This window comes from Oxyura jamaicensis, chromosome 2 (assembly GCF_011077185.1).
Source record: "Oxyura jamaicensis isolate SHBP4307 breed ruddy duck chromosome 2, BPBGC_Ojam_1.0, whole genome shotgun sequence".
Taxonomy (NCBI): Eukaryota; Metazoa; Chordata; class Aves; order Anseriformes; family Anatidae; genus Oxyura; species Oxyura jamaicensis.
The window spans coordinates 34,687,205-34,759,293 of NC_048894.1; the positions used below are offsets into that span (position 1 = coordinate 34,687,205).

Sequence of the window (72,089 nt, forward strand, 5' to 3'; positions counted from 1 at the left end):
TGATCAACCATAAACTATTACTTTCTCTTTACCGAAATACTGGATTCAGAAGTCTAATTCTGCTTTTCCCTTGTGTAGCCATACACCTAGCTATCTATCCCATGTGGCCATATCCTTAGCTATACCTAGCTAAAGATGTCGAGGGCTGTTCTGATTCCAGCACCACTGCCCCACAGAGGTCTGACACACACACCTAAAACAGTATGAGTGAGGTCTATTTCTATAAAGCAGAATGCTCTCATCTCTGTATAGCCTACACTACATTAGAAGGCTTACAAAGAAAAAAAAAATAAAATAAATAATAAAAAAAAAGTTGCCTTGATCCTCTAAGTTTTTGAGAGAATCTTGATTAGACTGGAGGACAAAATGCAGACTTGAGCTGAGGTCTAGACCAACATACACCAGTGATTTCGCATGGTGTAATTGCAAAGAGCTCTTGTGAAAGTTGTGGTATTAATAGAGTCGAGTTAGCACTTAATGTTTGAAGAGATGGTTCCTTCACCTCTGGGCTGAATAGGAGTCAGGATAGCACATTCTGCTTACCGGCAGGAGGTGGGGTGAGGGTGGGGTGTCACCAAATGGCAATGTGCATGAGCAAATACTTAGCAGCCTGATGGAAATACCAGCTAAATCAAGCATTTTGTCTAAAACATTAAAAAAGAAAAAAAAAAAAAAAAAAAAAGACAAAACAAACTGAAAAGTATTCTCACTCCCACTGAGCTCAGCTAGGCTGGTCTGGTGAGTCAAGCACGGACAGAATCCAGCCCAGAGCAACCCCGAGGAAGAAGAGAACATCACAAAAGCACAGAAACAAAGATACAGGCGCCTCAAACACCAGAAGAGGAAAAGGAGGCGGCGGCATCATGCATGTTTCTTTGTTGGCATAACAAGCAAAGAGAGGTGAGTGGTGTCTGCATCAGGTGATAATATTCAGTTGCAACCGATATATTTACCATATTTCAGTTTCCATGCAGGAAATGATTAATTGTGATGATGCCTAGCAATTATATACTATGTTGCCTCTTCAGAGCCTTACACATACGATAAGCAGGTGTGAGCAATTTGCCATTGTAATGGGTGTCTGTAGCTAGAGCCATTCTTTACTGTTTGAGCTGAAATTGGTTGCCTGCATACATTAAACAGTGCAGTGTTAATCCCATCTCCCTTTTTAACTCAGGTTTGGTTGATGATCTGTGAGAACCATCTGTATATTTGAGATTCAGAGTGTGAAAGCCAGGCATTGTGGATCATAGGTTGGTGGTCACGGATGTCCTCTGTATTTTGTGTAGCCAGAGGAGTCCCCATAGGTTCCCTGTAAATGCCAGTGACCCTGCTCTGCATCTGGTGCCCTTGAGCTCTGCCTCTTGCTACCCAAAGTACCCCTGGCAAGCACCACAGCAGACACACATGCCAGGCTTCTTGCACCGCCTGTTTGGAGAAACTGCAGAGAGCAAAACTCAGCACAACAAAAATAACAGGCACCACAGTCCCGGCTTTTGCTCTGCCCCTTCTTCCCCTTCCCCAATCACCTGTGTGCCCCCACAATGTCCACAAGGGAAGAGCTCTTCTTGCCACAACACCCAACACCCAATAGCATTGTGCTGATGGGTTGGGGGGGGCCCCACTAGGGCCTCAGGCAGAGCCAACCTCAAAAAGGTGCAGAAGGAGCCTTGTGCCACCACCTTGTAAGAAGGAGAATGCTTTGGGTATCATCAATCCACAGCTGAAAAGAGTCTCATGGAGGAAAGGACAATTTTTATAAAAGACACAGAACAATAATACCTTCATGCAGAAGCTGATGTTCAGGAAAAAAAAAAAAAAAAAAGAGTCTGCAGATGCAGATTTTGCTTTTCATCTGGCTGCCCACAGTTCTGCTCCCTGGGTTGCAAGATGAAAGAGATGGTTTCTGAGGTATAGCTACAAATATTGTCTTCATAGTAGCAAAATTTGTTCGCAGCAACTGGAAGACCAAGCCACAGATGCACATAAAATGCCCATCCTACCTCTAAAAACTCTCATGGCCCAAGAGAATTAAACCTAGAAGGGAAAGAAAAATCAAGGAAGTAGCTATTGCTTCTGAATTTAAAATATAGAAAATGTTATCGTAAGCACAGGGTTTATATGCCAGTACTGAGGGCAGGTGTTTTACATGTCTCTAGCTTACCACCCATTACCTGCAGACTGTGGCCTTGAAAAATTATGGGCAACATAAGCAGAGAATAAATACAATAGGCATTTCAGTCCAGTGAAATTAAAAGCCCTGCTACCAAGTAACCTCAGTTCCAAGGAGATCCGCCGTATCTCCACAGGCCACATAAGGTGCCAAAACAGTCTAATGCATTGAGGCAGCTCAGGGGTTTGAAACACCCCCTGTGTTTCACCCCTTCACTAAGTGCCATTTCTGTGCAGTTTCGCTTGCATAAATGCGTTCTATCAGGAAAAAAAAAAAAATAAAAAAATCCATGAGAAAACTTCCACTTTCTTATGTATGTTGGCGTATGGAACAACACCATGCCCGTGGTTTACACCTGCATTTACCATTAGTCGCTGCCTTAATAATAAATTATTGAAGACATATTTCCTTTAATGTTTACCTAAAGAGGGAACAGCTAGGAAAAGCTGCATACACTGAATTCAAGAAGGGGATATTTCTTTCCTACTATAAACAGAACTGATTATAAAACCAGAATGCAAACTGAGCTCCTTGCCCTTCAGTTTTGTATGAGGTTACATTTCTTTGCAAGACTCTAATTTCTTCAGTTTTTTACTGCATTCCAACCCAGGGAGATATAAACCAAAGCAAACAAAGTACCCCCCAAAGGATTCTCTCCCCCTAAAGCGGGGCTTCTATTTTTAATTCTCTACAGCTTTTAAAACATTTGAATGGGAAGCTTCCATCAGTCTTTGGTGGAAAAGAATTCCTGCTGGTCTCTCAGGACATCCACTCCAGATAATCTCAACTGGCAACTCGATATAAGACCGATATCTCTTCTCAGAGGGGTTCCTTGCATTGCGTTTCAGCTCATTCTGCCTTTGCCAAATAACTCTTTAAACAGTCATATTTCCTCCCTCAAAGCTGAATCAGAATTAAAGAAGAAGAAGTAAAAAAATAAAAAGTTGACCTCCTTGCTCATTGGCAGTTACTCTTTCACACTTTGTTGGTGCCTTTCTCCAAAGCTGGCTCTCAACAAAACACATCACTGACTTTGCTCCGGCTGACAGCAGAAATGTACACAGGCATTGCTGCAAGGTCTTCCTGTTGTGTTCCTCCATCACACCTCCAGAAGCCCTTGTTCACAACATCCCCAGAAGTCTGGACCCTTCTCCAGGCTGACAGTGATGGGACAGAGTGGAAAGCATGAGAGATCTTCCACCCATCACAAACATGATACAGAAAAAAAAAAAAAAAATGCAAGAAACTGAAAAAAATACTCAATATTTCCAACATCTAAGGAATAGAGTGGGAAAGGGTAAAAAACATACGTACACTGTGCCTGAAGAATTTAAAGGAGGGCTCCTTTAAAAGGCTTAAACTCTAGCAATCTATCTGTCCTTCCAAGAATCTCAAGGCAGGAGCTATCTCCCCATGTTCCCCAAGGAAGGAACCAATTGCTTATCATGAGTGAAAATGTGACTGAAATGTGATAGCGAAAAACAAAGCAATATCTAATAAATTAGAGATTCTTTCTCGAACCTATGGAGCACAGTCTGCTTGGAGTCTGTTTTAATCTGTTGCCATAAATAAATCCATTGAGGGAATTTTCCATGAGCTTATCAGACAGCAAAATTCTGCAAGTCACATCCTTGCATGCTGCGTGACACCTCTGGCAGATTCAACCTGGTTAATATTTATGCTGCAATCACCAGTGACTTTTGAAGCCTTAAAGCCAATATCTCCTAAAAAAAAAAAAAAAAAAAAAAAAAAAAAAAAAAGCCCCAGAGCTCCTGCAGATGGGCTATCATCATAAATTCACCCAAAGTGGAAACTCAAATAACAGATGTGTGTTGATAAACATAGAAAATAAAGTAAATGACTAGATAAAATTTCCAAGGGCTTAGAGCTGCAAGGTATTCTTGCACACAAAAGCCCGTATTCACACTTGCCTGCACCAAGAGAGCTTTCGCGCTTACCTGGGAATTTGGATTGCAATCGCTATTATCAAGGGGCAAGTTTTTGACTGGTGAAAATAAATCATGACGCGCCTTTGCTCTGTGGGATGATCTCTGAGAGATTAATGCCACCATTTACCTACCCATAGAAACTGTTTTTTTTCCTGGATGAAGAGAGCGCAGAGTCATGGGGGAAGGTTGTGTAGGACATGGCAGCCATTGACAAAAACTTAACCTTTTAAGGGTCACCTATCTACCTTGAAATATGCTCCGTGCCAAAAGGCAGATAAGGGGTTAAGAGATCTCCCACACCTTATCTCTCACACACTCTTATCTGCCCAGCAGTCCATAATAAATCAGAGGACCTCTTCTTCTCTCTGGCTTACTCCAAATTCCTTGCTTCCGCATGATTTGGAAACGTTTTCCTGACCTTTCATGACTTCTGTGATATTGCACAGAGCATGGGGTTGGAAGAAGTGTGTGAGGGAAATTTGGCAGGTATAAAATACGCCTGCAACTCGGTAAAGACTGCAGCAAAGCATTTCTCCGAAGATCTCCCCTGGGATTTGTGATCTGCTGCTCTTTCTGCCTTCAGGAGAACTTGCCTACGGTGGCAGTCCATGGGTTACACCCCACATGGATCCACTGCAAGGGGTAGGGGTAGCAGGAGAAGACTTCAGGGCCTGGATGTTGCTTCATGCAATCCCTAAGCCCATTTGACCTTTCCATGATTATCAAAAAGCATGGAGGAGCTGTGGAAAATATATCTGACACATTGGTCAGCCATGCAGAAACATAGGCAACATGTCACATTGCAATTAGCCCTTGATATAGAGGGGTGAGAGGTTTCATGAAAAAAGACAACTTACAGATTACTTGAATTTCCCAGTGTCTCCACTCTATTTAAGAATCTTCCATCTTCCTGCTCTATCTTGATCTCCCATTCTCTTCGCCAAGTCCATCACCAGGGGGCTGAGCCACCACCCCAAATTGGGCCACTACTCAACATCCTGATCCCTCTTCTCTCTTATGCTCTTATGAAGACCGATATGACAAGTTTGCCTGCAGTAGCAAGGGGTTAGGGACACCTAACCAAAAACTCCCTCCAGTTTTTCATTCTTGTAGTGGCTCAGCTTTTCCTCTGCACATCCAGGAAAGGCTCAGCGTTAATTATCTCCTTCCAGGTCCCACCTTCAGCCACCAACCTCTCCTGCAGATCTTCTCTGTACACCCCAATATGCCATGTGCCGCAGTTTGAGAGAGACCAGACAGGTTTTAAGTGTTTTTGTTGTTGTTGTTGTTGTTTTCCTGCAGAGGTGGGGCTGTGGTATCCAAAGATGCAACCCTTGCCTAGGTGATGGGATTTTCTGACAGTGATTACCTAAGTGCAGTCCTACTGCTGCTTCTTGCTTCCTCTCTTGCCTGCACAAGATTTTTTCCATTTAATATGAAGAAGTTCAACAATACAAGTAATCTTTTTGTTCTGTATTCTACTCTAAATAGCTATTTTCATGGAAAAAATCAAAAGAATATGAACATACACTAGAAGCTACCACATTACAATAATACCATTTCTGCTTACCCAAATGCTTATTACCATCCCAGGTGTTTGGGTTAGTGTGATTTCACTATACACTCAAAGAATGTGCACATTTGCCTTTGTGGTATAGTAATGGCTAAGTACACTACAGGCATATGTGTTAAAAATAGTGAGAAGTGTTATTTAGTGGTGTAACTCCTTCACTCAGGTTACCACAGCACTGACTCTGGCCCCACATCTCTCTTTCATATATATTAAAAAAAAAAAAAAAAAAACTTTATGGTTTTCAAGGCAGATGTCTTTCACCTCAACAAATGCAGGACGAGAGCTTATAACATAGAAGGAAGAGATATCTGCCACTACCTAAATGATTTATATATATTTAAAAAAAAAAAAAAAAAAAAACAAGGGAAAAAGAAAACCAACCATATACCTACATATGGTATTTAAAATATACCTCTAATGGAATGAGCTTCATAATTTATTCTGGGGTTTACCTTTTCATGAACTCTGTCTTGTTCCTGTTCATGAAAGATTTTCTGGTGCTTCGAAGATATTAAAAGCACATCATCTCTGTCTCCCTCCTCTTGTTTCTGTGTTTTCACATATTGATATATTTTGCTGGTGCACATGGCACAGTAACAGCAATAATGCTCTTTGCTTCTGCTCTGCTTTTTGTCTCAGGATCTCACGCCAAGAGTTATAAAGCAAAGAGCCTAAAGTTAGGTTTTTATACTCACACTCTGGCCCTTAAATTATGTCCCGAATTTCAGAGGTGCTGACTTTAAACGGAATTGGCGGTTTGCAGTACCACTGCTCAGGTCACTTAGCACCAGGGGAAAGGTTTCACACACTCATGTCTCACCATGATCCATGAAGACCTTATGGCCGTGGCTACTTCTGTAGGATCCAGCAAACGCAGTTTGCAAGGGTGTGCCCGTGTGAGATGTGGCATTTGTGATTCTGGAAAAAATGGGGGGCTCCACAAATCAAAGTAGATCCATGAAAATATGTGTAGGTAGTTTGTCACTTTGGAAATGTTACACATCAGAGCTAGGATTTCCAGGGTCTTCCAAAATACCTGTCTCCTGCTCAGGCACAGCTTTCCCAGCATTTTATTTTATTTTTTCTGCAGAGCAGCTTATAGAGGTCTTCTGCTGACCTGCTTGAAATGAGTTGCCCTCATCCCTGCCTTTTTTTATCATAGCTCTTATTAACTTCCCATCGATAAAACCAAGGGTGAGCAAAGCATTTCCCCAGCAGTGTTTTTGGCTGCCCTGTTGTGCCCCAGGTAGGGGATGCCCCACAGAGTGGGTACAGGAGCAGCACGGGAAATGGCGGCACACACTCATGCCAGAAAGGGATGGTTATCTGCAACCTGCTGAGGTTTATTTTTGTTTTCCTAACAGAAACAGTTCTGTTGGTATAAAACATGTGCTAAAACAGGCCCGAATCTTCTAAGAAAATCCCAGCTCACATAGCCCCTATTTTATTCAGCCATCCATCTCGTGTTACAGTTAATGGGAATAACATGTGATTTTCAAAAGACAAACTTTTGCCCAACTTTTCTGTGTATATATTTCCCTCAAATTTCTACATTTTTATGACATTCTTTTGCTTTATTATTGCTAAATGATTTCTATCATTTAATGGAGATTTGTCCCATTTACTCAAAGTGCTCAGCAAAGGAAAATGGAAAATGCATACACCAAAAAGTAAACCCCAGTTGCTTATCTCTTTGCACAAATATTTTTGTTTTTGTTTTGTTTTGTTTTTAGAAAAGTATGTTTCTGATAGAGTCAATTATTCTGCCAACCTTCTCTCCCAAATTTGCTGTTTCCCTTTTCATCTCACTTTTTCCCTTCTCTATGCTCTGTGTATTTTATTGAGAAAACAAACAAACTTCCATAGCCTTTGCAGTCCAAAGACTGGATAGGACGCATTCGTATGTGCAAGCTTCAGAGCATGTGTAGTTTATTTTTTGTGTAATTGATTCTGTAGTAGATAGAAGCCATAGTATAAACTAACAGGATAATGTTTTTGATCAGTTTCCAATGCTTAATTACAAGTCTGCTATAACTAATTTCCTTCATGCACTCACAGCTGCTATTCTTTTGTCATTGGCTTATTTTTCTTTGAAAATCTGAAAGGCATAGAGCTTTTCTCTGAGAGTCATCTGCTCTGATTGACTCCTGCAGACACCTCATTACTGCAGTCACTTTGCAAAGTTGTATAGCTGTTTGGTACCTTGCATTAAAATAATATTTTTTTTTTTTAATTAATTAAAAAAAAAAATTGGTCCAAAAAAATATGGTCTATCTGGCTCATTAGACCATCAGACCAGTCAGCTTTGCAATACCAAATGCCTTGTGGGAAAAAAAGCCAGCAGAATTTACAGGATTGCCTGCACTGTTCATTTATTAAAGCTGCATGTTTTGAAAGAAAACACTAGATGATGATGGGATATTTTTTCTTTTTGTAAAGATAAATGGAACATCACCTTTAATAGTGTATTTTATAGGAAATTCTACCTAGCGAAATAGTAAAAAATCTCCACATTAATGTACACATGTCTCTTTATCCCTTTTTTTTTTTTTTACTTTTTTTTTTTTGGTAATTTTGCAGGTTACAAGGAATGGTTACAAGGTGGTGCTGTCATACATAACCTGCTGAGGAGGGCCTAGGTTGGAAGCAGAAGCTGCATGCAAATCTGACAATCCCAACTACCCCCAAAACCAACAGACCCCCAGCTCTATGAGAGAGATGGAGATGAAATCAAGGTCCAGTATGTGCCTTTGGGCCCCTTTCCAAAGGCATAGCATTGCAAATCTCAACCTGCTCACACAGTGTGACTTATTGATTAAGGATCAGACTGGGTAAACATTGTACCATAGCACGTCTGTTAAGAATGTGACCCATAGTTGTTTCCCCCAAAACTTGTTCTTAACATTGTTCTGTTCTCTGTCTCAGCATATGGTGCCCCATCCCTTATTTATTCCAATGAAACCTAATTTGGGTTTGTTCTCTGGATCTGGATGTTCAACTCTCATTAGTGTCAACCACTCCTTAGTAAATCTTCGGGCACTTGAAATAATGCAGTCAAAGGAGGAGAATTAAGGCTGCTTGATGTGTTTAAGAGCCACCAGTCCTTACTTTTGAAGAGGCAGCTAAGCCAGAGATGGGAGAGTAACATATATCTCTAGCTCCTAATGTTAATGAAGACAACATTTTATATCAATGATTACAAGCAAATGCAAATGTATGTAGATTGTTTACTTGGACAAGAGATTTCATACATCCATCTCTGCATTCCTCCTCCTCCCCCTCTCTTTTCACCCAGGAAGAGATACTATTGTTATTCTAGTCATCTTTCTCTTGATTTTATTATCTAACAGAGCCATAAAAGTGACATGAAAATGGATTTTTCAGACAACAGTCTCCTGTTCCTGGTGTAATTTCATGTTGAGCTACAGATACTGACAACACCAGACAGTTTATACACTTCTTTAATCGTATACTGCAGCCCCATTTTCAGAGTGGTGCTCACCACTACATAATTAAGAAAGTGTTTAAAGCATCTGAGTGCCATTAGATGCTGGATCAAGAAAGGATTGTGTGTGAGTCTGCTGCTGGTGAGGCTGTATTTGGGCCAGCCTGCTCCTTGCTGGATGTGTAAGGGGTGATCGCGCAGTTCTCAGAGGAGGCTGAAGAGTCAAAAAGAGGTTTGAAGGAGTGGTGAAGGTCAGTCCCCATCACAAAGCCACCAGGCACCACTCCTACATGTGGTGTTTGCATTCTGGAGGGGCCCAACATGGGCTTTACACATAGCATCCTACACATTTGGACTGGGGTAGGGGATTTCAGCAGGGACCTTCTCTGCAGCTCCTCATGCTAAGTCTGAGCTAGCTGCAATGAGACAAAAGCTAAGAGCCAAGCATGCAGGGTGTGTCCACCTCATTGCCACAGGCAGGGTTGGAAACTCATAGGGAAACAGATAAATCACCTTCATTGTCTCTGTGCTCAAACTATTTTGCTTTTTAACAGGACAAACAGGACATCTCCTAAGCAAACAAATAACAAACTTCAGTACATAACTCTGTCCCTCCACATTGCAACAACAAAGCAAGCACCCAGACTTACTGCCCATTCTGTGCAATAGCATTGTGATATTTCACAAGGGGGTTTGAATACCTCACACCTCATGGTTTTCTCTCCTGGGGGAGCTTTGCAAATCCCAGCATCAATCAAACAGCTCACAGCAAGCACAGATGCACAGATCTGCCTGGTGGCCCGCTGGTAGGCTGCCAGAAGAAGGACAAGGTCTGGGCTGTGGAGAGAGGTGGCCAGGGACCTTCGTGGGGTGGCCGGGTGCTGCAGGACGCGGCGTTTGCTGGCAGAGGAGGGCAAAAGGAGGAGGAAAGAGGTTGAGCACGAAGGATAACTGAGAAGCATCTCTCCCCTTGGGAAAATGTTTCTGAAATAATAGATATTTTGATTGATTTGGAATAATATTTAACAGATGTGAACAGAATATCCTCCATTAAAATAAGATACTCTTATAATTGAAACAATATTCCTTGTACCACTATATGCAAACTCAAAAAGCTTATTTTAGCTTAGGGATAAAATAAGCTTAAGCAATGGGAAGCATAGCCATTTCCCCTTTATTTTTTTTTAACAGCTACCTCTCATATCTCAGAATTGTTTGTTTTATTAAGAAACCCTGCAGTCTGAAGCCGATTTATAGCAAGCCCAAAGCTGTGTGTTGCAGTCACTTTCATAAGGGCTATTTATTTTTTTAGCAGCTCACAATAAAAAAAAAAAAAAAAAAAAAAAAAAAGTGCCAGTCTGTTCCATATGCAAAGCAAAGGATTAACCAGAAGAGGAACACTAATAAATTTCTTTCCTCCAGGAAAGAGCCAGCAGAGCTGGGGCTTCAATTTGATTTAACCTAACACCGTTGCTCATCACTTCAAAATGCCCTGCACCCCCACCGTCTGGTATCACAAGGAGCATCGTTTGCAGGGAAAATCACGTGCAGAATCCTATCTGCAACCAGCATGCATAATTACTCCATGTTTTCTCCAGAAGGGATTATCCCGTGGCAATAATTATGCCAAAAATATGCCCCAAAGAATAATATTTCAGACAAGCGCCGCCATCCAACAAACCCACTGTATAATTATGTTATTTTTCCCCTCTGAAAGCTCTCACTCATCTCCGCATCGTGCCTGCGTAAGCCCTCCTCCAAGGGGAGCACCAGCTTGCTGCCGACGATGGCACATACATCAAAGCGCGGGTGGCGAAGCCGCCCTGCCCAGGCTCCTGATGCAGAGCCATGCTCGGACTTTGCCCCGAGCAAAAGATGCCACCTCTAATATAGGGAACTGTCACAAATTTGTTTTTTGTCATAAATGAAGCATGGGGCTGTGGTTTAATTTTCCTCACTGCCCTCTGTCAGGTAATAACCGTAAATATTGTCCTGAATCATTAAGTCACAACCTGAAATGTGATCCTGCCCAGTTCCCAATCAGACAGCCATCTGGAAGATGAAAGAAGTCTATTTTCGTTGCAGAATGATCCAGACTCTAATTTGTAGTAACAGTCTTAACAGGCTGTTTCGGAGACATTAACCAGAGACTGGTGGCGGTTACTCAAGGAGGGGGCACTACATGCTGCCTACAGCACGCGTCGTGGGCAAAATACCCCATCGCTGCTTTGAGTTTCTGTGGCTTTTCATTCGAGCGCCATGTTTCTAAATGGGCACTGGTTATGTACCCAGGGTGGCTGGAAATATACTACATCGTAAAAAATGCCAACACGTCTGTGGGAGACAGAAAATAGTATTTCCACGGAGCTAGCAGTGGAACCGCAGGTCGTATAAATGCCTCCTATCTTAGGGTTAATTCCATGCTGAAAGCAAATATTTTAAATATATATATAAATGTATTTATATATACATATAGCTTTTTATTTTCTGGCTACTGAAAAAAAGTGTTTCCACTATCAAGGTGCTTTTTTACTGAAACAACGAAATACCTTTTACTCTGCTAAAAGCTCAAAAGAAAACCAATCAAGTGATTACGTGGCTGAGCAAGAGCACTGTCAGTCAAGAACATCTCACTGGGACCACTGCCCCCTCCTGATCCACGCCGCCTTTCCCTGGGGAGGAACATCAAAGCCCAGCTGGGTTGCAGTGGTGCAGGAAGAGCCAAGTGGACAAAGTGGGAAGCCCTCACATGGCCCCTGCCTGCCAGGATGCAGGGATGCAGTGTTTCTCTTCTCCCCCATTGTCCCCCATTGCCCCTCCACAAACCCCACAGAGACTTGTTCTGCCCATTTGTAGGTGTAGGAGCACGGCATCTCCATCAGCACGTGTACATCAGCTTGTGATTTGCACGGCTAGGCTTAAAATTAAGCCCAAATTAGGTGACTCCAGGATGCCATATGAAAAAGCTACAGGCTTAATTCTGAGAGACAGGTAACTTTGTCATAACTCTCCTTCCATTCACTTCAGAAGAGGGATGTAGAGATGTCTCTCTCATTCTTAAATGGTGATGAAAGCACAGTGTTCCGCCTGTCCTCGTTCTCACTGCCTTGCTCCTGCAGACCTGCCAATTAAAGATGGATGCAGAGGCACAGAAACGCAAGTGCATCTGACAGCAGACATCTCTCAAGCAGAAGTTCAGAGGGGTGATTGTTTGGCTGAGTCTCCTATTTTCCTTGATGTTTTATCATCCTGGGTTATGTTTCCTTTAAGGCTTACAGAAAGCATTTGCTATAACAGATGTGTGTATGTGAATGAGCTTAGCCCAGAGATTTGGAAATGACCACATGGGGGTCTCTTACAGGTAGAGATAACTGAATTAACATCTTTCTGAATAAGCCCTTCTATTTTTCTAAAGCACTGAAAGTTAGAAGTGGTGTGGAGAGAAGATAAGGAACAAAATAAATGCTGTTTCTCTGCATCTATGCACCGCAGATGTACAACATAGCAGGACTGTTTACCAGCAGGTAGGACTGAAGTGTGTCTTGCACAGGCAGGATAAAAGGGAAGGAAAAATAAGGATTTTGATTCCTGAATGTTGCTGCTGAGGAAGAATTATACCCTGCCATCCTGAGTAACAGCTTTAGCTTCAGCCTGGTGCGAACACCCTTTGCTCTGGCTTGGGTTATTCTTTGAGTGTTGTGCTCCCTGGGGTGCACCAGAGCACGCCACCTTAAGTATGCATAGGTGTCCTGCACATTTACTACCAGATTCATGATTATTGCTGTTCTCATCTAAGCTCCCCAAGGGGAGGACACAAAGGACCCTCTGGGTGTGTTTGCCCCATGCCTCACCGCATGGGGCTCACCACATCTACTATTTCCATCCCAGCAGGGCATTAGCTCGGATTAGCAGTCTCCGGTGCTCAAGGCTGCATGTGTCAAATGGAAATCTCCATTTTGGAGCTGATACATGAATAGACAAAACAGTCACACAGCAAGAGAAAGGAAATTCCCTACTGAGTTCCCACTTCCCAGACCAGAAACTGATGGAAGAGTGACACCCTGGATGCCCAGGCACCAGGAGAGTTGTCCATCCTGACCTTACAGTGCTCACATTCAGCCATGGAGGTGAAGAGGTCTGTGGAAAAGTCATACTTGGACCCATATTTCTGTGACCAAAAGACTATTTTCCCTTCCCTATTGAAAAGTAAACATGTCTCAGCAGCAGTCACCAAAAAACAGCAGGAGTACAAAACACTGAAAGCTTTGCCCAGTATTGCATTTCATTTCCAGAAATAAGTAAAGGAAGCTTTTTTTTTTTTTTTTTTTTTTTTTTTTCCATTATTTTTAAATGTGAAAGCACGCGTGCTATACCATTACAGTGCAATGGACTGCAAATTAAATTGTATCATACCATGTCCAGTAAAAAATGTCCATCACTTTGAAATTGTTGGTGAGTTTTTATTTAGCTTTTTTTTAAAAAGTCACATAATTTGGACAAAGCACAGTTGTGATAATAGGGAGCGTGCTGGGTCTTTCTACATTCCATGGCTGTAATAATGAAGCCATTAAATTACTAGGTCAGAGGCCCCAATTCGCAAAGAAATAATACCAGTTTATTATTTCTAATCTTATTAAGTTAGAAAATTGTCTTGAGATGTAACGTCAACCTGTAATGGCTGAAGTATTGATTATATTAACCCAATGCTCATGGATAATTCAAAGAGCTTGATTTCATCTAATTTCTGTAATTTTTAAAACAGTCCAGCCCAATTTCTTTATGGCAAACTAATACAGAATTACTTCTATAAATAATGAAAATGTATTATAAGATTTGCTAGGAGTAAGCCAATAAAACATTTTGTGTGATGGTTAGCAGAGTGGGAATTTAATCCTTTTCTTCTTTATCTTTCTTGAATCATGAATCTTCTTTTTCATTTTTTCTCCTTTTTTAATCTTCCATTGTCTCTTTGGGAAATATATACCCATGTTTTTCAGAAATATTCACGGACTTGCTTTGTTCACCTCTTAACTGAAATTGATGGGTCCTTTGATGATTTTACCTAAAAAATTTATAACAAACAATATAATTTCATCTCTGCCAAATTTGAATCTTGACCAGTTTTGTACAATAGATATACATCTAAGGGATACAGTGTAAAATTCCAAAAATCCCAATATTGCTTGGTTCCTGGAGCAAATTTTTAAAAACTTTTAATTTGCTCTGAAGTTTTTAAGAAATATATAATAGTGGATGTGTGTGCACAATTGATGCATGTAAACTTATACTTGTAACTACACCTGGATGTGGTCCAAAGCCTATTTAACTCAATGGGAATCTTTCCATTACTTCATTGAGGGCTGGATCAAGCCCTAGGGGTGCTGGTTGATTTCAAATATTCATTTTCTAGGGTTGTTTTTGATCCTTCCCACTGACCTTGCTCTGTACCACTTCCCCAGCTCCCTTCCAGAAACTGCAGCTTGAGAAAAGCTGTGTTTAGGGATTTTAATGTGCCTCCTTTTCTGCCTCCACCCCTGTGGCTTTCCTATCAAAGCACTACATGCATTAAGAAAATTAATGTGACTTAAGTTACTGAACCAACCTGAAGGCTAGTTCACTCAAAAATATTTCCTATACGGATATTTATTAGCTCAGAAGACATGTGTGGGCAGAGCGTGTTATTTAGTGACCTGTAATGCCCAAATAATGATCACAATAAATCAGTACTCATTACTATGTAAGGGAGGTCTGGATCGAGTGACTCAATAGGTAATGAGGTCTAATTTAGTGCCATGGTATTATTTTACAGAGTATTTGGGGTGGGGGGGTGGGAGGTGGGAAGCTGAGGCTGAAGGGGGTCTGATTACCTCAGATATCTCGTGTGATGGTGAGCCTCTAACTTTGGCCAGTTGTTTCAGCAGGGTGTTGGAGGTTAGGCCTTTAATTGCTATTGGCTGCATTTGGCTACATTAAGTGAATAAATATTTCAGGTCTGGACCTCTCACACTGGGTTAAATGGAGCAAGACTGGGTCTAGAATCAATATAATGGGATGTAGGGAGGGGGGGAAGAGCACTGACGTGGAAGATAAAGAACTGAAGTCCTTTCTCCGGGGAGCTCCCTGAGGTCCCCCTTCTCCTCTCAACCAGCCATCGAGGAAGCCTGGGGGCACTAACGATACTCTCCTTTATAACACTCATGCACATCCCAGGAGCAAGGTGGACCTCACACACATACATCTTCTGCAACATGTTTGCTCCCTGCCTCCCAGGTTCAATCCATGTCTGGAGGTCTGCTGAATATCAGTGGCTAAAATTAATAGTGGGCATGAGATGGTGAGCTTGCCGTCATTGGGGTCTCCAGGTGGAGTTGTTCAAAGTTGAAATACTTAAAAGTTAGTAAATCTGTAAAAGTTTGTTTTTCCATCTTCTGGAGCAGCCTTGAGCAATCCATGTTGTGGGAACTGACAATGTGGACACAAAGCTGAACTCTCCCGAGTTGCGAATCTTTGAATTTCAGGGATATGTGGGACTGCCTTGGGCATGTAGGGATCCAGACCCCAGCATCCAGGTGCTGGGCTCTCCTTGGGATAACTATTCAGAGAAATAATGGGATGTTCTTTAGTGTCAGTGGAGCCAAATTGTCATCCACAGAAATGCATACTCCTTCTGGTGGAAAAGAGCCCGTGCCAGCTCATCTCCAACCCTCTGCTCACAAACAGTATACCTGTTATGTCTGGATGCTAGGGAGTGATGAGGCCTGCGGGAGACGTCAGTACAAATACTGCCTGGATGATTCAAGTGGAAACTAAAATATTTTCTACACTCTAATACCCAAAGGAGCAAAGAAAAACCCTCCAAAATGAATTTACATCCCAGCTTTCCCTTCTTTTTGCCCATCTTTCTTTCTCCAGCCAGACACAGTGAGAAGTGGGAAATCACTCAGTACCTTCAGTCCTGCTCTGCTTCAGGGCCACCCCGTGTTAGGTGGCTTTGAACAGATGCAGCAGAAAATCCTTGTCTATCTCAAAAGTGTTGAAAGGCCTGTGAAAATAAATAAATAAATAAATAAATAGAAGAAAAGAGGTGAGAAAAAAGCGAAAGTCCTGAAATTAACTTGATGTGTGGAAAAAAAAAAAAAAAAAAAAAAAAAGAGAGAGAGTTAAAGCAACGACTATGTAGCAGCAAACAGCATGTGCAGAAGAATATCATGTTTCTGCACATTTCAGAGCAGCAATAAGGCTTTTCTCTGTGGTAGGCATCATTTTAGATGGGAAGGAGAGCAGACAGCCCCTGGGCTGTAGGTCTGAGAGCTCTCCAGCCGCCTGCTGTGGCTCCTACGCAGGTTAACCACTTGCGCTGCACAAGGCAGGCTCCAACCAACAAGCTTTTCAAGCCTTGTCCGGCAGCATTGCTATTTTTAAATCACCCAAGAAGAGCTTGCCACTTAGCAACTGCCCTCTGATTTCCTAAGAAAATGAGATCTGTGTAATGATGCACAATACCAGAGCTCCTGTCTGTCAGTGCCTTCCCTCCTCCCTCCCTCCATAAACTTAGCCACAGATTTTAACCAAATTTGACAGAGCAGTAGGAGCCTTGAAGACATGAAATTCTACAAATTTCATTAGATAGTCAGCCATGTAGAGGAGACAGGTCCCAGCAGTGCCCATGCTGGCAGAAAGGCTGCTGAGTGAGCTTGACTACACAAACTCGGAGGGAGCAGACATCAGCGAATCCACAAGGAGGGAGCTGCTATGAATACTGCAACCACAAGAAATGCCTTGTATTTCATTACACAGCAAAGACTCCAAACATAGTCTACAGAGTCACTGGAAGCCAGATTTCATGGGTCTTACTACTCAGAGTTATTTGATGTTAGTGCTTTATTTTTACATGTATAATCTAGTGAGGCTCTACAAAGCAAATGAATAAATCCTGGGGAGATTAAGGCACTGAAAGGACTCTAGGACTACAGATAGCATACAGAGGATTCTTATTCTAGCTCCTTTCCCACTCCCTTCTTTGGCCTTCAAGCCCTCCCTCTACTCTTTTGGAGGTTGTCTGAACACTGGCAACTCGCAGGTTATGGGAATGGCTACGTATCTGATAATACAGCATTATTTTTGGCATGCTCTCCTTCATGTTGTTGTTTTGGAATAAAAAGGGGCTCTTTTGTTCCAGGTGTGGGTACAGGCTGAAGTGAAATACCCAAAGGGCTGGATATCTCTTTGAGTTGTCCAGTCAGCACCGGTTTCTTACCGTCTGGAGGCCTTTGACACAGCAATCCATTATTTCTTGGTTTAATTCTTTATGCACGGCTTTTCATATTGATTACCTAACATCATTAGTTTTGGTCATTCCATACAAGAGACAATGGAAAGATCAATTTTAACCATATGAGCTAAAGGAACTTGCTCTTAAAGCATCCAGGGACTGGAATCATTTATCTTCCGCTCTCTGAATCATAAATCTTTTACAAGTGCAGCATTAGATTCATTGTTTGTTACAGCCGCATGTGATATAGTTGGGGATCATTGTAAAAGTGTCCTACATTGCACTGTGAGGCTGTACCCATAAAGCATATTAATGTACAGTATTGTCGTGGAAATTGTCATGAGTTGCTGCAAAGAGCATGGTTTTCACAAGAGCTCTGCAAATCATTGATTTTTTTTAATTCGGTGGCTGAAGTGGAAAGAGAGGATTTGTTTGTTAGACCTAGAATGGAAAGTATTTGCCTCCTCAACTAACCAGAAACTGTTTTGCATCCAGGAAAATGTTTTGTTTCAGGCTTTTGTAGTAAAAGTAAAGGGAAATTGAAAGGGAGGAGCTGGCTTTACAAAGGGATTTCAGTAATATTTGCAGAATTGGGCAGAAAACAGGAGGTAGTCCATTTACATGCAATAACTAGGAAGATAACTATGGTTAAGGCTCACAGTGCAAAATATAGGAATGTGCTGTTTGGGGCCAGGTCTGCCTGTTTAGGACCTAGGAAAGAACAAGACATGCTGTGCTACAGTGTCTCACTTAATCACATTCATGAAGGCTGTATTGCTTTTCAAGACAATTTATACAAATCAAGCAGAGGAAGGTTTTGAGCCATAACCTCTTACATCCTAAGTTCCAACCAACGGGGACAGATGAACAGAGTGGAAAGACAAGATACATCTACATTTCTGCTCTGAGCCTGTACCAAAACTTTCCAAGCAAACTTTAAAACAAATCATGTATCACTCTTGTGTAACCAGCTAGCAGTGTCCAAACTCTCAGGGTAAGAGTGGAGTGGGACAAGCCGTCATCGGAAAGTTCAAGCCTCGATGACCAGAGTAAACAGAGATCTCCCACAGCATCATTACCCTGGTTGGGGCTTGTCACTGGCAGGGAGCACGATCACGATCAATGGGCCTTCTTCTGACCAAGATCAGTGCTGTACAAAAAAAAAAAAAAAAAAAAAAAAAAAAAGTATTTTGACCTAAGAAATAGTCATATGGACATATCTGTACATGTAGAAGGGTTCTGACCTCTCCGAGGCATCTGATGCAGTTTTGCAGTCTCAAGAGGTCTGAGTCAGATTGCTTCAGAGTACCATACAGATCTGAACTTTCAGATAGTTCACCAAACAAATGGATGAGCTGGAACTCTAGAGATATTTCACATTCAGAAAGAATCTAAAAAGTACTTTTTTTTTTTTCCAAATTGAAAATGAGTTGTTTATTTAAAAAGAAATAATTTAAAAAAAAAAAAAAAAAAAAGTGAACATTTTCAAACAAGAGTTTTATACTTCCCCAGATTTTAACTGTTCTACTTGGAGCCTTTTGGGAATTTGCTGTCATGAGTCTCCAGATTGTCAAGTGCTGAGGAATATAATTCAACAATAACAGTCCCTATAAGCCCCAGCTGGGCTGTTTTCTTTCAAAAGCCTCAAAAGTCATGGTGTGCCTCTTCCTTTACAGAGAATTACTATCATTTTAATAATTCTACAACTCTTACAAGAGTCCCATTAGAAATTTGGAGCTTTTAGACTCTCTAGCCAATGTTCAGCTAGTGTGATTCAATGGTTCTTTAAATTCCCTTCAAGAAACCTATGCTGAGTCACAAAAAAATGAAGAGCTAGCAGGCAATGAGAGTATAGCATGGATAAAGAGGTGATAAAAATAACAGGAAAGCCTCAAAGCTTTTCCTTTATTATGGGCTAGGATACTTAAGAGTGTAATTTTCCTCCAGCTTCATATATTTCATTTCTTTTTTCCAAACCTCCTAAGGCAGTGACAGGTAAAATAAACAGATAAGTGCAATGCTGGAAAAAAATAAAAAATAAAAAATTAAAAATTAAGAGTTGAGATCACACAACCACACCTTCTGTGGAAGCCAATGAGTATGGGAAAGCTGCATGTACAGTGGTTGCATGGGGTGAAATAATGGAGAAGTTAGAAGAGGATGCATAATGTGGCATTACATGACCAGAGACACAACCATTGTGTGTGTGAGCCATTGGAAGAACCTTCTACAGCAATGGCTTGCAGCAAAGGTTTTTGCCTGGGAAATACGCAAGTACTCTTTGCTTTTGAGTGACTCAGGCCTTTTTGTAGAGCTGGTGGCAGTGATAGACAATGCCTCATTCATTCCCAGTAGCAGTGTGATTACAAGTCGGAGATTTGGTGAAAGAAACAAGTGCATGGAGGGCAGACCCTGTGCAATCTACACCTGGAGCAAATAATAAACTACCTGGCTCTCAGGGAGAATGTTTTATTCCAGCATGGCTCAAGATGATGTATGAAACCACCAAAGATTACAGTCACTGATGTCTTGGGAGTGATTTGATGTTTATGGTTAACCCTAACATTGCTTTTGTTTATAGACACTATTTCTAGAGTAATCTTATCTTGTATGGCTTTTATGGAAACAAAAACTATCAGGCTACAGCTTTTATAGTGCAGAGGGTGACATGGATTTGATTTACACTTCATTACAAACCAGTTCTACAAACTTTGCTAAGATGCATAGTTCTTATTTTCCCAGTGAAAGCCAGAAAGGAAATGAGACATTTCTGAGCTTGTGTGTGTGACTGGATAATTTGTCAGACTCACCTAGCAGCATCTCTGATGTTCACGCTTCCTTGAGCATCAGAATTTCAGCCTGGAAAACTCCCCCCGTGAGCAGGTCAGTTCCTCTGTGTTACTCCCTAACTCTGACATGTTAGGGTGTTCATCTTACAATCTCTCCTTTAAAAATGGAAATAGAGATACTTGCTTTCACCCTTCACGTCCTGTTGCGATGAGTGTTGGAAGCACAGTGAGCGATACAGATAAACCACAGCCGTACCACCAAAAGGGATGGAAGGATAGCACAAAATGGAGCATATTCCGCATACTTCCATGGCATTGGATGCCACAGGTCCTTTTTTTTTTTTTTTTTTCCCAGGTATAGGCCTATGTACCCTGCTCCAGGGAAGCCCTGAGAAGTGCAATATACTGCTGTATGGGGCAATAAGCTTTATTTCCTGCTGAATAGAAGGGAAGCTTTTGAGGTGAGCTTTAGGCCTCACAGAGTCCAAAGGATTTCCAGGGAAGTCCATTCCCCTATTAGCCCATCTATCTAACTGTCAACACATCTGAAGACGTGTCCAGAAACCCGATATGAAATCATAATACTGAGCAGCAGTCAGGCCTACAGCAACACTGAAGTCCATAAGGGGAAAAAAATAATACTTTTAACTTTCAAGGAAAAACATTGATTACTATGCATCTGTTCAAAGCAAGAAAAGACAAGAAAGTAAATCTGTATTTTTTACAGAGAAATTTTGCGAACTTCCTAGCAAAAGCAGCTTTCCAGAATGAAATGGCAGTTTCCCTGCTGTGAAAAAAATCCCTTTGGGTTTCCATAGCCAACTTAAAGAGAACAAATTAAAATATTATTTAGATGTTTTTATTATCTCAATCACTGGGGAGCACCTCTGAGGGATCCGCTTGGAAAATCCAGACTTTCCGGATGCAGACCTGAACCATCCCAATGCCTTGTTAATGCTAAATGTTATTTGCATCGCAGCAACATGGGCCGCAGTGGAAGAAGTAGCTCCAAACACCAAAGCACAAGCACAGGAATGAACCAGGAGATCCTTTTGCCTGGAGCAGGAGGAGGGATCTCCTGCTTGGCAAACCCATCTTTGCTGCTGGTTGCTACTGGCCCTGGAAGGAAACTGCTTTGTAGGAGAGAGTGCTGGAAACATTTTGTCCTGAAAGGACCTGAAGCATCAGAGGCGAATGAAAGCAAAGCTCCACAGCTGAGCTTTATAATGTACCATGTTACATAGCTGTTAAACCCCTTCACTACTGCCTGGAGGCTGGGAAATTGTTACTAAACCTATCCACCATTTCACATAGTTAGAAAGCTACTTGTCCTCATCATACCTAGGATATGCTGCAGCTGCAAGGATCTGGCATCTCCAGAGGAGTCACAAGGCTGGGGAAGCACAAGGTCTGTGTGCTCAGAGACAGCCATCCCTGGTGCAATTTCAGTGCCTCAGCCCTGACAGCCAGGATGTTATCTGGAGGGAAGCACTTGGTTCCTCCAAAGCCAATGCTACCCAGGGTGAAATTTCCATCACTCCTGATTTATGGCCCCTGGATTCTCCTCTGTGAGCTGGACAAGGCTGGTGTGTCTTCAGACCCACTGACACTCATGTTCCTGTACGGGGTGCTGGTTGGGGGAAAGGAAGAAGGGAGAGGTTGGTTTTCAGAGCTGGTTGAGTGTTCATAAAGTTGGGAACAAAGAGGAAAATAATCCTGCATCTAAGAATCCTGAAATAAACTGAAGAAAGTTTCAGGTCTGACTATTAAAAGCACAGGAGGTGAGCATTTCTGGTTGCTGTTAGCATGCAGCAAATTGAGGTATTGTAGTTTTATCTGTTACTAGAAAAGCCCTCTACTTTAAGGGGAAAAAAAGAAAGAAAGAAAAAAAAAAAAGGTAAAAAAGTAGGAGCCCCACCGTCTCATTTTTAACAAGGACCAGCTGAAAAATGAAGGCAAGCAGCACACAGACCATCTTATGTCTGCCAATTCATTTCCTGGCCCTGAAAGAAAAAAAAAAAAAAGAAAGAAAAAGAGAGAGAGGGAGAAAAAAAAATCCTCTTGTTTCCTCTCATGCAGGCCAAACATGGCAAAGCACCAGGGGAATTCTGAATGGAATCAATTGCACTTGTTACTAACTGAGTTTTCTTTTATTCTTATATTACCAAGGCCTGGATATTCAGCTGCAAGCAATTATAATGAAGAGTTACTGAGTAATGGTTTCCAGATTGCTCCATGATGGGGCATTAATTGAAAGGGACAATTTAAGAGCTTAGGCCATGTAAATGCATTTCTTATTCTGTCAGATTGAGAAATTTCTGCGTACAAGAGGCTGAAATGCTCGGAACTGATAAAGACTTAATAGTAGCCACTTAAGTGAACATTTGGAAAAGGGATTTTACATTTAAGGGATCAAGAATAATTAAATAAAGTAGAGAGTCAGGGTTTTATTAGGAGTCAGAATGTGCATGTTATCAGCAGCCTGGTAATTCCGCTCAGAGGCACACAGCATTGCAGGGGGAAGATGACAACAGGGTTTGGCTCGTTATCGTGACGTCTGATCTCGAACAGTCCTTGATGCTCCAGAGTGAAAGGCCCTATTGAGTCCCAGAGAATCAAAGGCACAACTCCCCATAAAGCCAGCAGGATGAGTTCAGAAGGATAACATTGCATTGCTGATATATCCAGCCTTTTCTAAATGCCGCTTAAGAGAAAACACTTCCGTACTGATTCCTGATAGAGCGATTGGCTTCAAGCGTAACAGAGGAGAAATGAGATTTTTAATTCTATTGCAGCCAAGCAAACACAGACAAAAAATATCCCTTGGAATATGCTAGTAAAACCTGGGGCTATTTGCTTCAGTGAAGGGATGAAGCCTTCGAATTTGTAAGCTGTCCAACAGATACTATTGTCAGTACGACACAATCAGTGTTTTACAGCTTTCATATAAATATTTTTTTTTTGCACTTAACTATGAAATCACGCCTTTCATTATTTTTCTTCAATCAATATCTGATTATCCTGACAATTGCTACAGATAATACAAATGAGAAATACATTTCACCCTAGGTAAGTAAGTCTTTCTAGTTTTTTCATGAATTCACATGAAACTGAAGATAGCTACTGAACAGGAGAAATGTTTTATTTCCCACAACATTGAACGACTTCTAGGAATAATTCTGGGAAGAAGGAGGGGGAAGGGAGTTTATGTCTCGGACTTCTGTCATTATCTAGCTCGAACAGATGGAGGCTCAGGCACTTGTGATTAAATCACTGAAATGAAGACAGACACCACTGAAATGGTGGTCAGTCATTTGCTCGATCCTATGTGGCAAGCAGCCCCCCTGAAGCAAGCCACAGCCTGCCAGAGAGCCATTACTGGGATGCCTGGGGTTGCAAATATAAACAGCGTCAGAGTGGGTGGTCAGTTCAGGTCAGGCTTGGGGTTGATTCACAGGCACTAAATTAATCTGTAAGGGGGATATTGCTGGGACAGAGTGTGGAGAGGGGGGAAGCAGGGTGTGTACCAGTTACTGGGCTCTTACAAATGAGAAGGGCAGGCAGGAGTCTGTGTTCCACCATCTGACACAAAAGCAAACTGGAAGTGAGGGCAGGAGGCAAATAACAGCCCTGCTCCACTGTATGGCAAAATCCTCTGGGCTTCCCTGGAGGTCTTCCTCCCAAAGCTCTCTTCCCCACCCTAGCCCCGTGACATGCCCTACCTTCCCCTTGGTTATGGCTCAGGGAGGCTGTCCCACATTGGGACCTCCATCTCAGCTGCTTCCCTGCCTCTTTCCAGCTCCTCTTCACCCTCAGGATGGCAAAAGCCACTCTTGCCTGCACTGCTGGGAAACCCTGGGCGAGTGCAGTGCAGCAGCCCTGTGAAAGGGTAGCGAGGCAGACAAAACCCCCATGCACACTGTCCCCTGATGCATCCAGGTCTCTATACCAGGGTAGGTACTAGAGACACCCCAGTGACAGGTTGCTGAGTTTTTGCCTCTTTGGCACCTCTGCCTCTCCCTGTGGTGATGGCAGTCCCTGGTGTGGTGGAGGTGGAGAAGACCCTTGCTGAGAAACCCCAGGAGCTGTGGGAGGGAAGTCTGTCAAATGCAGGATGGAGCCAGGGTGGCCTTCCCTGGGGCCAGCAGGAAAAGGTGCTGTGGTTAATCAAATATATCTTCATTCAGTTTGTGCCTGGAGAAGAAAACATGTGTGGTGTTACTTCACTGAAGCCACAGGAAAACAGGCTACAGCAGAATGGGAAATTTAGGAAAGGCTTTCCCTGTTCCTTGTTAAAAAACATATATTTATTTTCAGTAGGAGGGCTTCTCTTCAAATCAATGCCATTGCTTTCTTCATTGACTAATAAACTTACACCTGGCATTACTCCAGTCTACAGCCAGTCAGAAATCCATCCAGAAATCCCACACATACAGGAAATAAATGAAAAAAAAAATAATAATATTTTTTTGCTGTGTTATCATTAAAAGCAGGAAAAAAAAAAAAGAAAGAAAAAGAAAAAGAAAAGAAAAACAACAACAACAACAAAAAAACGCTATTTGGGAATAAATAACATCATTAAAAATAGCCTGTGGAAGGCTAGAGGTTTGGAGTGGGGGGCAGCTGTTATTGTTTATCAGTTTAGGTTTCCCCCCCCCAAGTCCAACCCTGCTTTGAAATGTAACACGTCATTAAGGAATTTGTAGTTACAAAGTACAGACACTTGCTCCTGACAGTAAGCATGGCCACTTCTGTCAACAGAGCGAAATCATAACCACTCCCTCCACCTTGCCCCTAGTCCAAAACAGCAAAAATCCTGATTAACAGCCAGGATAAATATGGCAACCAACCAAAACACTATCCAACATGAAGCTTGGTCAAGCTATAAAACTGCCAGCAAATAACCCAGAAGCAAAGCTTGACGCTGAATTTTAAGTTTAGAATAATAGTCTAACCCCAAGAAATATGAATCTGATAACCGCTGAGGAAGGAGTCTGGGATTTTCATTAGTGGCTGGCGTGGTGGGGGTGTGCTGCTGGTGGGAGGCGGGATGCAGAAAAGCACAGTGCTGAAATGTGAAGGGGGCAGAATGGTTCAAATCCCGAGAAGGAAAAGGGAGGGGGGGCGGGAGAATATTTGTTTTTAAAGGCATTTTTACATTAAGTCACACAAGTGGTTGAAAGACTCACTGTTCGTGCAAGTCCTAGGCTGGTCCTCTCTGATGCTGCATAAAAGTTCTTCTGTTTGCTCCATGGGAGCGGGTGCATGTTCAGCACACAGAAGTTAATGGGCTGTACACAAAGTCATTTTTCCCTCAACTCCTTAATTTTTAACATTTTTGTTTTAAGGAAAAACCCATGACCCCATCACATAATGGAAAGTTGAATGCCTCAATGTAAATCAAACAATTAGAAGGATATTTCCTTTGCTTTATAAATTTCACTCACACACACACACAAAAATAAGCCTCAAGAAACAAAAAATCTTGGAGGTGGCTTACTTGTTTTTTCTGGCTCTGAGTATCATTGCATAGTTGGCCCTCATGCAACTTGACTTTGTGACACCCAGGTTTTAGTCATGCTTAGCCTTTCTGAAAAATAATAGTAGTAATAACAGCAGTGGCAGATTTAACCACAAGCAGACGGGACGTTGCCTCATGGCCCCTTCTCTGTAATGAGCATAGGTTATTTTGGTTTCCATTTTCTGCTCTGCAGAGGGCTTGAAAGCACTTATATATAACTCTTGGCACCAGATCAACACCCTAAACAGCATTTCAAATGTAGCCAAATACAAACTGCTCACCTAGGCAGGATTAATCTGTCCGTTGTCTACCTGCTGCATGCATGTGTATAGATGTCTACTTGGAAGCTCAGATGTTGATTTTCTGTGCATCTCCAAATCTTTCCTATGGTCCTAACATGCTAGTGATAGGGAATGCGATAGTTATCTGTGATTTTTGCAGCGAACCAGAGAAGTCCTCTCTTCTTCGTCTTACACAGCATCATGCCAGACTGTTTATGCACGATTTCCTAAAGCCCTAAAACTCAGTTCTGGTGTTTAAAGGCCAAAGTAAAAGCTGCTTTTAGTGGAAAGAAGCTGACAAGTCTTTTTATTAGGACTCTTTAGCTGTATTTTGAGGGCTTGTTTAAAAACAAAATCCATTCACACCTAGTTAGTGAGACTTCTACTTAAGGAAAAGAAAAAAAAAGTGGAAAAGAGTAATAACATTTATAAAGGAAAAAAATAAATTAAGTTCTTTTTCTTATTTTTTTTTCTTTTTTGCATGTGATGTAAATTTTATGCAGTTTTTCTTATAAAACTAGACCTCACTGGGTGCCTGGGTAAAGGAAACTAGGAATAGGAACTAAGATGTTACATATGTTAGATAACATGCTGCAAGCAGTTGTGCAGATACATGGTGCTTTTGTGCAGCTCAGAGGAACTATCAGCTCTCTCTCACCTCAGAAATCCTCAAGGGAATCTACCCACAGATTCCCAGATTTCGAAGGAAGCCATTATTTGATAGCTCAGTGTTAGATAACTATAACTGCAGTCTCAGTTTACCTCAACACAACATCTTCACTGTAAGTTCAGGAGTAGTTTGCATAAGAGGCAATTGGTTGTGAGCAATCAAAATCACCTAGGCTGCTATATTTGGATTTGTTGGATATAAGCTGGAGGGTCAGATGTCTCTGAGCAATCCCTCATGGCGTTCACTCATGCTAAAACATCCAATTTTATAGAAAATTTATAAAAATGTTTTCTACTGCATTTTCAAGGCCACCCCACAGATTTTAACAAAGTTGGACTACAGACTGTTCCACATCAGTTTACAAATCCTGATCGTCCTCCTCTAAATGCCAAAGTATTTTTCAATAATAGAGCAAACATTGATTTCCATCTCAATGCAGCCTTCTAAAAGGACATTTCACAGTTTTATAGATGCAACAGGAAATTAAGCTGTAAAAGATGCTACCGTGGTGCTGCTGACAAAAACCTGGCCATGGTACCTGCAGTCTTCACAAGCAACACTCCAGAGAAAACGAGAAATGGAAGAAAAAGTAGAGTATATCCTATGAAGATTGGTTGTGTCCAGGGTGGCACTGTACTTGTTCTCCAGCCTGACACAGAGTGCAGGAAAGACAAAAGAAATCTTGGGAGTCGTGTCATGGCATTATACCGCCTTATTTTCCTATCAACCTCTGTTCCCAAGCCCACAGATACTTTTTGCAGGAACAATGTCTTTTCTGGAACATCTGGCTCACACAAAGGCTTTCGAAGGGGAGCTGTGACAAATCTGCTGCTGACACTGGCAGCAACAGAGATGTGAGCGTGTTTCTCTTAGAGGACTGCTGGGGATGATTGACGTGATAAATCATTTCTCATTACCCCAAAACAGAAGGAAAGAAGACTTTAGGTGAATGTTCTGTCCTTTTATATCAAGGGAGGAAAGGCACCAGTATGAAAGGACTACAAATATCAAAGACCAGTATAAATATAATAAAAAATATGGTAGAAATATGTATGTCTATCTAGTTACACTTTGGCGGTGAGGTTACTTAGGTATCAGAGGCAGACAGCAGGCATGACTGAGGTTGCAGAGCCATGCAGCAGGTGCCTGTGGGCAAGATCTGAGTCTTCCTCGGCAGCTACTGAACACCTTCAAGATGCAGATGTTCATCATTATTCTGCAAGAGTTGGGTGCAAGTAAATCCAAGGATTTGCAGAAATCTTTGGATAGGTCTCTGACCACACAAGATTTCCCCATATCCGGTCTGTTTAACTAGGTGGTTTGGTCTGGGTGAATTTACCCCTTATTGTTTCAGGGACAAAAGTTAGGAATGGCATTTTCACTTTAAAACCAGTTTGGAAAATATTTCTGATGGTATATACAACCGCAGGCAGCAGGGGCACTAAATATATGAACAGTGAGTGAACAACTTTCTTGGATAACATCTGTGGATGACGGCTGTTCCACCATCACACCCCCCAAAAAATGATGCTTGGCCAGCTACTTATCAAGTAGAAACCAAAGCAGCTGCAACCCAGATAGGCTGAGATGAAAATGAGCTTCCACTGAACCTACTGGAAATGGTGACACCTGGCAACTGCCTGACTGGAAGTTATTTTAAAGGGGGAGTTGCCAGCGCACGTGCACTCACACATGGGCTGCCCTGGGACCAACCCTTGCAAAAGGTGCAGCATCTGAAATTCCTGTCAAAACCTCTGTGACACTGGCGTTTACAAAGACTGTTAGTATGGTCTTCCCTTGACCATGGTAAGTCAGGAATTTGCACATATTCACCTGTTTCCTCTCTTGGTTCATCTGCAATGTATGCAGCCATGATGAGACCCTCAAGCCATGAATAACCAGGGCACTGGGAAAGAGCAGGCCATCCCCTGTTGCATGAGCTTGGTCTTGGAGCTCTGGTGCTTTATGGAACAGCTCAGTGGAAGCCTATAACATCCCCCCCTTTTTTTTTCACATTCCCTCTTAAACCACTTAATTTGTTAGTAGGATCATTCAGGGACAGCTGAAAAGGTCAGAATTTGCTAGTGAGTGCTGGGTCAGATCCTGGACCTGGGGGACAGTTGCTGTTCTCCTCCCAGGGCCCAGAGGCCCACTACAGGCTGTGTTAAATGGCACCATGACAGCAGGGTCTGCTCCCACATGTCTGCATAGCTGTAGTAACCAGGACTGCATCTATCCAAGCCCAGTGGTGTCCTTCCATTACACAACATTACTGCTCTGCTGGTGCCACATGCACAGTGTGTACAGAAAGCAGAGAAGTGGGTGCAGAATATAAATCCCTCAGCTGGTGATACCCATGACAGACTATGTAGAGTTTCCTAGGATACATTTATGAGAATTAGCTGTGTTTCAGGTTTCTTTTTCCTTGTTTCTTTCCCCTCAGAAACATCACTGAATCACTGAGCAGAAATTCAATGGCCATTGATTTTGACTGTCACATGTAAGAAAAGATATGCAGACATTTAATCTACGTATGTCTGTAAATCCACCTGTTCTTGCCAACAGTATTGATATTTTACTCATTGACCAAAACCAAAGGGGTTCTTCTGTTCTGAGACAAGGTCCCTCTTTCTCTTTCACCTCCATTTTCTATTTTCTTTACAAGATGCACATCTCAGAATCTTCTCTCCTATTACACACCTGTATATGTTGATGAGACTTCTATTTTATTATTATTTTTATTTTATTTTGTTTTATTTTATTTTGAACAAGAATAAGAAGAATTATTCCTGCACTTCGTTATATCTTGGTAATGCACACTTGAAATACAGTCTTGATATAGTCCTCTAAACCCCACCAGTCTTTCAGCTGAAGTAATTTCAGCCCTTAAATTATGGCAAAGTTAGAAAAGGCCTGAGTGTTACATGTTCATTTCAGAGGTTCCTCCAAGTACAGAAGCATATTTGAACTTTTGCCCTGCAAAATCTCTCCTTTTATGAAGTTTTGCATTGCAAACCTTCCACCAGAAAAAAAAAAAAAAAAATAGTAGATTATGACATAACTTGAGTAATATACATTTCCAATGTGAAAATAGCATAATAAACTCAAATAATAATAAAAAGCTTGCTATTATACTCTATTCCTCTCATGGAGAGAAATAGTTTAGAGCTTTCCTTGCCCTTTTCTGCATCAAGACCCTTGGTTGGTTTCACATGAGTCAGAGATTTCTCAATCTCCAACTATCAAATATTTTCTAAGGTTTTAAATTACGAAAGCTTTTTCAGCAGCTGAGCTAGTGATGACCTAGTGAAAGTGTATGAAGAGATAAAAAGTATCTGCAAGGATGTTACCAAAAGGATTCCATACAAAATCCCAGAAGGTGATAGGGTTGGTTGGACCAGATAATCTTGGAGGTCTTTTCCAACCTTAATGATTCTATGATTCTGTCTGCCACTGGATGTGCACAAGACCCCAGTGAGGCAAACAGGGGTGCCAATGCACATAGACCAAAATCAACAAGGATCCACAGCTCTTCATGTGCCTTAGATCAGCTAGTTACTTTCTGTTAGGGAAAAATAGTAGTTATTATAAATAAATAAGGATGGCCTGTACGGTTTCTTCTAAGTAAAAAAGCATCTATAACACACAGAGTGCAATCCTGGTATGCCCATACATCATCTTCCTTTGGAAGAGGCTGGTACAGGCAAGTTTTAGATTTAGATTTTAGATAAAACAAACTGTATTTGAAACTTCTCCCAAATGTAGGTTTTCTCATCCTACACCTTGCTGTTAGGATCAGTGATGACCCTTATAAACTGAGAATTCCTTTACAGAAATTTCATTTAGGGGAAGATTAAATAAAGCACCAAAACTCTCCAGGCCCTTCCTTTTCTCTTAAGCATTGCAGGCCCTAGGGTCAGTCTGTTCCTCCCACTGTTTACAAGAATTTTATCATGACTGCTGACAACTAGTCATAGGGATCAGTTTGTGCACAGACTATGAGCCTTGCTTGCACAGCATGTTGGCCAAGGACCTGCAAAGAGTGGATCACCAAGTGCAAACCAGTCTATTTTTTCAGCATTTGTGGAGCATTGCAGATAAATGTTGCAGATAAAACATTTTTCATAAAAGACTCACCATGCTGTGATTACAGACTACCTCACTCCAGGCATTAAACCAGGGGAGTACCAGAGACTGTTTTGCTCATGCTTTAAGATCCGATCTGCTCAACTGACAGAATTTGCAAAATATGCTTTGCGGACTTTACATAACAACAAAGCACTTGTAATTTTGGCTCCAGACCAAACCCAGTGATATTTATCTGATACTTTGCATGGAGTCATCATATTTTCTTCCTCACCCACACTTTTCATTTCTGCAGCTTTAACTAGACTTTTCATTAAATTAGGAGTTTGGAAAGCTTTTTCTTTCAAACCTTGGAGTCTGCAGGTTGCTTGACAAGTGCTCTACACTTGGCAGCACCTTTAAAAGTTTGACAGCTTCAACTTACAAAGATACAACACTAAACCACTGAATTCATATGGTTTGCTCTGTTCATTTCAAGATCATTTAATCAAGTTCAGCAAAAACATCTGAGAAATAAATTTACCAGGAGACAGATACAAGGCAAGCAATTCACATTCTGCAGTTTATTTACTAGTTAGCCCTGAACAGTAGCCAGTCAACTTCTACCTAATCCCTAATAAGGTTGTTTTTCCTCACTCCCATCAAAAATCTAGCACTCTGACCTTAATGCAAAGTGATGGATTAATGTTACACATGCTGTTCCTAAACCTCAGTCACTCTCTGCTATGACAGCAGGATTAGAAGGGAAAGTATGGGCTGAAGGCACGCAGTGGGTTCAGTGATTTAATTGTCTGAGCTTCTGGTGTGCAGGATTAACTTTGGCCTAAATAATGTCTTTTTCCCATCAAAAGGAACCTGCCTGAAATTAATTCCTTCTACTGAAGTCCCAGGTAGATCACTTTTGAATTTTAAGATAGTTTGTGCATGACAGAGGTGTTTGTTTACCTTAAGGCTCCCAAAACATTAATCTGAAGCTGTTTGCTGCAGCCACTTTCTGCATCTTATTTTGGAGATGTCTTGATCAATTAGTGCAATGTCACAGTTACATGTAGTTATTGTATCTCCAGCTGCAAGCTGTTAATAATAAACTTACCCACAGGACAAACCTGCCATATGGCTGATGGTCAAGCAAGGCTAAAATATGCATTAGGAAAAAAATGCAACTGTCAACATGAAGCTGGATATAGCTTATTGGATTTGATGTGGGCATCTGACAGCAATGTTTCTTTTAGCAACATTCTGTATTGCTGGGCAGGAATCTGCCTACTGTGGAATATTTGTCACAAGAAGACAAGAAGAGAAAAAAACAAGGAAACATTTGTGAAATGGAGAATATAGAGTAGGTTAATGGAGGATAATTTTTTTTCAAAGGAGGGAAGGGGAAGTGAATGTTGATCTGAGTTTTTTTGTAAGAATGCTTTGCTAGAGAAAGCCTTATTCAAGTGTGTGTTTTTTCACAATCGGGGAAAGCAGCTGCATATGTCAAGAAAAAAAAAAAATGCTTTTTTTTTTTTTTTTTTTTCTTGCAGATACAGAAACACTTGATTGTCACATAAAACATGAGCTGTGGAAGAAAATAGCCAAAGTCTATCAATAAATATATTATCAGATTATAATTTCTTTGTGTTAGGTAATGGCTCGGCATTTGTTGTTTTCTTTCTTTCCCTTTCTCTCTCTCTCTCTCTTTTTTTTTTTTTTTTTTTTTAATATATATCTCTTGACATCTGTTCCAGCTATTCAGTGAATGGCACTGGCATGATTTCTTGCCTCATTGATAACATCAGTGCAGCAAATACTTCCTTTAGCTTTATAAAAGTGGAAGGTACCACAGCTGCATTTGCCGTTGATCAAGACAAGTCAAAGAATGGCATGAACATAAAAGCAAGCCCTCCTGTTCAGTGAAAGCCTTAAAGTCCTTCCCCTTTGCCTCATTAAAGATCACCTCCCAGTAACTTCAGTTCATTTATGAATTGAAGGGCATCCAAACAGCTTCCTTCTCTACTACTTTCATTTTTATCAATGGAAACAGAAATCAACTGACTTGCTATTCTAATGGCAACAGTGGAGACCCTATTAAAAGTCTGAGAGTTCATTTTACATGTGGCAAGGCTCGATTTGATTAGTAGGTAATTAGAAGCACACTCTTAATTATGAAATTTAAAAGGGATAGCTGAGAGTCACAGTTCCTAGGATAATTCTCCAATATATGGTAAAGCATTATTTTTTATTAGACTTTGCTATCAAGGCCTTGTTCTTGCAAACACTTCTGCACGTGCTTAGCTCTGGCACATGGTGAATGATCTCCTTGACTTTTCATGAGTCAATCCCGACTTCATTAGCAGAAGCCCTCTGCATATGTCTTTGGAAAGGTTGTGTCTGAGATGACAAAAATCCCTTCCCAGTTTCCAATCATTTCTTCATAATTTCTGAACATTTCTCACAGAGATGATTTTTCCGTTCTACAGGAAACATAAAAAAAATCTGGGAAAGCTTTTCTGGTAGCTCAGAGTTATCAGAGCATTGCAGCATGTATCATGAGATAAAAGGAGTGTTTTAATGCAATCATCAGAACTTCAGCAGCTGATCTAAACCTGGTGACATTGAAACAGTTTGCTTCTAAACATGTCATCATGCTGCATTAAAGGAAGGTTCTCTCTCTGCCCACACAATGCAGACATATAGAAGTTAGACCAACTATTCAGCCTACTGTGTTCTGGGGTGGGGTATGCTGTCTATTCCAAAATGTTATATATTTTTATGACAAACTTTCTGTGAGGAAGTATTCTACAAAAGCACAAACTGGATCTTTCCTGGACTTAGAAGTACTTTGAATGGAAATTAAGAATCTGGTTTAATCCAGGCCTTTCCTTTTCATGGTTTTAAAAATGCAGAGTTAAAAAAAAAATAAGACTGTGGACTTGAACAGATTTCAAGCCCACAAGCCATTATGGTTATTCCAAAAGTCCTACATTTTAGAATGTGTTTTTTTTTTTTTCCGGCTAGCTAAATTTGTACTGTGGCATAAACATTGGTTTGGCATGTTCACTCAGCAAAGAAAGCTCACAATTAATAAGACAAGATAAGCAATTAACAAGAAAGGCTTCAGAGTTCAAAAGGAGAAATGAGGTGTTCAGTAAATGGAGGGGGAAAAAAAAAAAAAATCTTTCTGATATGGTGCAAAGTACAAAGCCAAGAGCAAAGGAAGAAGAAAATCAAGGGAATAGTGAGGATCATAGTGAGGACTGATAGCAGTGTAAAATATGAAGAGATAACATTTTGTGTCAGCTGAACGTACCTGAAAACAGCAGAGCCCTAAGAACAGGGAATTAGCCCTAATATATATTATACAATTTTTCTTGCTATTTCCAACAGCAGAAGCATGCTTACTTTGATCACAGAAAGTTAATTAAATGTGCCAATTCTTGGTAGCATATTTATGAGCCACCACTTACATTAACAACAGCTCCATGTACATACACAGTAACTCATTTGTAAATCACCACGTGCTTATTGTTACTCCATATTTTTTCATGATTTCATCCTACCTGTTTTGTCTGAAGGGAGAGTATGTCTGCAACAAATCTGAATCTTCATGATAGCCCTAATTTAGGTGTTATGCCTGCACATTTTCTGAGGCCTTCTGGGCCACCCATCTATTAAATGTCCTGCCACTCGGCTGTTTTACATGATGTCAGTTCGTGATCTGGCTTTTTTTACTCTGTTACCAAATCCTGACTTCTTAAAACATTAAATAAAATGTTTCTTTCAGGGTTAATTATTTTGGAGTGTGACAGAAACCAGCACCAATAAAGTTTGTTGACATAAAAAGAGTAGATGTGAAAATAAAAATGTATGCATGTCTACACTGAGCTCCTGAGCTAATGCATTGAGTTTCAGATCTTGACAGGAACTTGGCCTCCATCAGTCTTGACTCTGTTTAAGTGACAGGATGGCTGGCAGCACTCACCAGTGCTTGCAGGATGTACTAATATTTACAAGCAAAGGAAGGTCTCTGGCTTTGTTGAAATAACACCACTTTCTTAATTTGACTGCTGCTCCATAGCAGACCTTAACAAACAGCTACCAAGGGAGGAGGTAAAGGACTGAGCTTTCATCAAATGCTAATGTTTACCTTAAACTGAAAAAAGTCACAATTATACTAAACAGATTTTTGAGGGCAAAGTATAAATAATGATATCATTCTTCTGGAATATCATACTTGGGATGACAATGTAAACAGTAAGGAGTTCCAAAAGCAAAATGCAAAAAGGGGAAAAAAATACATTGGACAAGATTTCTTCAAATAAACAATCAAAAAAAGGCTTGCAAGTTGCCTGTTTGGTCCAGAGGTGTACAATGCATGTGTTGTGTGCATCGGGGGAGAGGTGGAAATGTATCTAGCATTTGCTTTCAACCGGTTGTCAAGGCAGGGGCTGATTGCAAAGTTTTCTGTTTTAACTTTGTATTAGTAGTATTAGGTTTTAATTTTGGATCCAAAGGAACCTGACATTTCAGAACAATTTCAAATCACAGTTCCATTTCTGCTTTAACTTTGAAATAAGCAGGTAAAATACATGGGGTTAACATAATTGCTTTATACTGATAACATTTCCATTCATCTGGAAGGATGTCAGTTTAGCATGGTAGAGTGCTGTGGGATTCAGTTTGATTTACTACTCTTTGTGTGTCTGTACTGAATGGGTTATTATACATAAAATAAATGTAAATTATCTATGCTACATGTAGCTGCATATAAAGATTGTCTGCAGAATTTGCATAGTCTCCATCAACACAGTGATTCACAATTTGTAAAATACTTTTTTCTCTTTGCAGCCCTGTGTAGTAAAGAAGTAAAAAGAAATATCTATTAATAGAAAAGAAACAGAGACTGTGGAGGATCTGCATGGGTTGCCCAAGATCATTTGGTAAAACAGCAACATGCAGAGTTACACAAAGTCTATAAGCCAATACATACAATATCCCAAAGAATATCTGGGTGAAAACCAGCTCTGTAGAAAGCAACAGGATATTACCTCTGATGCTAATGGGCCAGTTCAGTTTTGCATGCTCTCCTCCCCACCCCCCCAAACACACATAGGACCACTGAAGTCTCTGGAATTCCCTCCACTTAAAACAGCATGAATTTGGCTTTTTGTGTTCAAAAGGTAATTTTACACTGAGAGCGTTTGATTTTGATACACATTAAGATGGAAAAATCTGTGAAAGGGTACTTTTGCTTTGATATATGCCAACAGAAAATAAGAGTGGTATAACAAACCAACAAAAACCCTACTCACAGCCATCGCAAAGCTCCAGCATGCAGTGTATAATTGGAAACGTGTACTGCTAAATAAAATAATCAAATATGTCTTCAGCCATCGTTCTTAGCAAAATAGCTAAAAAGACCTATTGCTTTTCTTCATGGGGCTATTGGAGGGAGGAAGAGGCACAGCCTAGGTAAGGGGAGTGCATGTTTCTATACTGTAGAGCACTGTCCCAAACACCCCTGATGAGTTTCCAGGAGCAGCACATGTCAATGAATACATTGTCTTGCACGTTTCCAGCCATGACCAGACACTAAGGCTCTTCTTAGCTATGTGTAGCAAGTTTTCACCTTTTTATCCCAGTGCTCAGGTTTTTCTCTGTCAGGAAAAAAAAAAAAAAAAAAAAAAAGTCTGAAAATTTGAAAGGATGTGATCTCAAGTGTTGAAATGTTCAGCCAAACACAGTGAAATACATAGCTGGAGGAATGAAACAGAGAAGCTATCGCTGCTGCTGGGGATGAGATTCACAAGTTATTAGTCTCCCTGGTTGCTACCGGCCATGAGTTATTGAAGTTTCATCCCACAGGTGGAAGAAGCTTTAGACTCCAGCTCTTCGATGTCATACAATATGTGACTATAGCCTTTGGTACGTAGGGTTAAGCCTAGCTATCTGTTAATCTCCTTGATCACTTTATAAGATTTTAGAAACTGTAAATCTAGTTATCATTCCAACTTAATTCTCAAGCAGTTTTCTATTCTCAAGAATTTTCTCAAGAATTTTCTATTTTCCTCTGAAAATTGGCAGTAGCTTCAATGTAAAACACCATAAAATTATGAAATCTGTTAAACCTTTGGAAAAACTACCCCCAGGGAAATCTTGGCTGTTCCACAGGACAGAGAGCTTGCACTAGCAATACATATAGTAAACAAGTGAATATGACACAGAGATGCTGCACACAGAAACAAAACCATGACCACATCTTGTATGTTGGAAAAACTCAGTCAGCAGGATCTCTGGAAGCAGAATATTTTCAAGCAGGTAGGCTTGAATTTAGATACTTAAGACTCTGAGCTTTGAAGTTGTCAGTCAGGACAATGAGAAGAGTATGAACTTCACAGAAGTTTGTGACTCATTCACTTTCAAGACCCTCACCACCACTTTGGCTGACCTTTTGATTGCATTGCCACTCTCACATCTCCTTAATACAAAATAGCATTTTAATTTTTCAAATCCTCTAATTTCATCCCTGTCCCTTGAATGGAAATGAGGGTCCTTAGTGACAGTCGAAGACAGCAACTGTCAGTGAATATTAAAGACATTGCAACACTGTAAGAGTAACAACACTTTTGAGATTTCCTTATGTTTTCCTGCTGTTACGTTCAAGCAGATTTTTTTCTTATTGTGCATCTCATTTGGGATCACCACAGTGAGCTTTTGCTCCTTTGCAGGAGAGTCTTGGCAGAAGGCATTAAGGCATGAATTAAAGAGGACTTTAGCACCTGGGCTTTCGGCAGTCTTTTTCTCTGTACTTCTAGGTCTTTCCATCATTGAATTACAGCAGCTGTAGCTGTGAGAAAGACTCACTTTTTCCCTTCTGCTTTGTGTAACATCCCTTCAAGCTAAAGCCTGTGACACTATGAAGCATCTACAGTTCCTATGGATTTCAATGTAGAAAGACGGTCCCAGTGTTTTTTAATATTTCAGGGTTAATTCTGACAACTTGGAAGTTTGCAGATGAGGAATTAATATTCATTGTGCTACTAGCCTAACACAACATTGGAACCAAAAACAAACAAACAAACAAACAAAAAACTTTTCATGTTTGTATGTTGTTTGTTTGTTTGTTTTCCTAAGTTTTGATTAAGAGAATCATTACAAAACTAAAACCTGATTCAAATAGTCCCACACAGTTTTGAAGCTTGGCTGCTTCTGTGAAATAAAGAAGGAAGAATTATGTGCTTATAAACCATAACCAGTAAATTTTGTGACGGCATCAGAATTCCAGCAACCCTGCCTTTCAAATAAAAAACATTTCAGGAAAAGAATGATGCCTCTGTCAAAGTCCAGGACTTTGTACGATGTGGCTCTGCATAAAATGGGTCTCTTCTTTATAAATTGTCTTTTCATTAGCTACAGTTATAAAACTACCATCCCAGTTAAGCATCATTGTTATTAACTATTTTAAAAAAAAATGACATGGTTCCTCATAGGCACCCTAAGGGCACAATTGTTTCCATACTTTGAATTGTTTGGCTGTACATTGGGACGTAAAGGCACAGCACCTTTCGGCCCAGGGCACCTCAATACATGCCATGAGCACCGTGGTGTCCATGTAGAAATGACATGTTGGTGGCTGCAGGACAGTGTGAGTTGTCCATTCTCAGATCAAGCCATAGAAGTCCCCCTCGAAACAACAACTCTAACAAGCATGTGATTGAGAGTGTGAGGGTTGGTCTGAAAAATCTAAAAAGCTTTTTCTTTAAGAATCCTGTTAAGACTTTCTTAAGTCTATATTGTAACAAAGTGATGCTTTTATATATGCTCTTTCTACACAGAAAACTTACTTCAAAAGAGAAAAAACTAGGACTACCCTCCTGCTTTTTGTCCTCAGCAGAGAACAAATGTAATATTTCCATTTCATCCTCAAACATTTGCCTTGTGGTCAGGAAGCAAAAACAATTTGAAAATCCCCTTAGGAAAAATGCAAGAAGCATAGATTTCAATTTTATTCCTGTTAAAATTTTAATACCCCAAATTGAAATGTTTGAGTGTTTATAGAGCTCCATGTTTGATGTTTTTTTATTGGAGAGACAGATAGATCCATGCCTTTAGAAACATTGCTTTAATAGTTCAAACACTGAATTGCAGAAATCATTTGGTTTTTAGTGATCAAAATATATCATTCTTCATTCTAATAAAATGTTGAATACCAGCTATAATGTAGATTATAGTAATAATGTCTCTTGTAGGATCTGACGATCCAGACTTGCTTCTGTAAATGTCCTGGAGTTAAGGTGAATGCACCAAAGAGCTGTAACTCACCAGTGGTAATAGCACCTGATACAATATAATAATCCTGCAGCAGCAGCACAGGCAGCAGTGAGATTGCTCTTCTAAGCTATGAATAAGGCTGTAGCTCACAAGATGCTTCTCTGCATACAAATCTACCTTCTGTCCAATTTGTTATTGAGCAGAAAAAAAAAAAAAAAAAAGAAAAAGAAAAAAAAAAAAGGAAATAACCTCATCTTCCCCTCAAAGAATTTTAGAGTAAAACCAAACAAAGCTGTAACTCCTCATACTTATCTTCCTGAAAACAAACAAGCAAGTGAACAAACAAACAAACAAAAAAGAAAATATTTCACTGAAGACTTATTCCCCACCTGTAATATCTTCCTTTCTTCAACTCCTATCCTGACTATAACATTATACATCTGCTCTATCAAGTCTATTCCATAGTATCAGTGTTGTACTTGCAACAGGTTTAGGAACGCACTTTGATATTTTACTTTAATTTTATTGGAAAAAAATGGTAAAAGACTTGGATTTTTATCTCGTTAAAAGACACGGTTATCTTTAGTCTTGTGCAGATTCATTTTTCTATAGTGATCAGATACAAAAATGGAAACTCCTGTCACACACTTTGTTGAGTTACTCTTCTTTTTTTAGCCCATGATTACTTCCTAGGTTTTACTTATTTGATGCCCATCTCCTGAGTGTCTCCATACTCAGAGGATTTCAGGACACATTCAACATCCCAGTAAGAAAGAGAATGCTCCACACTTCTTTGCTGCCCCTCACCTGGGAGGGGGGCATAAAATCTGTTGTCTGAAAATGCTTGTACAAAAGAGCAACATTTTGTAACCCCCCTTCCTAAAAGTGGCCAGGTTTGTGCTTTTTTGTATTTTGCAGGGAATCAATTTGGGAAGTTTTCAGCCACCAAAAATAAAATTTTTCTTCCAGTATGCAGACTCTGCTGACATGGAGATGTCAGATTCAATGAGCACATGCGGCTGAGTGGGTTCTCCTTCACTTGGTTGTAAGGAATCCCATCTGCCTCGTCTTAAAGCTGACAGAAGGGTTTCTGTGCCTTGTCATATGCCAGATTCATTACAGGATTGAGAATTTCAAGGAAAGGCTTCAGCAGAAAGAACATTAATTTCAGTATGACAGGAGAAGTAACAAGACTCCAGAGTGAACTTTGTGTTTGTAAGAAAGAACAAGGAATATAAAATTTTCAAGTGAGTTTTCTCCTCAGGAAGAAAGTACAGTAGGTATCATCAACTCCAGCATCATTAAATGAGGAAGATATCTTCAGTTCCCTTCTAGCAGTTGAGATGCCTGTTTTAAAGGTTCACTATTTGCTCAAGATGTCAAAAGTTGCTTTGATAAGAGTCTGAGTTGTTGAAAAAAGAGGCCATTTCTCTAAATCGTCAGTCTTGTTCTGTTGAAGGGAAGGGAAGGGAAGGGAAGGGAAGGGAAGGGAAGGGAAGGGAAGGGAGTCCTTACTAAGACATTTGATAATGATAATATCTTCCCCAGAGAGGCATGATAAAGAGATTTTCTAAACAAACACCATTCAGTTTCCATAGCAGAACAGTTTACTTTTCATCTTTTACTAACCATTAGAGTTGTCTGCAAAATTTCCACTAAAATATAATTTTGACGAAGGTTTGGAGAGTATGGAGTTATTTTTTTCCTTTATTCCATTTGATTCTAACAAGCAGAAAAGTTCCCTGACAGGTGGTTTGCAAGCATAGCTTCTTAGATCTTTGAATAAGGAAAAGAAGGAAGCTATTTGCATATATAATGGGAAGTCAGTTTTTGCCTAGCTTATTTACAGGTTGTCTCCCCAAAATATGGATGTGGAGAAGATTTCCAGTAGATAGCTAGGAGTCAGTTTTAGATTATAAGGAGTCCTGACCCCTTCCTCTCCTTCACTGCAGGGACACCTTTGGGGCACATTTTGCAGGGCAGAATTTTCCATCTCCATCAACTGCCTGTGCAGAGTTGTAATGTATTGTGAAGAAAAAAAAAAAAAAAAAAAAAAAAGGAAAAAAAAAAGGTGTCAACTATTGCTCTTGCAGAATTGCTCTTTACCCCAGAGCTATTCAATCAGCATTAGCTTCACAGTTCTAACCTATTTACAGGTTAATTACTGTTAACAAATGTTAACAAAACAGGAAAATAAATCGTCATTGACATTTTTGTGTCACTATCATTCATTTGGTATTATTCCTTCACCAGCCACTGCTTTGTCACTGTAGAGGAAAGCTAGAAGGGTCCTAGCATAAAGGTACACGGCCACAGCACTGGCTAAGATCTGCTGCTCCAGCTGGGAGACTGGTTAATTTAACAGCAGGCATCTGGAGGTAACTTAAGGAAGGGAGATGTTAATTACTGCTAAATTTAATAGCACAAACTGAGGTGAAAACAATCACAGTCATTCAAATTGAGCAGTAATCAGTTAGGTCCAGAATTTGGATATTTTATGAATCTATTTTAATGGCTTGAAAGGTATACCAATCAATGTAAAACTGTAGCTGTAGCAATGAAACAAAGGAAAAAACACCAGCCAGCAGCCCTGCTTGTGAATGGCTGGCAGGGGTCCTCAACCGACCCACACAGATCTTGTTCTGGGACTGGAGACTACCTGTGCCCCTGCTCATATGTTTTCTAAACCATAATTTTCTCTTAGTAAATGCAAGGGAAATGATAAAGTGGATGCAGGCAAGCAGTGCTTGTTAAAAACTATGATACTTCCACCTCTGTTCTGCCTGCAGGACTGTGGGTTGCCAGCGAAGTGTCTGATATGCAAGGTGAGGAGGACAGGCTTGTCCTAGCCCCCTTTAATGCTTCCTTCATCTCGTCTTGCTTCAATTTGCAGTGTCTGAAAGAGTTGCTGTGCCAGCACCAGGTTCAGCTGATGCAAGGATGAACGGGAGCGCTGATCCTTTGGCTCCCCATCAATGCTGTGCTGTCACCCTGGCTCCCAGCTTCCATCTCAGCTTCTCCTTGGCCTGCTCTGGGTCCATAATGAGGACAGGTCCATAATTTAGGGGGAGTCAGGGGCAGGGGTGTGGGGGTATGCTGATAGGGGACCAAGAGAGATGTGTAAAATACCACGATCCATCCAAGGATTGCACCTCATCTTGGTCTTAGAGATGAGGTCTTAGAAAGCACAACAGATGTTGTTGGTTTTTTTTTTCCTCCCCAGAACAAAAAGCAGTGCTGCTACATCTTTATCTTCAGTTATGAACATTTTGAGGAGCAGACAAAGGCTTCTTTGGTCTTCATGCAGCTCTGACCACCAGAAAAGCCCATGCTGGTTGGACTCACTGGGTGTTATACCACTGCAAACAAAAAATAAGTAATACAGTTTCAAGAGCCCCTAAGTAAACATCATACAACACTGTAATGGATTGGGGCCCACATCCTCTCCATCTATATCTTAGCTCCCTTTATCTGTGTCTTCACTTTGGGCAATTCAAGACAGAGGAAACCCAAGAGCTCAGACCTCAGGAAAAAAAGTCTGCCCTAGGTCTTCTCAGCAGGCCTTGTGGGCAGCTTGGCTCCCATACTTCTTGTACTGGCTTTCCCCAGTGGCAATAAAGTGCCTCTTTGCCACCAAGAATGTAGTGGGCAGGTCATGCTAGTAATTCCAGCATCACAAAATATGCCAAGGCAAAACTTACCCATCAGCTTTCAGCGGGCTTGCAGAAGAGGGAAGGTCTGAGAGCCTCATCAGTTTCTCCCTCTAACACAGCCTCCAGACTGGATTTTGCTTTTGCCTTCATAACCAGAATATTTATTTCAGGGAAAAGGAAAAGGATTGAGGTCACACACTAAAATTTATGTTTTTGCTGAGAAGCAGAAAATTGTTGCTGTCCTTCTTGTTATTTAGCCTGCCTTGTAAATGCCATTAAATCATACAGGGACGAATCAAAAAACAACCACTTCCCCAAAATTTTTTTGCAAATTCAGACTGCCCCACAGCAGCCCCTCTGTTCTCTGCCAGCATCCCACTGCCTTGCACCTATTACTACAAAACCTTTAGCAGTACCAGAGCAAGAGATAACAACTTCTCACAGCATTTTCCTCTCACAGAGGGCAAAAGGGGGCTGGTCTGAATTTGGCAAGCAATAACTTTTAAGGCTAAATAAAACCTGCGGAGTTCTACAGCCTACAAGCCATGGGAACTGGAGAGCCATGAGCCACCTAGTAAATATGTGAGCTGCCAGAGTCAATGAACGGTAAGATACGGGTGAACTCTGTGCAGGCGGATGAACCGAACTTTTTAATGCATGCCTACCAAGAAGTGAAAACTGTTTTATTTCTGGTGCCTGCTCATGCTATTGGCTCTGTCAAAGAAAACACATAAAATGTTGGCACCATAAATCTTGACAAATCCACAGGATAATCCACTCATACACCTAACCAAATAACACTTAGAAAAATACTGCTACCAAAGCTAGCACTGGAATGATAGGCTTCACGTTGTTATGAACGAAAAACTGAAAATTATAGGCCTAAGACAAGTAGAGATCAATAAATACAAAAGAGTAGAACATAACCTAATGCATATCATGCTTTGCCTCTTTATATCAATAAAGCATTAGCATATTTTTATCCATTTCATTACCAGTGAAGCAATGTTTTCCCTGCATCTGGGTGTTTTATTTTATGGGTGATGCATTCTTTTCTAGTTTGCTGCATAAAGTGAGCTTCAAATTCTGACCTTGTATCTAACATGAGATTGATAGCAAATATTCATGCAAGGAGAATGTAAAATATATTTGACTATTTTTAATTCCAAGGCACTTCTGTTTGTGATTGAATATTACTGCTCCTCACCCAACTGAGAGCACAAAAACCATGGAAGAATTTCTGAAGACGGAACAAATCTGTTTCGGTATTTGTTACAGGAGAGAAAGCCTATTGTTACAGGCACCTAATAATTCTTTATATAAGACCCAATTTTCAACGGCTTATATCCTCAACAAACTATAGCCAATTAAACTGAAATTCTCCATGCCAGGTTTACATTCAGATTTATGTTCAGACATAAGTTTTATCCACAACGTTCAGCCACCCTGCAGACACAACCATTGAAAATATGTTATGCAACAACATTAGAAATCTCACAAAATCCTTTCTCAGAGAAGCTGTTGCCCACCTGACTTTGGAGCAGGAGATATGACAAGTCTATCCTTCCCGGCATGTGCTATGAGGGGTGTGTGAGCAGAGGTGGGCTGGTCCCCATGAGGACAGTGGGGCTGAGGGGTGGCTGGTGGAGGGGGGACTGTGGTTGTGGCATGGGCACATCAAGTGCAGGGAGAAAGGGGCAGGAGAGGAGATGAAAAGATGCATAGAATAGCAGGGCAAGGAGACACAGAGAGGCGTGCCTGTGCTTTGGGTCAGGAGGAATTAGGTAGATGGAGCCAGCTCCTAGTGGAGCTGAAATGGATCCAGAGTCCTGGCCTCCGCATTCCTCTGTTGTCAGCAAGTACCTGTGAAAGCCATTAGCAAAGTGTGCTTTGTCCAGGCACTTCCTAACCTCAGAGTGATTGAATTTGAAACTTTAATGCTCTTTCAGTGTAGCTATGGTGTCTAACACATGCAGACATAGCCTATTGGTACACACACATATGATGTACAGACAGACAGACATAAGTTTTGTATTTGAAGTGCTACAAAACAGAAACAGCAGACATAGCTATCTAAACTACTTACTTATGTGTCTCTGATCACATGGATGTCCTGGGAAGACCAGAACCAGAACTTTTTTTTTTTTTAATTGAAAAAAAAAATGATAATAAGAACAAATAAAATGTCATTATTTCTTTTCCATACAAAGACATATTTTTGCACAGTACCATTGCACCAATATAGGAATCCTACTTGGACCATGGCTAAACAACCTCCCAGTGACACCAATCTCAGAAGAGAACAATTATAGCCCACCAGCTCTGAGAACTATCTGCTGAATACAAAAATCCCTGGGTCTGTAGCCCAGGCTTTTCTATTTCCAAAGCCAGAGGGATGCATGGGATGAACTTTCAAATTTCAGCATTAGAAATATAAAGGCATTCATTGAAAGACAAGCAATGAAACACCTCCAAAAATCAAAAATATGGCTGGATCTAACAGAAACAATACTGATTTTCTTAAATTAAAAGATACTCTCTTACTGGCTAGCTTGCAAAAGACAATTTTTAATGACCAAGATTTAAATTGCGCTCAAAAATATTTTTTACAGAAAATAAATATCAACAGAAGGACTTTAGAAGTCCATCTTAAACTTGAAAACCCTATTTCACTTAAATTTAAAAGAATTAATTACTGTTATTTGAACCCCAGCAGCAGAACACACACACACAATGAATAAGAAGTGAAATGGCTGGTAAAGTACCTATAAAAGAGCAAATAATAGAGAAAAGCAACAAAATGCTTGGCATTAAGGTGCAAATAAAGATGCTGCTAAAAGAAAAAAAAAAAATGTGTAAATCTGAATGGGAACAGACCCTTTTAATAGCTAGAGTATTGAAATAATATCCCTGTGCTGCAAACCCTTAATACTTGCCAGGTGAGTCTTCATCCAAAGACATTTTCTGACCTAGCTAAACCCCGACGGTGTTTTCTTTAGGGCTAAAGGGAAGGAGTAATTTTTGTGTGTCTGACTGCCCATTGAAACCAGGGAAAGAACCAGAGTGACAGGGGTGGGGCCGAGTGACCAGACTTCCCTTGTGGCCACTGTGAAGTGGAGAAGATGATACGGAGTATCCTGGTGTAGACACTCTGGGAGCAGCTCCCATGAGCACCACATCTGACTTCACAGGAATCTGAGCCAGGTCCTGGATTTGGGGATGCAACGGTGCCTAATCATGAATAATCCCCCCGAGGAATTTAATTCTGATGGAGACTTCTCAGGTCTTTTAATTCAACATGACAGAATTAATGCATTTTGCTTGATTTTTCATCTTTCATTCAACTGCATTTTGTCAAATACCAAAATAATTTGCTAGATGGTCTCTGGAATGCAAGTTGGATCAACTAATCGTTCCTAGTCCTAATTCAACATGTTTTCCCTGATCAGGTATATGAGTTTAATTCACATTACAAGGAGTTATAATTATAAGCCTGACTCTTTCAGAGAGAGCAATGTGCTCAAACAAAGTTACAATAAACAGGATTATAGCATTTTAGAGCACTTTAAATCTTTCTTTTTAGGTCTCATAACACTTCCCTTCAGCAACATACCTAAAAATATTAAAGCCTCTATAAAATTTATTAGCTGGGAACAGAGTACAAATGTATTCCTTCTCTTACTGTGTCTGACCTTGCTACTCCAGTGCTTGTTAATAAACAGTGTCCAATCTCATATAAAGCATGTTTGATGCATTATTGCATTGTTGATTGTAATTTTTGTCAGCACCTTGGTGACTGACATAGCATAATGGCATGTGTGTTTCGTTCCTAGCTGAAAAGCATGTACTCAGATCTGTATATGTTTTATTTAATTGCCTCTGTGCCTGGGCTCTGTTAAATGGCTTGAGGAAACCTGATCTATTGATGTCTCGTCCCCTATAAAATATATCACTTCCGATGCAAATGGTTGAGCATGTGAACTTAATTCACTTGCCATCAGTTATGCTGGGAGTAAAATGTGGTTGGTAGAGAACAAACGCCAAAAGAATATAAATGCAGCCAGAACAAATTCTGTTTAAACTTTGAGTGTGCTTTCATGAGAAACCTTTAATTAATAATTCCAATATAAAAACTTATTTTTCGAAATATCGAAATAATTAACCTTTGGTTAAAAGCTGAAAATAAATGACAGTCCTTCTAAACATTTTATTTGATTTAACCAGTTGCTGAATCTTCATTTTGAAATGTCTAGGGCAGGAAACAGTGATCCAGTCACACCTCATTACTGTCTAACAGGGTCACAGGCCACCAATGATCTAGAAGAAGGTGTAGAGGGAAAACTTCAAATGCTCAAGAGGATGTTGTGGAAAATAGCTTAAGTCTTACAGAGTAGCCTAAAACAATATTGAATAATTTCTGTCAGCTTCTGAAAACAATACCGAGTAAAAATAGAAACTTCTGCAGAATTGCAAGAATGTCTTTAATATTGACCTATAGCTTTGTAAGTGCTATATTATTTTAAATTTATAGAAAAATAAGTGTCCGAGTCTTATTTAAAGATTCTTACAGGGAGAGAAGGAAGAAAGCAAATGCCTAAGACCCTGGAAAGAAAAACTCTAATATCCTGGTTGTTGCCTAGTAAACAATTGTGATAGGGTAAGACAGGGAGAGGTTTGCTGATCTACCTACCCATAAAAGTTTTCACACCATTGGTTTCTTCACCATTGTAGAAGATCACAATTTGAATTAACCCTTTGAAAGTGCTTATTCACCATTCTGAATCTACCTGCCTTTCATAAGAAACACTTGCATATTCCTGCTACTCATCCTATCATCTGTGAAAGGAAGGACAAAGATTTTTACCAAGCACATATTAACAAAAATTAAAAGGGTACAACTCTGCTTTCATCAGTATGTAATGGCAATGTTCCCATAAACTTTTGAGGAGACCAACTAGATCCATACAGGCTGGCAACACCAGACATCAAAAACTTCTGTTTCAAAATCTGTTTCCTTCTCCAGCAGTGAACCTTCATTCTTTCCCAACTACTCTAAAGAAAAAAATGGCACCTAACTTTTAAAGACATATCTGGCCCCTGTTAAGGATTTTCAAAACGAATAGTCATCTGTGTCTCTATCTTCAAGTAATAATGGGTATTGACAGGCAGCCAAGCCTCCTATGAAAAACACACACCCTGTTTTCCACCATCAGGTCACAGGTTCTCAGAAGACATTCTCCACTGAAACTCGAAAAGTAACTCAAAATTCTCTACGAAAAAATCTGTCATTGAATCCTGGCAGACTCACTTGTAATCATGTTGAAAAGAAGTATTTTTAACATCTGGAATATTGGAAATGATTTATATCAAAATGTTTCAGTTCACTAAAATTACTCAACAAGAAATCAAGTGCTTTTAGGTGGTCAAAAAAATTATAGGATTGTAGGAATCCTTCCCACAATTCAGCTCAAATTGCAGATTCCTTTTAAGAAAAGAAAGTTAATTTGAGTCCAGCTGTGGTATATCCGTATGAAGGCTTTATTGTGTATAATAATCTATGCCATCTGCTTTGCCTATTGGAAAATTTGTAAGCAATTGTGAAACTGGTCTTCTTGTGAAATACCTCAGCTTCTCCAGTGTAAAACCATAGAATTTGCCTTTTTGTTTTTGCAGTCCAGATGAAAACATCAAGATATTTGGCAATGGCATTTCCAGAATCACAAAGTTGTCATATAAAAGATTAGTTTTCAAAACCCATGAAAGGACCTATGTCTGCTGGTTTATATATTAGCTTCTAGCTGCAGAGTGACTTTGCATATTCCTCAGAGTGAAGAATTTTTGCCAGAAACTTAGCATTATGAATGAGTTTGTCATGAAACTTTAAGCAAGTGTTGCTAATGATCACCTTGAGTATATAAAATGCTTTACTGGTTTTTACAGCCCTTCATCCTTTTTTTCTTATTTCCATTGTGTTATCACAGTTATTTCTCACTTCACCGGGCTGTTTGTTCCTGGCAACCAACAGGACACAAGTCTGTTCCTCAGAACAATGTGTTGTGAAAAATATTTGAAGCTAATGCTAGTTGACTGAAATTGAAAACAGGGATGTATCAGATATCAAATAGATAAATAAATAAATAAATCTGGGTCATTCCCGGGGCATTCTATTGAAGAGAAATAAAAAATAAAAAATAGTATCATTATCTTGGAAATTATATGCTGCACTTTAAGAATGTATCTACTAAAGTCAAAGGCACAGAATAGGGCAACTTCCAGAAAGAAGAGTTACACATAAACGTGCTGCAGCTCTTGGCCAAAAGCTAACTCCAGGCATAACCAGTTATATGACATCCAGTGAATAATAAGAAAAAGACCATATCACTATATCTCTATTTTATTTGAGTTAAAAGGTGGCTAGCAGAACCAACTTAGGAGAACCTTTTTCTGATCCAACCTCAATCAGCTCTCCCTTCTCTATTGCCTGCTCTTTCATCCTAATGGATCTGAAGAAAAGCCAAGTATTCTGTATCAGATCTTATTTCCTTATTACTTCCTAATGTTTCCAGGTGTTATTACCTTCTTTCTCTCCTGAAGATCACCTGATTCTTGTATCTACAGGAATGGCAATATCCCTCTGAGTCTCCTTAACAAGCCTTCTTGTAGCAGCTTGCAAAAGCAGCAATAGTTGCTTACCTAGGCTCTCCCTAGTCTCTTGTATACAAGTAACAGACTCAATTACCAGCACACAGTTATTGTATGAACAGCAAAAGGCTCCTCCATCATCTCCATCTTTCAGGTAGGTCAGAGAACAATTCTTCCCAGTCTGCTGCACATATTGCTGTGTTTTCCTAAGAGATGCACCGTTTATCTTAGATAAAGCAGCAATAGGAAGTGCTGCTAAGTCTCGGTATTTTTTTCACCTATTTCACAATATTTCAAGTTGGTCAAAAATCCTCAGCTCCCAGAGACTATCAATCAGAACAGAATGGGCCTGTCATAGTGCAGCACTTGCTGGAAGGCACATAAGCACACCCATACACGAGCTACAAAAGCAAAGTGAGCAGAACAGGGCGTCTTGTCTCCTGTGGGAGATACAATAAAGTGACAGAAGAACAAGCCCTCAGAATTCACCCCACTCAGCCAGCATACTTGCCTGCTTTGCTCTGGCATGATAATTCACTGTTTGAAAGTCCACAGCCCCTACAGAGAGGGTGGCTGTAGGGTATCTCAGTTCTGCTCAACTTGAAGCAACACACAGCCTCACCACTGGCCCGTCTGTGAATGTTTACGGCCAGTCCCCATGCCAAATGCCTTGAAACAACAATTTTGAGTCAGCAGGGCTTCTCACAGTGGTACATACTGGACTTAACAGAAAGCAAAGGCAGGTTTTGTCTCTAAGCATGTGACACCGGTGGTGATTAGCAATCACCTCCAATCAATTAGCCTCTGCATTGCCACACTGCTCACTGGGTACTCTGCAAGGCAGCAGCAGCAGTGTTTTCAGGCTCCAGAAAGGCCATCCATATTTGTTGTGCTAATACCCTCACTGTGGAAGTGAGTGCAGACATCTTAATTTTGTGCTTATTGTCAGAATACTTCATAGCTAGGGTCTCTAACTCCTTCATTATCACCAGGACTATAGCAAATTTTCTGTCTAGCTTATGATATTTAATTGTTCCTTCAGCTAGTTAAATTAAGACCTGCATTTCCCTACCTAATTCAGAATTTCTGTAACGCCTTTCTCCTTATTTAGAAGCTGTGTTCATAACAGTTGTGGCCTTACTATAATTCCTCATTGCAGAGTGTTACCTGCTTGCTCACATGTACTATTTCTCTGATGCTGGTGGTGTTTGTTTAGCTTTCATCTAGCAGCTGTGGCTCACTCTGAAACTGCTAGGGTCCTGTGATCATGCCCCTTTTTATGTTTTTCTCTCCAGAGCAAAGCATCACCTGAGTAGACTCTAGTACCCTCTAGACTATCACAAATCTGTTGCATTTCCCAATGAGCTGCCATAGGTGCCAAGCACAACTCAACCAGTAGGCAGGGGAAACTGTTTCTTTTACATGCATAAGGTGCTCAATCTGAATAATGGCGTTCTGTGTTTCTCCTAAGGAGAGTGCCAAAACCCTGCTGATGCATCACACACAAAAAATATTTGCTTTCAGTAAGGCCTCTACTCAGAAGTAACGTAATATGATCCTCTTACACATTTAATTTCTTCCAGTGGGCTTATACTAGGCAAGGTAATGTGTCTTTTTTATACCTTGACCAGCGTCTGGGGTTTTCCTTATGGCTGTGGGATCAAGAGCCAACCCACCTTGTCTACACAGATGAAGGAGCTTGCTTCAGGCTTGAGCTGTAGAAAGTTTATGGTCCTGAGTTTCTGACACCTTTAAAAGATAGACTTCACCTTTTCCTCAGTAGATGTGGTCTCTGCCTTTCCAGGGGACTGTGTTCTTTCTGCTGAGATCAAAAACTAGTTGTTTTTTTTCCATTGATAGATGTGTCTTATCTTGCTGTGATTACAGGTGCTGTAGGTGCCTTTTCTTCCTATTTGTGATATACCGCCACATTCAGCTGACATACTGCCACTCCTCATGGAAAAGATAACTGATCTAAGTCCTATGTTTTACTTTCCCCTCTGTTGGCTTTACCACCAAAGGAGTGCAAATGAATGATTATATCACTCTTTCTAGTGCCAAGCCAGATCATGTTCCTGTGTCCTGCTCCTACTAAACAAGATCTTTTGTTTGCTCGTGATGGTTCATTCATTTCCGATTACAATACTTACTCAAGGTAGTAACCCTGCTGTTATTTGGTTTCATATGCACACTCCTTGCAACCTAGGTCAAAATGAAGTAATCTTCCCCCATGCTTTGTCTTGTGCTTTTAGCTACCGCTCACGCAGATTCATGTGCAGTCTGCTTAACTCTGCTTGACTTGCTTATGCCTTTCTACTTCAAATTTTCTGTTTCAACCAACACTTGATTCTCTGTCATCTCCATAGTGCAGTGTCTGCCCCTATTAAGCCTCATTTTAGACCCAGGAGAGGTTTTTATTTGTACATACATACGTTGTCTCTGGAGCCTGCAGGGAAGCTTGCATGGAGGGGAGGCTGCAGATGCTCAGAACTCTTCATTGCCAGTGTGACCCAGCTCAGTGGCCAGATGCCTCCTCCTTCAACTTAGCAGACACCCCTTGAGATTTGGCAAGAGGAGTAACCAAAAATGCATCCTGGCTCCACACCTGCATCTCATGTGCATGAGCAGAGATCGGAGGTGAGCAAGAGAGAGCAGACTGCAGATGTCATTGTCAGCAAAACTCCCCAGAGCCTTCTCTGAGGCTTAGTTTTCAAAGGATAAGCTGTGGTTCTACTCTTAAGTTGAAGAACTCACTGCTATTTGTTATTTAGGCAGTGGTGAGTGGGTTTGGCTGCACTCCTAAGCTTTCCAGTACACACACTTATGAGTTCAATATAGTCCTGTGTTTGTTTAACTGCTTACTGCTTTTCCCCCCAAAGCAATGACACGGGAACTCGTAATCATGCCAAAAATGTATTGAAATATAGATTTGAAAAGACATAACAAGCCAGCTTCTGAAAGGTAAACTCATGGCTTAAAACTAATAAAAAGAAAAGTTGTACATAAACTGATATTTAGCTAATCAAAAAGAGATCGGCCACCACCAGCCCTTTGTGCGGGACCATCACCCCACATAGGTTGGTAAGCCTTTCATCCTGAGAGCTTCAGATACAGCAGGTGATTTTAATCCCTGTAACACGGCAGAACAATATGTACCAAGGAATTTGGCTCCCAGCAAAAAGCCTGTCTGTTAGCAGGAGGCTAGTCATCAGAGCAGCCTGTGTGGTCTGCCAGCACATATAGTCATTATCCCCCTAATTCCTGTTGGGCACCTCCAAGCAGGGGATTGTGCTTTGTGGGCTCCCAACCAACATCAAATTGGTGCACGTTACTCAATGCCCACACTACGTGCAAAAATACTGTCCTCTTGCCTCGTAGGTCTTGCGTGCAGGACAGGAGGCAGCCCGGCAGCACAGGCAGAACATGTAATAGAGCACCCAGCATTTCTGGAGGCAGTGCCATCTGGCCTTCGGCTTTTCAAGAGCGACATCCACCTCCAACCTGCAAGCATCTGGCACAGCTCGGAGAGGCTCCTTCAGATCCACAACTCCTTCACACCCTGCAAAAACACCGAAACAAGTGGTGGCTGGGCAGCACAAAGCTTGCAGCTGGGGAAGGGTTGGAGGAGAGAGGAAGATGTGAAATGAAAATCTGTGGTCAGGAAACAAGTCTAAACCCGTATCAGACAGAGGTGACAAGTTTCCCCACTGCTGCACCACTGTGTCTCAAGGCACCCCCTCAGTATCTGTTCCCTTTAGGCTGCGGATGGCAGCTGGAGTAAAGGCTTGTGCCTGGAAAGATGCCTTCCTTCTTCTTGTAGGAAGAACTTCCTAAGAAATGCTTTCTGTCTGTGATGACATGGGATGTTTGTGCAGAGAAGTTATTTGCTGAGTCGATTTACCAGCCTCTCAACATTTATAATACAAGATGCAGGAAATGTTTTCATCTAACTCGCACTTCTGGCCCCTTAATGGGATGCACACTCATCAGAAGCCTCCTCCCTGCAACTCACTGCTCCTTTTGTACCAGCTAACTGCACCAGTTTATATTATCCCTGTAAGGACTCACTCGGTGTAAGTTTGAAACAACTCTGCGGTTTCTGAATTGCATATTTTTCTGTTTTGAATTAAAAAAAAAAAAACTAAAAGCTAAAAATCCATCTATGTATTTGATACTAAATTTGGAATTTTGTTTTGCCTTTTTACCACACTTTGTTTTAATATTCTTAGATACTAATCTTTTTTTAAGAGAAAGTTAAAAAGTATGTAGTAACACTTGGAAACTCTTGGAATTTTTTTCTCTCCCAAACTGGCATACGGCACTTTTCTATTAAGGTTTCACACCTCTGGCTGACATAGAATCTGTTTGCTAAGAAAACAGGTTTTTATCAGGTAGTGAAAAGTTTCCTACAAAAAGAAAAGCCAGTGTATTTTGATAGTTTGCTAAACATCTGGAAATTTTTCTTTTCTAAATACATTAAGACTTTGCACTGCAAATGGACTGGAAGCCTGAGAAGGCTCTGAATGTAAGGGCCAGGGATGCTGAGTGTGTGCCATAGCCAAAGAATTTAGAAAACGCAGCAGCATGACTAAAATAATAAAGATAAAAGGGAAAGTAGAGCTAAGGCACCAACACATCCAAAATCTGCTTTTCCCAACAGGAATTTCCATATTGGCATTGGAGTGGCTTGGTTGGGGCTCACAGGCTTGCATCCATTCCCACTTCTCTCCTGGTAACATTTGCCCAGGGGACATGGTCAGATTTGGGACACAAAGGGGTGAGAAAGGCTCGGGCACCCTGAAAATGGCTCTGATGTGCCCCGCAGATGTGTTTTCAAGGTAGCAGGGTATGGATTGGTGCCATGTTGCTTCCCCTCAGCATCTGAATTTTTAAAAAGCAGCAATTTCAGCTAAAGTATGTTCCAGGTCAATCCAAGCCCAGTCATAGTTCATCATTCTCGGTGAAAGAAAAACAAACAAATTCATTCTGATTCTGGTCGAACAAAAGGCTGTCTCCAGGCTTTTTCAATTCAATTGTTTCTTTATGAAATAATTATTGTGAAATTACACATTTTAAAAAGTCATTTTGAAAATGTCAAAGAAGAATATTTTGATTTTTAAAAGGTTGGCAGCAATTTGTTTTTTTTTTCTGACAAAAATGTAGCTATTCAGGCCAATTTGCACTGGGACATGCATTGTCAGTTTGCTTTTTTTTTAATGGCTATTTTTTTTTTCTACCTTTCTATCTGTTAGGGGGGACTTTTTGCTTCAGATGGCTATTTAACACTCCATAAGCTGTTCTCAAAAGCAGCCGTGGAGGAAGGATCATCTCTTCACAGCTCCCCCACAATTTGTTAAATCCCTAGCCATCGTACTGGTGACAGGTTTTATGCCTACTCACATAGTACATCAGCTAATGAGTAAATATTGCAACTTTGGAATTCATTTTAATAATTCATTCCACATTCATGTCTCAAAATGAAATATCAGTAGCTACATTTTATATGGCAACATTGATCATACTGCAGAGGTTTAGGTAAACACACTATGTATTTACAAGAGCTTGCTGTTTCGTAAAACCCAGGCGCACAATCAAGTTATGGGGGCTTAATGATCTCCTTGCAAGCTGGGTGGAGGTTTAAATGAACTGCAGTCTAGATAAATTTATCTCACTGCATTTGCCATCAGCTTATGAAGAGAGCTGAGACAGCTCAGAGCAGATTTCACCATGCTTTTCAAGAACTGGTTAATTTTCTTAACCAGGTCACCAGGCTGAATGTGACCTATGTCAGCATGATCACACAAGGCTGCTGCTGGAGAGCCCTGGGTGCTCTGCAGCGCTTAGGGGAAGTTTTCGTGGAAGCAGCTCTGGCACACCACTCATGTTGTTTCACACCCACCACCCGTTGCATTGTTCCACAGCCACAAGTCACCAGGCATGCCAGCACCATGAAACCACAGGGTAGGGACTTATTTTACAAAGCCTGTTTGTGTCCAAAGCAGCTCTTTCTCTTGCAGAATTCATGTATGCCAGCAAACCTAGAATATCTCAAGTTGTAAGAGATCCACAAGGATCATCAAGTCCAGCCGTTGCCACTGAAGTGGGGCTGCCCCACCAAAGGGACTACTGCTTGAGGTAGCACTCGGTTCTCTTACGGTGATGCTGCATGTCTCTGGCTAGGGCTCCAGAGTTGCTTACAGCAGATTTTCATTTTGGACTGGTGAGCAAAGGTTACACAAGGCATCCTTGGTGGTGAGATGAGCTGCACCCACCCATCGGGCACATCGGACATTCTGGGACCCTCCATGGACATTCACCCAGCCTGATGATGGCAGCTCCAAGTCACAGCAGAAAAACATTTGTGTGACATTACAAAAGTCCTTGTGCTGTCTGAACCGCCTGTCCCACTGGAATGACAGCCAACTTCATATTCTCTGGATCACTGCTTTTGGGAGCTGAACATCTATTTTCAAATAGGATTAACAGAAGATCTCAGTAGATAATGCAGTTGGCAAAGCATAAGGTGGAAAATTCTGTTCTGTTGCTACAAGAGATAACTGATATATATATTTACACATTGTTCCTGGCTGATAAAGCTCTGATCATTTCAGAGGAAGATAGGATGCACAAATATTACTGAAAATAACCTGTTTCTCTGTGTTTCTGTTGCTTAGTGTTCAGATTTTCACAAAAAGATAGAATTTGCCTTGGACTGGGAGGGACCCTAAAGTTCATCTAGCTACAAAGCCCAAGCCACAGGAAGGGGTATTTTGTACAGCACTTCCCAAGCCAGGTGACTTTATCTTGCAATACATCTTTGCAGTCATTCATTTCTTACTTTCTCTTGATGTGAATCAGAAAATAGTTTTATTTGGCAAGAAATCTGAAACAAATTGCTCCAAGCAAGCAAAAAAATGGTCCCACATCCCAAAGAGCAGGTGTATATTTCCATAATAGCTGCAAAATTCAGAAAGGCTGTGGCACTTTGTTGCATGTGTCTTGGAAGGGAATTAGTAATCTCCGAGTGCTTTGTCCTAGTGATTGAAATAAATTACTTGCTTAAATTGCTAAGCAAGATGACCCATCTGTTGGCCCATGCATGTTCAGATTCTCAGTGGGTTTATTATTCCAAATAATGACTGCCATATGCAACAGTAAACAGTTCTCTTAAAATTGACTGAAAGATCCTGTGCTACTTTTGAAGGCAATTTACAAAAGTTATTCATGTTCCCCTCAAGAATCTGTCATTCAACTCAACTTTTAGAAAGTGATCCTGACTGGTTTACCCTGAAGGATCTATTGCACTGCTTTTCTGGGAAGGCAGAGATAAAACTATAGCAGGGGCCTAGATTGGATCTGATTTGTTTTTCGTGAATGGGTGGGAATTAAAATTATGAATCATACAGCTCTGCAACCCCAAACAGACATGTCCCAATGTATACATTTATTTGCATCTCCAGAGCATGCATCATATAATGAAGTTGTAGGAGTAGTCAGTATCTTTAGGCATGTTTCGCAGAATATATCTAAGCTGACAGAGCAACCACAGCAACACTCCCAAGACACCAAAGAAAGAAAAAGATTTTCCCCATCTAAATTCATTTCCTCTTCAGAAAAGGCTCAAAAGACTCGCTGGATTCTGTGACACAGTCAACAGATTCTGCCTTTGTCAGAGCCAGGAAGGCAGAAAACCCCATGGGTGAGGGCTCTCCCTGAGCATATTGTCCCAGAGGTCCCAGGAGGCACGAACAAGGAGGCTGCCAACACAAGCATCTCTGTGGATGTCCAGGTCTGGGGCAGAAGGCAAGGGTAAAGGCAGGACCTGAGTCAGCATGGAGATGTGCCGCTTGCTGTCAGCATGCCCAGATTGTGTGTGACACGGGGAAATTTGCCTACATAAGGGTGGAGTTTCCAGTGTAGCCACAGATGAATATCAATCAGCCTATGCAGGAGATGAGTACCATCAGGTTATTCTCTGGGCAGCTTCTTCTGCTTCTTGGTAACTTATTAAGTCAGTGGGACCAAATGAAACCACATTTAGCATCAAAAACTGTGCGCCTTCCAAGTTAAAGCATGTGCCTGCACGTTGCATTTAATCACCTCCATTTGCTTTATTGTTCTCTATTGTTTTTTTTCTGTTAAATCCTGCTGGTTCCTACCCTCTAACCTTTCCCTATTAGGCAAGTTTGAAAGCCAGGCTTCCCCAAACACTCCTCACCTCAGATACGTCTACTTAATAAATAAATAAGTGGCAAGGGTCATTTTCATAACTTCCTTTGCATCTAATTTAGACCATGCTCATTTCATCCACAGGCTGAACACATGTTCGTTTCATGCAAGGCCCATAAACCATGTTAAGACCACAGAGCATCCATGATTTGTTCATGATGTTAGCAGTGACTCACTATGGCCAGATTGCAGATGTTAAATTGCTGATGAATGGCCCACATCCAGCACGTGATATTCAGCTGAGGTATTAATCATGTGTGGAAAGATCTTTCTTTTTTCTTTTGGTCCCTGTGAATAATGAAACCTCTAATACAGTATATTGTACTTTACAAGCTCAGTGAAATGAACTCCTTTCTAAAAACAGAAAAGGATAATACTATTAAAGCAGCAGAATGCTGTACATGACAAGATGACATATTAGGACTTTCTGACTACTTAAATGAATACATTTGTTTTTTGTTGATTTATGCCAATGGGATGGGCCTTTCTTTAAAAAGCTCTTTCCCATGAAAGGAAGTTTTCTTGTTTCCTTCCTTCTTTGTTGGAAACAGCTAACCTGTTTCATGGAATAATGGCTTGATAGAAAATTGTTCATGAAAGGAGGAGGGAAGAAAGACTAAGTGCAAACTTGAAAAAGAAAAAACACATCTGGAGTTGGAAATAATGTTTTCCCTGGGCAAGCTGGCACAGGTCTACCATCTTTTCAGGTACTTAATGAGCATCAAGTGTGGGAACTGTCCACACCATTTTGTAGGTTTCCTTTCCCTTTTCCTTTTCCATTTCCTTTCCCTTTCACTTTCCATTTTCCTTTTTCTCTTGTTCTTACACAAGTATTTTCATTGGTAAGAAGACAGCAAGTTGTCCAGGGCAGTATACGTTAACTGCCTATGGTAAGAGTACTTAGTATTATTGTCCTTTCTTAGTTTTCTTCTGTTTTAAATGATCTGTCCAAATGATCCGATGTCCAATCCCACATGACTTCAGGAAGAGTCCTTCCATACACTTATGTGCATTGAACAGCTGTTTTCTTTAGTAACACATTCTGCACTGTTTTTCTGCCAAGTCACGCTTCATTGATAACGAGGAAATATTTATGGACAAAAAAAAAAAAAAAAAAAAAAAAAAAAAAAAAACTATCTTAAAGCACACCAAAGAGGAAAAAAAAAATCAAGTAAAGACCCCTGTGAAAATGGAGATACTACATGCTAGAACAAGAAATCCCTCTTCCACTCCAGACACAAAACACTTGTTTGTAGAAAAGAAAAGACAAGACAACAAATGTCCATGTGAACACCATCACTCTGTGGAAGAAAGATATGTGATAGCCTGACTAATTTGCTCAGCTTCTTAGGTTGTGTTGAATTCTGCATTTCTTCAGCTAACTTCACTCACATACCAAGTTAGTGCAGTGGCAGTTATTTCAGGGAGCTCTAGCATGTGCACATTTTTTGACCTCTCCAAAATCACATGGGGACACATCAAAACAGGTATTTGAGCTCAGGTCTCCTAAGCTCACCACCGTGGTAAGCACATTTCACCTTTACCCACTGAGGGAGGTAACTAAATTAAATCACAGGTGGAAAAATAATATAATTTTTTGTTGAGTTTTTTTCAAAATAGCAAATGATGACAATTTTAACCTGCTATGTTCAGCCTGGCCTTTCCAGTCCATGGCAGGACTTATGTGCTCCCAGACCTTGTTTCAGGAAAATGTTTTTAATCAGAGAAGTATATGAGCATGTGCATACATGAGTACAGTGTGAATACCCAATTAGAGCTGAACATTTTGTTTAGTTCTTCCCTGAACCAGGATGAAGAAGAAAGGCACAGAATGGATGTCAGTCTCCTTCTCACTCTGATCAACACCTTTACTGACAAACTCAGAAGTGGTGAAGGATCCAGTCTACCGGGCTCCACGAAACGTGTAAGGTTTGGAATAAGCTTACTTCTTTTTTCTGATGTGATGTATTTATCCCAGTGGAATTAATGGTGCACTTTTTGACAGTTCACTTAGCTGAATGAATATAGCCAGAAATACAGGAAAATTGTTTTGCATGTGAAGAGCCTAGAGTTGACATTTTTCCACCTTTCACTCTAAAAACAACGGTGTCTGAATCTGCTTTCTGTAGCTCAGGTTTTACTTTCAAGCAGTGCTGATGTTGTGCAGGAGAAGTGCTCTTTCATGCAATGGATCACTGCCAGGTGGACAGATGAGGAAAGCTGTCACCAGGCTTTTTCTAGATTCAGTCATGTCTCTTCTGATGTCTGTTTTATTTTTTTTTTTCCTTTTTTTTTTTAATGGATTTCTCATCAATATTCATACTCTTTACCTTCTTTGGCTTAGTTAGAGTAGAGAACCACTTCTTCTCCACCATATTGTTTTGTCTTTTGCTTAATAACTTGTTTCTCCTGGTAACCTATTTGCTTTTGCAGGTACAAGCTCACAGAATCCCATTTTCTGAAAATATCATTGGGAGCAAAAATTTACCTGCAAAGAAGAAAAGTGGAGATACATAGAAACTTTAATAACTTGATGCAGGACAGCACTATGTACTGTGGCACCAAGTGTGGCCACATGCTTCAAAATAAAGTATGAAATTACAAAGCCAGAGTGTCTCACTCTTCTTAGGCTCTTCTTACAGTGTGACAAAAGACAATAATGTATCAAAATTTTATATATAAACAATAAATAACAATATAGCAAAAAATCAATGCTAAAAAAATAATAATAATAATAATAAATAGAGGCTTGGAAGTATTTTCCTGTGCTTATAAAAAAACAAACAAACAAACAAACAACGACAACAAAAAAAAAACTACCATAACACAAAGCATTCAGTATGCCATGATCCTCCATAAAGGAAAGCAGATGGCTTTGATATGGCCATGATTGTCCCTTCAGAAGACAAATTGAAAAGTGAAGCAATGGGTTGTGGGATCATTCAGCTTCAAGGCTAATGGAAATTTCTGGTAATGGTATCATGGATAAGTAGGGACAGTCTCTGGGCTGACATAGGCAGCAGGAATGACATCCTGCTGGCTGTAGATGCAGGGGGGAAGAAAACACCTGGGAGCATATTTGGCTTCAAGGCCGCTGCTATTTTGGAAGATGTGGACTTACGTTTGCAGGGACTGGGAAAGGAAGTAATTAATATAGGCTTATGTGAAAGAACAGGGGATAGCACTGCAAGTCTCTCCTGATAGCCGTGGCTAGCTATAAATACTTCCACACCCTGTGTGCCATAGCATGAGATAACCGATATGCTCAGACAGGGATGTAAAGAATGGGGTGGGAACTGGAAACTCCGTGTTGGGTGCCAAGACAGTTTTCTTGAGAAAGGAAATCTGAAACCGAAAGAGGGTGGAATGTACCACATGTGGAGGGCTTTGGCCTGCACACCTCTTACACCCACTTCAGTCCTCAAGACAGCATTTAGAGTGGGTTCGAACAGAGCACAAACCAGCATGGGGTCAGTATCACCATAGTTAAATTAATCACTACTGCATTAAAAGCAGTGACTGGGGAAATATAATAATAGTTGGGCCATGTGAAGCAGCTGCAAAGTTTCCTAGCAACTTTAATAATGACCCTTCAACCCTTTCTCATTACTCATATGATTAATACTTATTCATGTGAATAGTCTCATTGATTTAAGTCATTCTACTTCTGTAAGGACTTCAGAATCAGACAGAGAAATATATAATTATACTCTTCCTCCGTTATTTCAAATCCAAATTTAGTTAAGTGCAGTGATTAACTCAGTAGACTTTGCCCCATAGAAGCTTTCCAGGAACTACTCTTTAACTAAGGGATCTACCTTAACAGTATCAACAACAATGCTGTAATCTGCCTCTCTGGTCCCACCTGTAACAATGATGTTGTTTGAATATATTTTGAAGATAGATGTTTATAAGCAATCTTTAAAATCAGTCTTTAAAATCAGCTCTTGAAAAGTAAAGAAAAAAATAGGAAAAATAGGAAAGACTAAAAACAGAATGTCTTGTTAAAGTTTCAATTAAAAACTAATTTTGCTCATATACATTAAAATATATATATGAGAATTGCCTTTATAGTATGACATTTTTCATTTTTCTCAATTCCATTAAGCCGTTATCAATAGTTAAGTGTTTATTTTTCCCTGGAAGGCCAATATAATACCATTCTGCTCAGTGTGGTCTGAATTTTTGACATACGCAACAAGCCCTGAACACTTTCTCAGTATCATTATTCATTGGAAATCTCTAACCTGTCTCTTGTTCTATCCCTAAGTAACTTTCATCTGTCTTTTTCAACACATTTTCTTCAACTCCTTATGAATCACCTTGCTTCTGTCTTAGAGAAAATCCCCTTTATTAGAAGGATCAGCTTCCCTGGATGGGTGAGGGAAGCTAGAATAATACTGCCCTTGTGCTAATGACTTCATACAGGTTTTCATCACAGGTATCATAATCCATATTTCAATTAGGACTGTGAGGTATTTTTTCAAGTGACACATAGCTTGAACTTCTCTCAGCTTTTATCAAACGCTCCATTAGGTTCCTGCCATTAACACTTCTCCATCAGGTTTGCATTAGATATACAAATCACATCTCTGCAGTTAAAAATCATCTCGCTGTTCTAGGCAGGGTGCTGGACGGACCCAAACTGGCAATGGAAGTAAACGATTTATGGTCCATTTCAGACATTTCAGCTTCAATAAATAAGAACATGAACTTCTTTGCATCGCCAGGCTAAGCCCATTGCCTTATTCTCTGCCTCTGTATTAGCACTGCATTTTAGAGGTAGCAAGTGGCATTTTTTTCTTTACTGCTGTGTCAGACAAGTTGCTTGTGTCCCGGTTTACAACACATTTGGAAGAAAACTGAACAAATGCACACACTGGGAGCAGCTATGGATAATTTAGCTTCGTATTTAACAATATTGTACCGCAATTCTGGAACTTTTCATTACCTCCTCCATTTCTCAGACTCAACCAATGTGCATTTCCCATGTCCTTTGGACTTCATTGCACACTCATGCTCATACATGAATTACTTTCATGTCACATGGGGCCTTCGTATGCTTTTTGTTTGATACAGAACAGCTAATACTTGTTGCTTGTTTTATCCAAGCACTTCTGACCAGGAGAAGGTCTGCCCCAAGGCAAAACATCATCTATGTAAAACACTCCTGCTGTATGTCGTGCATCACATTCTCAGGATAGCACCTCAGGCACCCCAAAAGCCCTGCACAGAAACTGTATCTGCCAAGAGATGTGTTAAATTTGCATAAATAAATGTTCTCAATTTTAACGTAAGGTGTAACCATGCAATTGTATCTTTCAAACAAGAAATGTGTAATTCAAAGGTGAAACACTGGGTCAGTGCAATATAAAGCACACATATGGAAAGGCCTGAGTACAAAATAAACATAAAGAGAAGATAACCTTAAGTGCACTAAACCAAACTTCAACCCAAACATCAGCCACTTCCACAGAGACCCACGCAAATCTGCAAATCAGAGGGGTGTGTGTTTTAACACTAGCTGTGAAATCTACAAACAACACAGGGTGAACTGGAGTTTGATCCAGCCATTACCTGAAATAGAAGCTGTAAAATCACTCAATCCCGCTCTCCTCATGGGAATAGAAACCTACCTTGCTATAGCTCATGATAACTGGCAGAGACAGTCTTTAGCCTCTTGGAAAATCTGTCTTCCGTCTCACCATGGACTATGTGCTTGATGACCTCTATCCCAGCAGGTATTACTTCTTCACCTAGTGAGGAGTATTTTTTCCCTCTGGCATTTACACAGATTTTGTCTTTTCCTACTATTTACTAAAACACATAATTCACAAAGTCTGTTAGTGGAGACAAATCCTATAGACCAATGCTTCTTTCAGTGCTAATCCTTGTTTCTAGCACTGTGTTGCCTTAAATATTACTGTGCACCTCAAAACCGGTTCATGCTCTGACTGTTTTTAGGTCAACTGCTCTTAGCTCTTCAGCTTTCTGAAAGAGGTTTTTCAGCTGTTTCCTGTATCTCTAGGGTTTTACGGCTCTTGGCTTTTCCTGTCCTACCCTCATGTCATTGACCTTAATTTCTGTTTCACTTTGATATCTCATGATATTCCAAAACCTTGGCTTCTCAAGTCCTACCACAACTGTCTCAATGTAAAAACACACCCAGTTCTGCTGTTGTTCCTTCTCCACCAACTTCGAGGGTCCAAAAAGTTCATCCATTTAAAGATGCACTTCCCAGTGCTGCACTCTCCCAACACAACTGAGACTGCTCCTATAGCACTGCTCTTTTGGTCTCCCTTAGCTGCCCAAGCACTCCTTTAGTTCAATCCAGAGGTTCATTTATTCAGTGAAAACAGTGAGTTCTGACAGAAAGTCCTTCTACTTCCTTCTTTCTACAAAACTAGTAATAAATAAACCCAAAATTTGACATTTTCAATTTGCATGTTCAACTTTTCTCCCAGCTCCTCCTGACTTGGAGCAGGTTGGAGCAGAGCCAGACAGATGTGAGGACGTAGTTCGTTTGGGAAGGGAAACCAGAGTGTAATTTGGCAATTCTTCGGGGATGAAAAGGCATGCCAAAGGGAGCCAAGCCTCTGAAGAAGTAAAATGTACATCACTCACCTCCTCTCCCACTATTCCAGAAGTAAAGTGATATACCTTTATTAATATTTATTGCCACTGAGCAGCACACAATAGCTCACAGAGATTACTGGCACCAGAAGAAAGGAAGTGAGCAAGAAGAGGATGGGCAAGAGGGATGGGTGCAGTTGAATAAGCTGTCCCAGCCAGTGATGACAGTGGTTTGGCTAACCACTCTGTAAAGGTGCTACGACCTAAAAAAAGAAAGAAAAGGAAAAAAAAAAAAAAAAAAAAAAAAAAAAAAAAAAAAAAGCAGAACTTGTGCTGAGAATGGGCTCTCAACTGAAAATTTCCAATGTAAGAAAGTCATAATGACCAAAAAAAAAAACAGGCTGACTCTCTATGAAATGGACGGTGTCACGGTTGCTCTCAGCCAGATACACAAAGCAGCTTTCTGGGCAAGGAGAGCTCAGAGGTATTCCTGAAGCCCTTGGAAGAGGGACAATGATCCTTGGAAGGAGCCTTGGAAGAGGCACAGGTCCTGATCCCATGCGACCAACACATGCACCCTACCTCTGGAGCTCTACCTGGGGCCAAGCACAGCACAGTGGGGTGAATCCTGCTCCTGCAGTGAGCCTGGCGGAGGGCATGGCCCCTGCCCACCACCTGCATGCACTGCAGCCACATCTCCAGCACAGGAGCACAGCAGCTATGGGAGAATTTCAGGTCCCAAAACAGTGCAAGGCACCATCAGGTGGTTTCAGTCCTCACAGCCAGCAATGGAGCCTAAGGCCAGCAGAAACACTTGCCTATAAGCTTACATATTTCACTCTCTAGCAAATCCAGTGACAGGTCCCCTCCCATGAACTGAGCTCTGGATTTATCAGGAACAGACATCTGTGGCCACCGTCTACTGGGACCACCCATCAGCAGCAGAAAATGCCTCCATGCACACAGCAAAAATCAGGAGGTCGGGGGTCACTTGCTTCTACCAGTTGACTAAAAGTATCTTTATACAGCCTGAATGTAAGGTCATTTTAAGATACTGTGCAATTCACTGGCAGGGCACAGCTCAGCACAGGACAAAGGCAGCAGAAGGGATCAGCCACATTCCGGCCCTGCTCTGACTTCAGAAGTCACTGAGTTTGCTATGATAACAATTTAAAACACCCGCCTCTTATCAATCACACATTGGATTACAGACAGAAATGCAAGCACAGATATTTTCCCCCTTCCAAAAATAGCTTGTCTCTTTTTTTTTTTTCTTTTTAGAAAATGAAATATGAGGGAAAAGTCCATTTTGTGTTTCTGCAGGCTTTACATCTTTCTGACTCAGGAGAAACTGGTAGCAGCTGGTTTAATTTCCTCAGTTTCCAGTGTCAAAGGTTCAAGCACAGTTGTAGATGCTCATTGTGAGTGAAATGTTCTCCTGCTCTTTGGATCAAAAAAACTTTAAACAAAGTCAGATGATCCACTTTCAGTGTGCTGGGAAAGCCTGGGTGAACTCTTTATGGATACATTTCTCCTCGTATTTACAAGCACTGCTCTGCCATGAGTTCTCTACAGGGAAATATCTGTTTTTCAAGTGGCCATCCTGCATCTTTTGGTTAACCCTTTTTACCCAGTCCAAAGAAGACTTATCCCTTGTCAAAACTCCAGGAAATCCTGATACAACACCTAGAATGGATCTACATTTCTTTTGCTCCCAAATCTTTTTCCTCACCAAATAAAGCTGAATAAAAGTAGAGAAAAAAGTATTAGAAGAGGGGGGCAGCAGTCAATGAATTAGGTAGGAAAAGCAGTGAGAAATGAGAAAAAAATCACAGGGAAAAACAGATGCCAAGTGTAGACCTATTGGTCTGGGCAATGAAGACTTACAAGGGAATCTGCTCATAAAGATAGTCTCTGACAGCCCAGAAATGTCTCCCAGCAGCAGCTGTCAGGAGTGGGAGGACAAGCCCTATTCCCCTCCTCCTAGAGATATGATAGCTCTCTATTGTAAGTGTTAATTATTATTTCCTTTCTAGGACTGAGGAAGGCTTTTAAATTTTTCCAATCCATCAGGAAAATAGGCTGTGACAAGATATATATATATATATGTGGCAAGATGGAACAGTATGGGACTCTCTTCATCGTGGCTGAGGGGCAAAATCAAAAACAAGTGTTAGTGGAAAAGTGTTTTGTTTCCAGCATGAGGATGCACCTGGATATCCACGTTGGGGGTTTCAGGCAGTGGGACAACAGGGTTTGCAACCACAAGGAATATGATAAGCTGCACTTCTAGAAGCCTTCAGATAAAGGAAAGGCTCTTGGATCTCTGCTGTGTGCATCCAGTGCTAAGGTTCATGGTTTTGTTCAGTTGTGCACCAGCAGTGGAAACCAACACCAGTCACTGGGGGAGCCTTTTCACTTCAGCAGGTGAAGGTGCTGACTCCACTTCCCGCAGGCAAGCCAGACCTTATTTTGCTGACTAAAGAGGATGCCACTTAAATTAAAACTTGTGTAACCATATGTTTCAAAACTGCGGCTCATATTTTATACAGAAATGACTGTGACAGGCTGAATATTTGTGCTGATATGCTGCATTTCCATGGTGCACTGCTGAATAAAGCTATCAAACTTTACCCCATTTTTAAGTTAAAAAACTAACCAACAATCCTATATGTCAGAAACTTATGTGAACTAGATATGACAGTAAAAAAAGACACGGCTTCCATATTAATGATATTTTCTGCAATGCTGAGGGATCGATTTATAATGTGTGATTGTGTGCGCTTAAACCGTACCATTTAAGCCCAGAGCACATTGTTTGAACTATATATTTCACTTATGCTGGAAGCCTTGGGCCTTGAACGATGTGTAACTCAATACAGCAGAACAAATCAAACGAGAGTGAGCCTGTGTTCAGCAGTTCTGTCCAGATGAAACACAGAAAACCAAAATGTCAGTTTTGATGGCCAATACCAGTCAACGTGGAGCTGAGAGTTGCTGCTATGAAAGCAAGGCTCTGCCACTAAGACCCACATCTCCAGGCTGGCGAGGTCAGCCCTGGTAGATCTCAGTGGAAAATGCTGAAGTGGAACCTCCTTGGGACAAAGGGCTACCTGAAACCCAGGAGAAGTATGTTGTTTGCAAGGAGGCATGAGAAGCACGTGGAGCAGGAGAAGAGAAAGGAAAGCTCAACAAAGAAGCCTGCAGGAATCTGGGAGTGAGAACCAGAGCTCCGATGTCCCAGGAATGTGGGCAGAGGCACCAAAATAGGGCTAATACAGCCTCAGGGTCAGGTATGAAGCAGCCTGAGGATTCATTGGACAGATGGTCTCACAACGTGTCCATGAGCCGTCAGGAGGAGGCACAGGGGGACATCCAAGAGCCATGTCCAGATATCATGCCCTGCAGCTGTCCCAGAGATGGTGTATGTAGGAATGACTCCGTTTGTAATGCAGCTGGGACCTTCACATCTCTTCATGGTCATGCAAATGCTCAAGACACAGCTCCCAGCCATACTGCAAGAAGAAATAATGTCTTAATCACACTGTGGAGCAGAGGCAAAACCATGCTGTTAACACAATTCTCAGATTACTGACACCTCACTTTAGGTGTAGCCCAAATGGCAGTCACCGAGGTATTTAGCAAATCCCTGAGCTTTAGCTGTAGTCTGCAGACTGCTGGGGATCTGCAGTGCAAAGCTAAGGAATCCACAAGAAGTACCTAGGAAATCAAGCCCTACTGTCTTAAAGAATAAATTAGCTGTGTCACTTCCTGTGTAAAATTCACATCTTCATGCAATTCTGTTCTGCCAGTTTCCTCTCTGTATCTCCGGGTTTGATGCTGTCCCACAACTTTTCCCTTTTAGGTGAAGAGAAGAGTTCCTTCCCTGCCCTCACACCTAGAGCACCTAAACCTTCAGGTTTGCTACCACAGCAAAAAGCAGTCACGGACACTCAAACAAGACTGAGGAAACTTTTAGAATAAAAAGAGCATCCAATGTTTTATTAAATATCTTTTACAGGCATGTTTTTAGGAAGAATGTAAAGCCTTTTAATTCAAGTCACATACTAACTACTAAATAACAGAGAGAAGCTCAACCAGAATAATGTATTTATCTGTTCAAATACCATGTTTCTACCACTCTTTGCCACAAGACCTGGTGTGACCATGGTCACTCCAAGTCTAAATGAGACTTTTAGCCCATATGGTAAGTCAAATATTCCTTAGTGACAAAGCAGAGTCAATGCCTGAATGGGACCAGCATTTACAAGCTATCAACCCACCTTTTTGAGAGGTGGCCCACTAAAGCTTCCAGCCCCTGCCCCACCAAAATAAGGCAAAGACCTTGAGTGTCTGATACCAAGACAGCATCTACACCATCACCAGCTGTGATTTGTTCTCTTCTCACTACCAAACAATGGAAAAACATGTCCTTTAGAAAGACAGTTTTGACTGAAGTTCATGTAATCCTGTGTCAGGTGAAATTTCTTTGGCAACATCTGGCAATGTTGCAGAATCTCTACACTCCACTGAGATTTAGAAGAGCATATGGTTTCTGCTACAGCAAAACAAATCACTTTGTGAACAAAAAGCTCTGAAAAGGAGTGGGAAAAGGAAGATGAAAGTTTCAAGTCTGTTTGTAAATTATGCATTATCCATGCTTGTAATGCCCAGAGGAGTCATAAATTTAGAGGTTTCAACAGAAAAGCCTATAGTTGACACCTTACATTCGTAAAACTCATTACTATCCCAGGAGTGAAAATGAAGGGGAAGAAAAGTGAATAAATAATTGAGAAGATAAGAATGTTTCATCATTTCCTTTTGCTCATTTTCAGCTTTTCAATGTAATTTCAAGACCGATACAGGATTCACATTAGCTGTGGTCTTAAATATGAAAAGTAACCAGTATCTTTCTAGTGCCTTTGATTGCACAACACAAAACAATTCAGTTAATCTCACAAGTACAGATGGCCAAAATGGGAAGCTCAAATATAAGATGTTTTCACTTTCAATATTCAGTTCTGTATCTGCCAGGCATATCAATTCTGTAAACCGGATCCAAAGCCAGCCTGGGCTCTCACTTTATTTTTGGTACAGCTGAAATCTCACTAGAACTCTTCTGCTGGCTGAGAAAGCAGACATTGGCCTTTAGGAAATTTTTAGAATATTTTCGATGATCTGGAGGTTTTACAGTATTTTAAAACTTTTTTTTTTTTTTTTTTTTTTTGTAGTCTGAGCCTTTTTATAAATTCCTTTTATTCTTTTTCACCTCTTTGGCCTTTCTATATATTAGCCAAAATCTGTAGAAGGATTATTCATAGAAGCCCATATGACACTGGACTCAGTTTACACAAGTAAAACAGAGGAATGAGTAAGTGAGTCACACAGAGCAATTTTCTCCAAGTATTAGATTTGAATAACTGAAAAAAATATGCTTTTTGTCACCCTTTCTTGCAGGAACATCTGTGTCTAACATCACAGTGTTGAACTTTTCTGCTTTTTCTTCACTTCATTTTAAGGCATATGTGAAATGTCAAGAAATAGATGCATCATCTGCCTTATGAATAGATGCAAATACATCTCTTCCCTTCCTATGGATAGATGAAATAGATGCCTCTTTACCTTCCTTTTCCCCCCAGCACAAAAAACACAGAAGTAGAGGGAACAGAAGGGAAATAATAAAAAAATATTTAAAAATATATATATATAAAAAAAAAAAAAAACACAGCCTCTTTCTTTACTATGAAAAGTCACCCTTTTTAACTCAGTTTTGCAATTGAAGGGAAACCCAGGGGCTCACTGCTGCCTCCCAACCCCTGCCAGGCAGGCTGAGGCTCACACATCGACCCCTACCTGAAGGAGGCCGAAGAACTGCGGTTCAGCCAGCAAATGGCTCACAGATGCTTTTGAATAGCTGTAAAAACACCCTGCACAAATGAACAACATGACACTTAGGGCTGCTAGTATTCCTGCCAGTCAAAAGGAGTCCACAGGAAAGCTTTCTGAGTAGTTTTACAGACAGGAATGCCCCATGGAAAATTATACATAAACACAAGAGGTTGGCAATACAGTGCAGAGCAGTGTTCCCACATAACTTCGTTTAGATTGCACTGAGCTGGTATATTTTTGTATGTCTTGAAGAAAAACATCTTTCTCATTTGCAGAAGATAAATTTAAAACACCAGTGGTATGCTAGTGCCCAGGGCCTTTCATGCATCAGCTTTTACTATTCTAGTCCATGAGTCATAATTTAGGGCATTTATCCCATAGGAACTTGTATTCCCTGGGCTACTCATTCAGATTGGCAGGTTTTGCAAACCAGCATGTAGTCCATAAGAGGCTGAAATTAAAAAGGGAAAGGTGACAGTGCACAAAGAGAACCCCCTAGGAAAATAAATACCAGCAGTGGAAAGCTGTGTTTTTCAGGGCAAGAACGGGTCTTTGCAAAGGAAGAGTGACTTCATGAGCAGTAAGGAGCGGGGGAAGTGGCTGAATCTGTCCCTGCATACGAGGAGTCAAGCTTAAATTGTGCTCACAGGGCTGGCTGCCCAGCCCATGCTCACTCCCAAGCTGTTCTTCTTCTGAAGAGCCCAGAGGCTGGTCAAGTCCTGGCAAAAGTCAAGACCTGCCTGAGTGTTGCACCTGGTTAACCTGTGTCCCCAGGCCAAGGGCCTATACACCTTGGGTATTTTGTGTGTACCGTAGCAAAAGCAATTGCCTGCTTTAGGCTTAATCCCACAGGTGGAGGTGTTTCCTTCACCAGGAGGGCTGGACCAGATGACCTCCACAGACCCCTTCCTATCTCAAACATTCTGTGATGCTGTTTCCCAGATTCCCTCTAAGCCCCCTCAAGCCTGGTGGAAGAACAAACCATGTCAGGCCTTGGCTGCAAAACGCCTGCCTAGTGGTGCTGGCCATGTCACCGGCACCCCGCCTCGTCCTTTGTCACTTTGATGCCGCTGTCCTGTAAGGAAAGGGCTCTGCAATGGGAACACAGAGCGGGCACTGCCCGTACTCTTGCACTCCACCAGTTCCTAGCAATGAAGTGCTGTGTAGCGTTACAGTCCCTTAAAAATGAACATTAACAGCCTCACGCCGTCAGTGGTCCTGGGCTGAACAAAAGGTATGTTCCACCCGCCAGTTATCAGCCTGTGATCTGAGGGCCCCGGGGAGACTCCAAGTCCAGGGAAGAAGATGAAAGAAAATAAGTTCATAAATATTAGATAGTGATCTACAGATGTAACATTTTTTTAAAGAGTTCACAGTTTTTCTGGAGGATGCTTAAGGAAGGCTACATTAATCATAAAAGGGTGGGAAATGACTCTGCTAGCTTTCAAAATACAAAATCATTGGTGCAGAAAACTGCATTTCTTTCTTTATGGAGGCATAGGTACATTATGGCATCACATAAACATCATGTTTAACAACAGATAGATGTATCCAGATGGCTACATCAATTCATAATAACAGCAATTCCCAGGCAGCGTTGTTGTGGATTATTACTGAGTTCAAAGGTTCACAATGCATTTTGGACTTTGCCAGCAGAAGAAATTACTTATTGCACAGGCACAGTCCTAGGATACCACAAAATCCAGGACTGTTGTCTTTCCTGGCATGCTCTAAATGCTATTGAACAACTCAGATATTTTTTTTTCCCCTCTGTGAAACACATTTTTCTAGGAAGAGTCTGATGTACCAGTGTAGTGGAGGATTTTTTTCACATGAGTCGGGCAATGATACACGCTGGAGTAGCTACTCATCCCACTGACAGTCACTTAACCAAGCCATCCTGCAGGTGTTAACAGGACCACCCGAGCAAGAAACAGCTCACCCACATCTCCAGCAGGTTCACCGGGCCGCACCACTGGAACTAGTGGAGCACCCAGCCAGGGAGGATGGGTGCACTGCCCCCCCAAAAGTGATCCCATGCCACCAAGCCCAAGCATTTCTTCTTAGCTTTGCCTTTTTGGACTGAAT

At 40.8% G+C, this 72,089-nt stretch overlaps 1 long non-coding RNA gene across 1 annotated transcript; it reads right to left on the reverse strand.

Annotated features, from left to right (window-relative positions):
- Nucleotides 1–13,602: 13,602 nt before the first annotated feature.
- On the reverse strand, nucleotides 13,603–20,350 carry LOC118163055. The gene is made up of 3 exons (XR_004748818.1): nucleotides 20,223–20,350; nucleotides 16,088–16,182; nucleotides 13,603–14,202 (listed from the first exon to the last, which is right to left on the reverse strand). It is a non-coding gene; the product is annotated as an uncharacterized LOC118163055 (long non-coding RNA).
- Between the last annotated feature and the right edge of the window lie 51,739 nt (nucleotides 20,351–72,089).